Source organism: Rosa chinensis, chromosome 5 (assembly GCF_002994745.2).
Source record: "Rosa chinensis cultivar Old Blush chromosome 5, RchiOBHm-V2, whole genome shotgun sequence".
Taxonomy (NCBI): Eukaryota; Viridiplantae; Streptophyta; class Magnoliopsida; order Rosales; family Rosaceae; genus Rosa; species Rosa chinensis.
This window is the reverse complement of record NC_037092.1, coordinates 79393333-79464190: the sequence shown is the minus strand read 5'-3', so window position 1 is coordinate 79464190 and position 70858 is coordinate 79393333. Positions and strand designations below refer to the sequence as shown.

The 70858-nt window shown below is 38.0% G+C and overlaps 4 protein-coding genes, 2 long non-coding RNA genes, 1 other non-coding gene and 1 pseudogene across 21 annotated transcripts; 3 read left to right on the top strand and 5 right to left on the bottom strand.

Annotated features, from left to right (window-relative positions):
• Window positions 1–1721: 1721 nt before the first annotated feature.
• LOC112164177 (protein DOWN-REGULATED IN DIF1 11-like) lies at window positions 1722–2216 on the bottom strand. Its single transcript, XM_024300407.1, has one exon. The coding sequence runs from the start codon at window positions 2214–2216 to the stop codon at window positions 1722–1724; it is 495 nt and encodes a 164-aa protein (XP_024156175.1).
• Window positions 2217–6084: 3868 nt separating this feature from the next.
• On the top strand, window positions 6085–9026 carry LOC112167883 (annotated as a pseudogene).
• Window positions 9027–11811: 2785 nt separating this feature from the next.
• On the bottom strand, window positions 11812–15405 carry LOC112167884. Of its 3 annotated transcripts, none has more exons than XM_024304978.2 (9): window positions 15190–15405; window positions 14339–14690; window positions 14151–14184; window positions 13638–13859; window positions 13414–13503; window positions 13211–13276; window positions 13026–13117; window positions 12896–12943; window positions 11812–12614 (listed from the first exon to the last, which is right to left on the bottom strand). In XM_024304978.2, exons 2-9 carry the CDS (start codon window positions 14659–14661, stop codon window positions 12497–12499), a joined length of 993 nt encoding a protein of 330 aa, XP_024160746.1. In that variant the 5' UTR covers window positions 14662–14690; window positions 15190–15405; the 3' UTR covers window positions 11812–12496. The 3 variants fall into 3 exon arrangements, with proteins under 3 accessions (XP_024160746.1, XP_024160747.1, XP_040375646.1); XM_024304979.2 differs by having other exon boundaries at window positions 15195–15405; XM_040519712.1 differs by lacking the exon at window positions 14151–14184 and having other exon boundaries at window positions 14455–14690.
• A 320-nt stretch (window positions 15406–15725) lies between these two features.
• LOC112167882 (protein NETWORKED 4A) lies at window positions 15726–37888 on the top strand. 4 transcript variants are annotated; one of them, XM_024304976.2, is made up of 5 exons: window positions 15726–15744; window positions 33979–34038; window positions 34675–34740; window positions 34985–35096; window positions 35831–37888. In XM_024304976.2, exons 3-5 carry the CDS (start codon window positions 34726–34728, stop codon window positions 37618–37620), a joined length of 1917 nt encoding a protein of 638 aa, XP_024160744.1. In that variant the 5' UTR covers window positions 15726–15744; window positions 33979–34038; window positions 34675–34725; the 3' UTR covers window positions 37621–37888. The 4 variants fall into 4 exon arrangements, with proteins under 4 accessions (XP_024160744.1, XP_024160741.1, XP_024160742.1 ...); XM_024304973.2 differs by lacking the exon at window positions 15726–15744 and having other exon boundaries at window positions 33758–34039; window positions 34672–34740; XM_024304974.2 differs by lacking the exon at window positions 15726–15744 and having other exon boundaries at window positions 33758–34040; window positions 34676–34740.
• Window positions 37889–38185: 297 nt separating this feature from the next.
• TRNAR-CCU lies at window positions 38186–38258 on the bottom strand. The gene has a single exon. It is a non-coding gene; the product is annotated as a tRNA-Arg (tRNA).
• Window positions 38259–38598: 340 nt separating this feature from the next.
• Window positions 38599–41118, bottom strand: LOC112166181. Its single transcript, XR_002923149.2, has 5 exons — window positions 40959–41118; window positions 40672–40857; window positions 40461–40591; window positions 39055–40032; window positions 38599–38917 (listed from the first exon to the last, which is right to left on the bottom strand). It is a non-coding gene; the product is annotated as an uncharacterized LOC112166181 (long non-coding RNA).
• A 701-nt stretch (window positions 41119–41819) lies between these two features.
• Window positions 41820–48969, bottom strand: LOC112166821 (DEAD-box ATP-dependent RNA helicase 20). 10 transcript variants are annotated; one of them, XM_024303738.2, is made up of 16 exons: window positions 48493–48968; window positions 48112–48204; window positions 47847–48011; window positions 47666–47761; window positions 47479–47553; window positions 46968–47129; window positions 46202–46282; window positions 45128–45226; window positions 44332–44427; window positions 43631–43762; window positions 43449–43523; window positions 43088–43177; window positions 42894–42968; window positions 42502–42748; window positions 42051–42150; window positions 41820–41965 (listed from the first exon to the last, which is right to left on the bottom strand). In XM_024303738.2, the coding sequence occupies exons 1-14, from the start codon at window positions 48943–48945 to the stop codon at window positions 42572–42574; spliced, it is 1869 nt and encodes a 622-aa protein (XP_024159506.1). In that variant the 5' UTR covers window positions 48946–48968; the 3' UTR covers window positions 41820–41965; window positions 42051–42150; window positions 42502–42571. The 10 variants fall into 10 exon arrangements, with proteins under 10 accessions (XP_024159506.1, XP_024159507.1, XP_024159505.1 ...); XM_024303739.2 differs by having other exon boundaries at window positions 42506–42748; XM_024303737.2 differs by having other exon boundaries at window positions 42517–42748; window positions 48493–48967.
• A 12279-nt stretch (window positions 48970–61248) lies between these two features.
• LOC112167253 lies at window positions 61249–62024 on the top strand. Its single transcript, XR_002923667.2, has 2 exons — window positions 61249–61522; window positions 61715–62024. It is a non-coding gene; the product is annotated as an uncharacterized LOC112167253 (long non-coding RNA).
• Window positions 62025–70858: the final 8834 nt, after the last annotated feature.

Sequence of the window (70858 nt, the reverse complement as noted above, 5' to 3'; positions counted from 1 at the left end):
TATTTGGATTTAGGTTTCTTAGGCGTTCTTCAATTGCTTGCGGTTGCATCATCCAAGCTCTCTCACTTTGGTCGAATCGGCATCGTTCATGCTGGTTTGTTTTGGTTCATGGCGGTGCCATTACTTTGGCGACTCTTTCTCTCTAATTAAAGTTGTTGCTTGGGTATTTTGCTTTTGGTCCTGCCTAATTTGGACCTTGTTGTATTAAAAAAAGAAAAAGAAAAAGAAAACACAACACAATGGGCAATAAACAAGAAAAAGAAGGGAAATTATTTTATAGTTCCGGACTATTTTGCTTTTGGTCCTGCCTAATTTGGACCTTGTTGTATTAAAGAAAGAAAAAGAAAAAAAAAACACAACACAATGGGCAATAAACAAGAAAAACAAAGGAAATTATTTTATAGTTCCGGACTATCATGTAGCATTACCATGTGATGGTCCGAACATGTAGTAAAATAAACTATTAATTTCATATTCCATCTACTATTCACTGTCGAGCGAACCTAGGGTTTGAGCATAGAGATTGATGGCGACAGATCAGATTTAACAGAGGCGAGATCTCTCATTGTCCAGCAAGGTATTAGGGTGAGGCAGGGAAGCAGGTATGCAGCTTGGAGCAGGTATTCGAGTTTGTCGTTTTCAGCAGCAGAAGAGGAGTTGGCGCGACTTTGATTGGTTGAAGAGGAGGCTTCTACTGATTGCGGCGGCGGTTGGAGTCGAGATCGATAGGAATATGGGTTTCTGATTGGTCTCTCAGTTTGGCCGATTGTGGTCTTTTGATCACTCAATTCCGGCCTTGATCGAGTTGCTGATCTGTGCTTGGTCACCGAAGGAAGGTGGTACTGATGCTGCATTGGAGGGGTAGTCCGTCGGAAAGCATGGTGGCGGTGGTGACGACTCGCAGAGGTAGACTAGCTCCTGCTTTTACTTTCTTTGATTGCCCCAGGACTGGGCCTGGGAATGGGCTTATGGGCTTGGTCTCAGATTTGGGATGTGGGGCGTAGCAAGAGATTGTCAAGAGCTCTGACCCTTTTAAAGGGCAGGAGCCCATAGTTGTTTTTTTACAATAAATGTTTATGCTGATAAGGATATCTCCACGAGCTTTTTGAAAGTGCCCAGCTTTAGCGTACCACAATTGCGTGCTCGGCGTGTGAAGTTAGGTAGTTAGATTGCTTGCAAGGCGAGATATTTTTTGTTGGTACAGACTACTCTAAGCCATGATTGTTGAAACAGAGTAGTCGTTGTGTATTATTCTTATCTATGAATCAAGAGACATATAATTTGTATGGTCTCTTTTATAACAAAAAAAAAAATGATGGTCCGAGCTAATAATATTACTCGAATTTGATGGGAACCATACATATGGTGAAAAATTAAATTAAAAGAGCAATAAAAAATAAATACAAATCATATGGATCAATGACATCAATCCGGACCATCACGTGTACCATGCTCTGGGACCATGTTATAATTTCCCAAATAGTACAAGGTTCAAATCATGAGTTTGTTCACTCTGTTATATTCTATCTTTTTACTATAATATATTTAATTTTTTGTTTTTCAAAAAATAAAAATAAAACAAAGAGTTTCCAAAGGGCTTCAAAATTTTTAGACATCGTTAAATTTAACATGATGACAAAAAGAAGCTCCCAGTTATATATATATTGTAATTAACTAATTTGTATGGATGGATTACATGAGCTAGTGTGCAATAAGATCAATTAGAAAGGAGAAGGGGCAACAAAGGCACATGTTTCCCAAATCTGCACACTTTTAGGCAGTATCTCAGAAGCTTTTTCTTTTAGTTCCGGACGTGAGAGCAGAGCTTTCACTGACTGAATGTGACAATCATATCCCAAATGCAGAATGGCTTTGCAACTATCCGTAGTGAGAGGTTCGCTTTTAAAAATTCTGGGCAAGATCTCTTCAGCATAATATCCTGTAATCTTATTTACACATTCATCCAACTTCATATAAGATTCCGGTGATGCGTTAGGAGGGAACGCATATTGACCGTTTTCTGAAGAAATTGGAGGGAAGGCAACATCAATGACTAAATAGTCAACCTCGATGCTAGTAGGGCTCGCCGCAGCATCCTTAGAAACTTGATAAATTACCTCATATTCTTGAGCTGCTGCAAATGATGACATGAATAGTGCTACACTTACTAACACCAAACCAACCTTGACAAACACATTTTGATCAACTCTAGCCATTCTTAAAGCCAAATGTGCAATTTGTGCTTAATTAACTGTGCTAATGCAAGGTTGTTTTGTTTGATGTTGGACAAAAGGTTTTTAGTGGTTTATTTTATAGTGCTTTCATGGGTTCAGTTAATCTGATTCCTCTTTATTGTTCGGTTTTGCTTGAATTGAATTATCTACTTTATTGTTCGGTTTTGCTTAAATTGAATTATCTACGTTCCTTATTGATTTCTTAATTCTTGGGTTTAATTACCGGTCAAACTATAACTTAACCCATTAGATTTAAAATTTCTGCTATGTTGGTTTTCCTATATATTGTTCTTGTTTTAACTCAATCGTCTAGTAATCAAGTAATCATCTCAACAAATGCAATAGTCTTAGACGATCTTAGGAACTTCTTTGCAAAAGGAAAATGGTTTTTGCAATTGTTTCATTCAAGGCTCTTTTAGAAAAACAGAGAGTGACCCGTAAAAAATTGCAGGTTATTTAGCTCTAGAATATAAGTAGCTGATAGTCAAGTACTCCCGAGGATTCAAAGATGACGGGTTATGGATTCATCAACCTGATAATTCTTGTGCTCTTGCTAATTTCACAATGCTACACTAGGTAGGACCAAACGCTCCCTGGCAAACACATTGTTGTCAAACCGGGCCACGATTGAACCCAATTGCGTTGTTTTAGTAATGCGTAGCTTTGTCTGATGTTGGAAAAAGGTTTTCGATGTTTTTACTGCTTTCTTGGGTTGAATTCTAACCCTTCTTATTGTTTCTGTCCAAATAAAATGCCCAAGTCCTCAAAAGGTTAACCCAGATTTTCTTGAAATTCCCTGACCACACTTCAATTTAGGAATTGTCTTTTACTTGAAATGTCTTTTTCATGAACAGCTTCATCAATGACATCTTCGAGAAGCTTGCTCAGGAGTCGTCGAGGCTCGCTAGGTACAACAAGAAGCCGACGATTACTTCCCGGGAGATCCAGACGGCGTTGAGGCTTGTGCTTCCCGGTGAATTGGCTAAGCATGCTGTTTTTGAGGGGACTAAGGTGGTGACCAAGTTCACAAGCTCTTGAAGGATCCGGAGGGGGTTTGATTTGGCTGGCTGGCTGGCTCTGTGTGCTTTTTAGGGTTAGGGTTTCTGATTAGTAATTACGTATTTTCGTTTTATCTCTATGTAAATTTGTAGGAAATGAAATGAAGGAAATGTGGTGGTTCGTAAATTGACTCGTGTCCTATATCTATGGTTTCTGATTTGTGCTTATATGGTCTGAAATTAACATGGTTGTGATCTCATTATATTTGGGCCTTTCATTTCATTTCAGGATCTTTGTTCTCCAAAGAATATAACTTAAAAGTAAATGTAATTTACATTGGTGAGTCGGATTTTCACTCCATGACTACATTCTGTGCTTCATATTGTGAAATTAAGTAACAGTCTAGTCCTTATGTTGATGTGTTGTCATGCCAAATCCTGATCATTGGAACTCATTCTGTTAGAAAGAAATGACCTTGCTCATTACATTGGAACTGATCGAAAAGGGTACTGGTGAGTGAAATGTGGTGGTTCGTAAATTGACTTGTGTCCTATTTCTATGGTTTCCGATTTGTGCTTATATTTTGTTTAAAACAATGCCATAGTTTCTGAAATTAATATGGTTGATGATTCACATACGAATCCTTTATTTTTGGGCCTTTCATTTGATTTTGAATTTAATTGACCTTCGTGAGTTGGATTTTACTCTGGATAAATTCTGTTTTTTTTTTCTTCTTCAAATTATTAGAAATCTAAGTGATAGTGTAGTTCTTATGTGATGTTTTAGCTAGAAATGTGTTATGCTAAACATTTGAACTCATGTTCATGTGGGAAGAAATGACCATGCTCATTACATCTGATGAACAACACCTATTTTCAGTATTTTGTGCCAAATTCTGATGGTAGTATTGGGCTGATTTGTTTTACTTCTGGTATGATCGATTGAGTGTTCGGGTGCCAACCACACTAGCTTTTGTGATACAAGGTAGTGTGGCTTATCATCACTGGTCTCAGATACAAATTAATTCCATTTGTTAGGTTCTACTCTTTATTTGCTCTATGAGTCTGCAGTTCTTGGTTTTTGGACTGGTTTCTATGTTGGTGCGTATGATTGTTTGTTTGAAGATTTGAATTTTGATACATGTTTAGTAGATTATTGATCCCCCTTTTCTCTACGGAGATGCATATTTGGTAAAATGCGTTTGATTGCTTGCTTAAAGATTTGAATTTTGATACATGTTTAGTAGATTATTGATCCCCCTTTTCTCTACGGAGATGCATATTTGGTTAAATGCGTTTGATTGTTTGTTTGAAGATTTGAATTTTGATACACGTTTAGTAGATTACTGATCCCCCTTTTCTATACAGAGATGCATATTTGGTAAAACTTTGGTGTACGTGCTTAGTTAGAGGAGAATATTAAGATTGACTCTGTCAGATGGTTTGGTTGGAATTTGGGGTAACCTTTATTGGCTTTGTACGGTTTCATGAGTTTCAGCCATTGAATTGAGTTGTGTGTTTTGAGTTTTTCATACGGCTATTAGGGTTGGTGTTGATTCCTTTATGATATCTTGTCAATGCTTTGAGCTGCCTGTGCTGACTAGGCACCTAATAGTTACCACAACTAGATTTGATATATAGCATTATAATGTTATCTTCTGTCAATTTGGGTTCATACATCTTTTCTGGCGGTCGTTCTCTAGTTGGAGTACTAAAAAATATTTTCATTTTTTGTCCGTGGGAAGTTAGTCTTTGAGTTGGTATGGATTTGTAAGCTGTTATTGGGAGGATTATGTTTTCCTCCTGTGACAGAAATTTGGTGTTCGCAGTCTATACAAGTAAACTTGATGTCCATGGCAATTTTACTTGTTGCAGTTAGCAAGCGGGATTCAATCATGCATATTGGAAGTGGGTTCTATGCAATTTAAATCAGCGAAAATCTCGATGATTTCATTCCTTGCTCAAATATATTGTCTGTAATCTGTTTCTAACATTTTGGTTCGGACAACACAACTTTACATGAAGGGTTGTATTCTGGCTACACTATATGAATCTGCATATATGTCTCTTTCTCCAGTTAGAACTAAACTATTTGCAGTTCTGTCCTTCTGAATGCATCTCATGTATAAGTATGACCAATCAATTTCAGTGAATAATTTTTGGTGCATAAAGTATTAGACCCTAGAAAGTTTGGCTGTATGGTTTATGTGATCGACTATTGGTATGTTGTTGTGGTGATCCATGAGCCAACAGGGCCAACACCACAGTCGCTGTTTGAGCGTTCTTCTATTCCCACAACTGTAAAAGAACCTTCTCCATTTTCCATCAAACTTCCTGATAGAGAGATGCATGACCTGGTACTTCTGAGAATTGGTTTTAACTCGTCGCAATGACCGGCTACCCAATATATACACAATTAGGCCCACGAGATTGTGCTGATACACTAGCCATTAATAGTTGGTGTACATGTTAGTCTTGAAGAAATTTCTTATTGCAAATTGTGTTAAATGTGCTCGCCCACCTTCAATAATTTATTGTTGGCAGATGCAGCAGATCTCAGATGGGAAGAAACATTGTCAAAATGCCAGAGCACAAGGCTCCTGTAAACTGTTTTGACAATTTGATATTTCATTAGGCCCTACAATATATACAAATTACTAAGGCCATTAATCAAGCATAGTGGGAATGGCTGGGTTGGCAAGTCTATCCATGCATGAATGAAGCGACCTACCCATCAAACTCTAGAGCTCTCATTGACACACACAATATATTAGAGCTAGCTATATCGTCCTTGCCTCACACACCTCTCCACTTCACCACCACCTAGCTACCATCTGTTTCTAATTGGACTCATGGTGGCGACATGGAAAGAAAGCGTGACAAGCTCCATCAACACCATCTATCTCCTCTTCTCTGCCTATCTTGTCTTCCTCATGCAGCTCGGCTTTGCCAAGCTCCGTGCTGGCTCTGTTCTATCCAAGAATGCCACAAACATAATGCTCTCCAATGTAGTGGATGCCATTGTAGGTAGCCTCTCTTTCGGTATCTTTGGATTCGCTTTTGCATTTGGAGAAGGCTCCAATTCCAACGCTTTCATTGGTACCAATTTCTTTGCTCTCAATGACATTCCCAGTAGCTCATCTTATGACTACAACTTCTTCATTTTCCAATGGAATTTGCTATATCTGTTGCTGGCATAACAAGTGGTTCCATAGCTGAGAGAACCCAATTCAATGCATACCTCATTTTCTCTTGTTTTCTGTCTGGGTTTGTGTACCCTGTGGTGGCTCACTGGGTTTGGTCATCAAGTGGTTGGCTCAATCCTAGTTTTGTTAGTTTCTTGCTATTTGGTTCTGGTGCTATTGACTTTGCGGGAGTGGTGTGGTTCATTTGGTCGGTGGGATTGCCGGGCTTTGGGGCTCTTTCATTGAAGGCCCAAGAGTGGGCCGGTTTAATTCATTTGGGAAGCCCGCACCAATCCGAGGCCACAAAACTACCCTCGTGGTGCTCGGGATTTGTGGTTCGGATGGCTTGGGTTTAATCCGGGCTCATTCGATAAGATTCTCGTGGCCTATCCAGACACCATTGATGAAGGGAATTGGACTGCAGTGGGCCGATCGGTTGTTGTGACACCGTTAGCCGAGTCAACTTCTGGAATCGTAACCCTGTACGGTCGGCGGTTAATAGTGCCATTGGGATGCACAGGGGCGGAACCAGGATTTGATCTTTGAGGGGGTCCATACATAAAGTAGCGATCATATAACCGAATGGGAAAACATCACCAATGGTCACTGAGTTATGACTTATTCGACACTTAACTCACTGTATTTTCAACAATATCACTTAACTCACTCAGTTTTACATCCGTCTTTCACTTAACTCACTGTCGTTAATTCTGCTGTTAAAAGCTATTAAAATTGAGGGTATATTTGTCTAAACACTAAAAAAATGCATTTCTAACTTCTTCTTTTTTTTAAACAATTTTTTTTTCCAAATTATATATAAGTTAAAAAAATCATTTTTTATTAGAAATCTCAGAAATTTAAAAAATTGAAAAAAGTCTAATAAATGTAAATTGAGGGTATCTTTGTCTAAACACTACAAAATGCATTTCTAACTCTCTCTTTTTTTATAAAAAAAGACAATTTTTTTTCAAATTATATTTAAGTTCAAAAAATCCTTTTTATTAGAAATTTTAAAAAATTGAAAAAAAGTCTAATAAATGTAGTTTTTTTAAGTTTAAAATGATTTTTAAGTGTTTTGACAAATATACCCTCAATTTTAACGGTTTCTAACGGCAGTGAGTTAAGTGAAAGACGGATGTAAAACTGAGCGAGTTAAGTGATATTGTTGAAAATACAGTGAGTTAAGTGTCGAATAAGTCATAACTCAGTGACCATTGGTGATATTTCCCCTAATCGAATTATTAAGTTCATAGTAAAAAAATAAAATAAACAACGGTATGACAATAATTTAAAAATATTATTCAATAGAATTCGTAAGCAATAAGCCAACAATCAAGAAAAAATAAAACAATAATTCCATCGACTCAAAACATAACTCGACGTGGACATCTACAAATATAAAAAAATCGCATATAAACAATGAGTATTCAAAAAAATTCAATTGAAAAAAATAAGCTAAAAAACCAAAATCAGTAGAACAAAGCATAAAAAAGAATGGAAAAAAATAAGAATGGTACAAGAATCTAGTCGAGGGTTTGATCGATGAAATTTATATAAGAAAGTAACAAAAAAAAGTATCGCAAAATACCTTAATACCTTTCACTGGCTTGGTGCAGATTAAGAGAGTTAAAAAAAAAAAAAAACCAAGTTACCAGTATGGAATACAAAACACGGATTGCAAAATATATAGACAACTACCAAAATTCTTTGATCAAATTCAAATCCTAATGACCTAGGAAATAGGAATAGTTATTTATTATTACTTTGACTTCTATCACTTATCTTATTACTTCTTTAATCTTTATAAAATAAATATTATTATTTTGTTATTTTTTTTAAGTAGATACTGACAGTATGATTTGGGTAGTGGGAGGGGTCAGCATTATTATATATATAATTGATACATTTGATTTGGGGAGGATCCATTAGGTTGCATTGATTACATCATACCTGTTTAACTAATAATATATATATATATATATATATATATATATATAATTATATGTGTCAGCCGAAAAGCTAGGGGGGATCCGGACCCCTTTGGGCTGAACAGTAGTTCCGCCCCGTGCACTAGATGTTTGCAATGGAGTGCTTGGTGGGTTTGTTGCAATAACTTCCAGATGTGCGGTGGTTGAGCCATGTGCCGCAGTTGTTTGTGGATTTTTCGCCGCTTGGGTCTTAATTGGGATGAATATCTTGGCCTTCAAGCTTCAATTTGACGACCCTTTAGAGGTGGCCCAATTACACGGTTGGTGTGGTGCTTGGGGTTTGATAGTTACAGGCTTGTTTGCAAAGGAGGAGTTTGTGGTTCAAGCCTATGATTCGGGTGTGGTTGGTACACAGCTTGGCCTTATGGTCCATTAATGGGTGGGGTTGGGCTGCTCCGCGCCCAAGTGGTTGAGGCTTTGGTGATTTTATGCTGGGTTAGCTTGACAATGGGTCCTCTATTCTACACCCTTCACAAGCTTAACGTTCTGAGGATCTCAGTCGATGAAGAAATTACAGGTCTTGATGTCTGTAGCCATGGAGGCCATGTACATGTTAATACATACGAGATTCAGCCTCCCTTTTATGCAGAATATCTGCCTATGCGAGAAGATGGGTCATGATTCAGCACCATCGCTCATCACTCTGGTTCTTCTAACACAAAAGTCCCAAGATATGTCAATTTGATTCATATTAATATCCAATGCAAAAATTGCTTCCAAGTAATTTATACAGTAACATTCTTACATTGTCCTAGAAAAGAATAAAGATTCTTATGACTTGTGACATATTCAAGGTATAAGTTCAGCTCAAGCACCAAAGAAATTTAATTAGAAGCAGGAGCATACATAAGGAAGGACCATTCTCCAATACCTTGCTATCAGTTCCCCAACAAGTCTTAGCAAGAGCACAAATTTCACTCCTTCACTTTCACCACTTCTTCATACACATCTTATCACTGCTCGATCTCCTCCATTATGTCACATCTCATATTAGGACATAGATCCGATCTAATAGGTTCAACATGAACTGCATGAATGCACAGGACACATCACTTGCATGGATTAGGAAAATCCAGAAGAGTTTGAATGAGATAAGCCATGGAGATTGAGGCACCAAGGGTTTGTAAAACTGGGAAGAGAAAAAAGATTTTGTAGCAGCTTACCAAGATGGAGAGACAAGACAGAGATAGTAAGTGAGTAGGCTGTCTCCAACATAGCCTGCAAATTAAGTGGCCTTTTGGGATATCTGATGTCTTTGTGTTAGCAATTCAAGGCAATCAAAATCCCATGATCTATATACTGAAGTGATCAAAAGAAGATGAAAAGAATTCAAAGGACTTGGGAAAAATAGAAAGCTTAATCTGATGCTTGGAAGGAGAGGACTCGAGTTGCTCGTTATGTTGATCATGTCTTATATATAGATGAAAATAATGGTATGTGGAAAGTCATCTGCTTCTGAAATGATTGGTGAAGAAGAACTGAGAAGGGTCCCCGTTATGAACACTAGCTTGTGAGAAATCACATGGCTTTGTGAGAAACATGATACACCACCTCCTTTTACATTTCATCAGAAACAGGAATTGCTAATAATTTTGGAAGGGGTAGGACAAAAAGGGATGCAATAAAGCTTGAATGAAGTAGTGAAGTTTCGTATAATCTCACACTACTGTATGGTAAAATAACCGAATTGCTCCTTGACTTTTCACGAATGAAGCTTTTAAATTGCTGCCAACTTGCCCACCGTGCTAGCACGTAAGAGTACTTCCCAACACTAATATCGTTGAAATGACGCGCTAACCTAACTTGACCCGATCAAGTCCACTAAGGGGAGCCCCTAGGATGGGCTTGCATTTTGTGGTCCAAGCCCAGCCTAAACCGACCCATTTATTTATCTCCAAGTCAAATTATATGTTAACATGGAAGAACTGAAACAGAAGTTTAGTGGGAAAAAGAAAAAAAAGGTCCTCAGCAAATCAAAAAACCCTGCTCATACTACAACTCTTCTCTCTTCTGTTGTGTGTATCATATTATCTCAAGCTCTCTACAATGGCTGCAGTCAGATGCCAGGTGATGGCCAGGGTCAATATTAGAATTGACCTTAGAACCATGGCTGCAGAACAACGACGTCGCAATTGGAAATCCTCAGTGGCTTGCTTATGCATATAAGGTGTTCGATTTGTGAGCGAGCGGTGGTTGGTTTCTCCTGCGCTTAACAGACTTCTAACGATTTCCAAAACTTTCCAATTTATGAGTATACTTCTACATCATAGATTCTGAAGGCTTTCCCCATTCACTCTCTGATTCTCTCCCCCATTTGAATCTTGTGTCAGTTATGTGTCAACAACGGCGGAAGAGAAAGGAAGTGCGAATGAACAAGAGCTGAAGGTTGAGTGAAGAAGAGCAGGCTTCTCCTCCTGAGGTTACTTTCTTCACAAGTTTCTTCTAATTTCATGTGATAAAATTTCCCAAAACCGCCCATTCCAATAATTAAAAACAGCAACCCCTTTCATCCAGCTGCCATACTTTGAACGCAAATCCTAACTTAAGTGTTACTCGTCAGTCTAGGCTAGGAGAAAGCTGGGGATGGTGAGGTTTCCTAATAAATTTGTAGGCTGGGAGAGACTGAGATCGAAGTTCATGTGAGCGAAGAAGAAGAGGTATATAACTATATATTAAACAAGAAGAGAGGCACTTGGCACTGGTTTTGCATATCGAGCAGACATATGAAGCTCATGGGGTGTCACAACTTCTGTGAGACAGAGCCTAATTAAGGTCACACAAACAATTTTGAACCTGAGGTCACACAAGAAGTTTTCTCTCATTTTACCATGACGGCATGACTAAATGCAGATTTAATTTACAGTTGGGATCTCTTTGGGGAAGAGTTATTCTTTGGGTTCGGGGGTGAAATTGGCACCCATTTTTCTACAAACCACACCCCCTTTTCCATGCAGATATCTATTGAAAAGTTACTCATGGAGGGGATGTGAATCGTTAAAAAGAGCGTGCAAATTTCAATCCCCCTTGCATGCACATACATGCGTACATTCAAGTTCATTCTGTATAGTTTGTGGTGCCCATTTTTTAAGTTAAATAATTCCATTTGAAGGAATTATTTTTCAAGGATTAGTTAAGTTAGTGTCAACCTCCCAAGGACCATAAGAAGAAAAGAAAACAAGTCATCGAAAATGAAACTTCGAACCCAAATAGTCATCATTACAAAGAGAAGCGATAAAGGTTGGAGCTATATTCCAAAACATTACAAAGAGAAGCGATAAAGGTTGGAGCTATATTCCAAAACCAGTAGTCAACGTACCATAGTTGACCAATGCATCCATAACATGATTTCCTTACCGAAATATATGAGACACGAAATTACATTCGAGAAGTACCAAACAAGCAATTATTCCATCGAACCGAAGATGCCAGAAAGAAAGTCAATGATGAGAGAAGAGTAAACTTTTAGAAAAACATGTATGCAACCCCAAGGACTAATGTTGGATGAGTCTGCATTTCTAACCCCATAAACCTTTCATTTAACCACTGATGTATCAACTAAAGGTGCTAGAGAGAACAAACGAATGCTGTTGAGGTCATGCCGATTGAGCTTTTCCTCCAGCATCCGAAGTTCCGAACAGTCCAATTCACTGATTAGGAAGTAAAACTCCCTCAATAAATTACAAAAGGATCATATTTAACTAGCAAGTCGCGGAACAAAACTACTAATCAAGTTAGTCGGAGCTGTGTGAATGTTTACTACTGTGGAACCTTGTTTGGTCCCAAGTTATACTGCTTTCTTTCCCTCCCTTGTTTTAAGATTGCGCCTCAAGTTAGCTTCAGTACAAGGTCTAAGCAAACAAACACAGGGATGACCCTGTTTCGAAGAATACTGATCTTTAACTGGGGACGCTGTAGCCTCCTCCAAAGAATACTGATCATGTACAGTTAATAATGACAGGAATCCTGAACAAATAATCTTTCTCCTATGTCGAGGCCAAAAAAATGATATCACTAATGGTTCCTTTATATCTACTGGTTGTGCCGGGTTGGTGGCACAGTATAAAGTCTTGTGATTCAATGAACGCGGCGTGTCATCTCTCAACCTGAAAAGACCCCGGGAATGATCGCGAGAACCACAGCTGCTTCATCCTAATAATTAAAGCATAGGCGCCGTAGCATGGGATATGCGCGACTCCGACCCCAAGATACCTGCAAAGTTCATGATGTGTTATGGTGTGTGGTGACAGAGCTGAATAAGATCCTAACAAGTAGTTTCTGTCATGGGGTTACTTTCATGTCATCTGTAATTGCTAAAACTACCATCTATGAAAAAAATGCAGCAGAAAAACATGAACACATTAGAGTGCTAGTTCAAGTCCAGCAGTTCATTATAAGTCTAACTATTGAGGCAATAATTTTTTCAATTATCTGTTTGTCAAAGTGTTAGTTCAATTTGTAGAATTACCGACTGATTGAGGTAAACAACATACCATAAGGGTGCATATGAGGATGACAAGTCAAGAAATGGATAAGGCCACCTGATATGAAGTTATAATAATTGTGAGCAACAGTTGAATTTCAATCTCCAAAAGAAATGTAACAAATTAAAATAAATTTTACCACATGTTTTTACAAGCATGGATTATCCATTGGAAAATCACGAATATTCCCGTCCATAGCACAAAATATGAGATCCGAAACAATGGAAACCGCTGGAAGGAGGAGAAAATTAAACTTATGCAAGTCAAATAATCAGGACATTAGGAGAGAAAATGTCATTAAAATGAAGAAGGAACCAAACTTACCAAGCTATTCAATATTGTCTCACCAAGGAGGAAAACAACATTGAATGAGTGCATACTGACCATCATCTGCAGTTGAAAAGTGAGCAGACTCATCAAATACACTATTAGCTATCAGAACAACAACTCCACCCTAGGTAGTAGGTACAAGAACATGACATTTGACTATAGAATATTCAGGTCCATTGAAACGGCAGTATACTTACAAAGTTCAGTTTGTAATCTTTGCTTGTTAGAAATGGATACAAAATGAGCCAAAATATAACATCTGTGAGCACCACAGCACCCCCACACATCTATACACCAAAACAAAGGGGAGAAAATGAAGATTGAAATAACTGAACTGCAGTTACACATCACTACAGAAACTACCCAACTTATAAAGAATCAAAGTCCTAGTTTAATACCCAGAACTGCAGCAGAAACTTACCTGATAAATGACTTGAAAGATATAAACATATACACCAGCGCCTTTGCGAGAGGGACATTCTTCATCAGTAAAACTTTTATATGTGTTGGATGTATCTGCATTTTCCCCAAGTGTTGGAGCAACATAAGTACCTCGCTCTTCATCTCTCACATGATCAGCTGCATCCTCACCAACTCTACTGCGGTATTTGTAGCATCCATAAATGGAGAGTGAAGATCCAAGCTGCAAGATGAAGTTCAGAACATAAGCATGTTAGGATGATGATTGATGACTGTCATACTTCATCACTGAATCAACATATATATATGTGTGTGTGTGTGTGTGTGGCTTGTATGTGTGTTTCAACTGTTTAGCTGCCAACTAATCTTATAAAGCATCTTCTAATGTTAACATCTGCTTGAGTAGTCAAAAGCACAACAGAGAAAATCATTCCAGTTTCATTCTCTCACACATTACTACAGTAACAATTAGGCCAATGTCAACAGTTCAAGAGCCTCGAGTTGAAAAGCATACCCCAAAATAGATTGTAACCAAACAAAATGTCCACCTGTTGAGCGCAAAAGAGAAATAAAACTACAATCAGCATATAAAGATTTGTAAAAACACAATTAATGCAATGAGCTTCATATATCTGATAATCCACCTGTCAAAAAGGTTTTCAAGTTCAAGAAAATTTGAAGAGACACAGATAGATAGCTTACTGAGTGTAGAAGTAAAGTATGCCAACTCCATCAAGAACAATATTGGTAACTATCAAGGATAGAAGCACAACAAAAGCAATTAATCTGTAAGCAAGAAGCCAAGCGGGATGAATTACTTTGAGAGATGTCCTCCAGGCTTCATCCTCATATAGAGATCCTACTGTTTCGCGCTGATTTTCTCTTCTTTCCCTTCTGGATTTTTTGCAGCCTTCATATTTCCATATAAGAACTGCGGCTAGCACGATACTACTCAATATAAATATTGCACAGATCAAGAACCTCCAGTTATTCCAATAGCTTAGAACATTAGTATCCGTGGTCATGACTGGATGCCACGAATGGCTCGATGATCCTGTTAAGAAACTCATGTGTTACTTACAATTTCTCTACTAATTACATTCTAGTCGAGTCCCAGGGCTCTATGTACAGACGAACACGAACAGGTATATAAAAAGAAGAAATTGCAGAATTCCAAAATCAGAAGGCATGGAAAATCAAATAACTGTACAAAAACCAATATATCAAGAAGTTCAAATGGTGAAAAACTTAAACCCAGTATTAAAGTAAAGCATCAAAGCTAATTTATCGTAACAAAAACCATTCATTTGTAAAAGGTTTTAAGGTACAAATCGCAAATGGAATATTAAGAAGCATCACGGTAATCTTCAAGATAAAACCAACAAGCAAAGTGGTTCAAAGTAAGAGAATCAAGAACCCAAAACCTTTTCATGTTATTATTAACCCACTAAGAATCAATGGAGTATAATCTTCATCGAAGTAATAAATACAAGAATGCAAGTAAACCCAATATAGCTAAGGAATCGTATGAAGAAGAAGAAGAAGAGAGATACCTTACTTGAAACTGGGTTTTAACCCAGGATGGATGCTTTGCTTCTTGTTTATTCCTACTGTCTCAAAGGAATGGTGCCCCAGTACCCAGTTTTGGTTTATAAGAATCAGCCGGAAGATAAGTTTTTCTTTTGGTCAAAGAAGAAGACAGAACGAACTTTACCTCTACCAACGAGAGTACGAGTCGTATGTTAAGTCAGCCAAGGATTTCTACATGTGGGATTGGGTTACGCTACGTCCCTTTTACTCCCTTTTTATACAGAACTGAAAACCAGTTAAACCGTTCCACGTGGACTCGGGGAACCTAATTACAAAACAAACACTTGTTAGTTTGCCGGTTTTATTAGTTTATAGGTTGACCAAAGCACAAAATAAGAGAAAATCTCCGGCAACAGATTTTTATTTCCATCTACTCAAATTAATAGAAAATGACTATTTTACTCTCAACCCAATTAAAGAATTACAAAGCATGACAGTGTGTCCTCTATCTCTCTTCCCAGCGCGACCTCGTCGCATCTCTCTCTCTCTCTCTCTCTCTCTCTCTCTCTCTCTCTCTCATCTAGCCAGATCCTCGACTCTCTACTGCAGGTGAAGAACAACGTGTCACAGATGGAGATCAAGTTGGCGTATAGGAGCTTGGCGAAGCTGCACCACCCGGACGCCTCGTCGGAGGCCTCGTCGGAAGGCTGGGATTTCGTTGAGATTCTGGAGTTAATCTGAGTTCAAGGGAAGCTCCGATTTCAAGGCCGTTAACTTTGCCTACGTGGCTCATTCTTATAGGATGACATTCATCTCCCAAAAATAATAATAATAATAATAATAATAATAATAATAATAATAATAATAATAATAATAATAATAGGCAAAGTTAACGGCAGATTAGATGGAACTACCATATGGAGAAACGGAGCAATAGTTTAGGTACTACGAGGGTAGTTTTGAAAGTTTAGGTACTAAAATGTGCATTGGCCCATAATTTAGGAACTATTTGAGGATTTTCCCCTAAAAAATATATATATTAGTATAATTAAGAAAATTTAGGTGTAATATTTCTTGTATTAATGCTGAAATTGAAAGATCCTAAAATCATGTTGAATAAATTTTGGGATTTAAGATGAATGATAAATATAGAAAAATTTATGTGTTACTTCAATTTAGCATATTAATAAAAAATCGTAAATATGCGCATATGGGCATATATCGATCCATAGGGTAAGAAAACCTTGAAAAGATTTGTATTAATTAGATATATGTAGTGTATTAATATTTAATAGTGTAAAATATTATTTCATTCCATTAAAGTTCAAGGATAATTAAAACTAATTAAGATAAATTTGTATTGAATTTTAAAAATTGAGACTAATTAAGGATTTTTCAAAAATTGAGGAGGGTCAATTTTATTTCATTCCATTAAGATTCATTGATCATTAACACTAATTAAGGATTTTCTAAAAATTAAGAAGGGTCAATTGACCATTCTCGCCCTAGGCTAGCTACGTCCTTGGATTGTTCCTAATCCATATGAGGTATAAGACACGTTAATTCATGCTGATCATATTGCCACAATTTTATGTGGTGTATAGACATTGCACTTATACACTTGGAATGTAACATAAGACTTAAAAGTTGAAACCTTTATTTTCCAAATTGTATGCTTCTACTTCTGGATATAGCACATCGTGACCACTTCTAATTACGTGGGCAACACAAATTGAGTTTGCTTCAAGTTCTGGAAAATCCAAGGTGGATAATGACATTGATGCATATTCGAATGCACTCAAAACTGATGTAGGACGAGATTTTAGCCAATTTCAACAAAGAATCCGGAAAAGAAAGAAGCGTCTTCACATTAAGAAGAATAATTTGAATATTGGAAATTGGTATTCAAATAGGCTTCTTAATGATGGAATTAATCATAAATGACTATTTTGGATATATCGGGATTCTCAAACAAAATCTTGGTTGGGATTCCAATTATATATTTGCGTAATATTCTTTAGTATCTAGGATTCTATTTCTGATTTTTATTTAATGAGGTTTAATTAGGTTTTCTAGTTTTAGTCTATAATAAATTATTCTTTTTGTTTTCTAGTTGAATTAGATTTATGTTATGTGCCCTATGTATAAGGCACCTCTTAGATTGTAATTTTCATTCAAGCTATCAATAAAAAACCAAATCTTAGAGAAGTTTCTCTATTTTTCTTACGGCTGTGCCCGTAATTGCTAGTGGATTCTAGCTCATCTCATATGGCTTTCGACGCTTGACGGAGCCTCTTACTATCGTGTTCACGCTTCCCGCATCAAAAACCAAAGCCCGCTCTTGCAGACATTCCACATTTCCACCTTCAAACATCACACCTTGTTGGGGAGTGAAGTTTAACTTATGGATATCATAGTAGAATTGACTGGAAATTGGGTTCTTGAGTTTCTAAACAAACAAAAGCTCACCCTAGCGATTCCACCAAATAGTGCTTGTAACTCGTTTTTTTATTTTTTTATTTCTTAAGTTGTCTGGAGGTTTTGGACAGGTGAGGGTAGGGATCGTCATTGGGCCAGCAGCCCTACCCAAAAATGACAGGCTCGGGCTGGGCTTTAACGTAATTATCTGATTTTATGGGCTGGGTGGGGCTAGCTTTTTTCTGAAAAATCAAAGCCTAGGCCTAAGGCCTCGCTGGATTTTCCGGGTTGGGCTATTTAAATGGGCTCGGGCTTAGCCTAGGTTTTTAATTATGTTTTATGAAAATTTTTGCATTCTAATTTATAATGTTATTATATATATATAGAAAAGGGAGGAATTGCATTTATAAGCAATTTAGATAGGTACAATAGATATAAGTATATCGGATTCACCGTTGCGATTAATCCTCTACCCTAAAATTGGAAAGTATGAAACAAAAACGCGATCCTAACTAAATATGCGCTACTTGAATACATTTTCTAGGGGGTAATATGTACATATAACTGTAGAGAAGAAGCGAAAAAAAGGTCCTCGCTTCTTATCTCACTACACCTTCACCAACACTTTTGATACACATGACATAAGCAATAACCACCGTCTTAACAGCCAACATTGACATGTTGTTTGATGATGTAAAGACATTTCCAGTGCGTATTTTAACCGAGGCCAACAAAGATCTTAAAAAGGCACTACCATGTCGAAATACTATGGCGACAATAAGCTTGAGCACGTGTAGCTTGCTTAATATTTTTGTGTTCATGTCTGATAGCAGATAATGGTGGACTAAGAAGAATAGGCATGTCAAACAAATTTGCATATGAGAAATGAATGGGTACAATCAAAAGAGGTGGGCATGAACATGATAGAGGTGAAGTATTAGAAAGTACAAGTATGTTATTCAAAACTCAAAAGGGATATTTGTGAACATGCCTTAATAAGAGATGGAGGATAACTGAAAACCAGTTAAACTGCTCCATGTGGACTCGAGGAAATATTAACCTCCTAATTACAAAACAAACACTTGTTAGTTTGCCGGTTTTATTAGTTTATAGTTTGGGTCCTTGACCTAAAGCACCAAAATGAGGAAGAATTATCTCATTTACCCTAGCAAGAGATTTTTATTCTCACCTACCCAAATTAACAGAAAATGACCATTTTTCCCTCAACTCAATTAAAGAATTACAAAGAATGCCACTATGTCCTCTATCTCTCTTCCCAGTGCGACCCTGTCTCATTTCTCATGCCACTGAGTCTCTACGAGGTTCTGCAAGTAAAGAACAACGCGTCGCAGAGGGAGATCAAGTCGGCGTATAGGAGCTTGGTGAAGCTGCACCACCCGGACGCCTCGTTGGAGGCCAAATCAGAAGGTCGGGATTTCATGGAGATTCCGGAGTCAATCTGAGTTCAAGGGAAGCTCCGATTTCAAGGCCGGAGTCGATCTGGGTTCGAGATGCTTCTGCTCCACGCGCAACTTCGCCGAGCTTTGCCATCAGGGATTGGACAAAATATGAAAAAGTTAGAAATAGATATTAACAAAATATGAAACGAAAATAAAACAAAGTATAGGTACTTACGAAATTACAAGAGATAAGGCAGTTTTAAAAGAGCTTGTATTCTAATCTAACTAAACTAATGATCAAACAAATCTGAAAACGTTAGAAATAGATATTAACACAATATGAAACGAAAATAAAACAAAGTTTAGGTATTTACGAAATTCCAAGAGATAAGGGGGTTTTTAAAGAGTTTGTATTCTAATCTAACTAAACTAATGATCAAACAAATTTGAATTAAGGTACAAGTAGGTGAATGGAGAAGTAAAGATATAATTAACTATTATTAACACGTTAACAAGGTTTCAAACATCAATTTAAGAATCAAACATATCATAGAAAGATATCAATCAAGAAATGAGATGAACGCATACAAAGTTCTTATTACTTCCCTTAATTAATTAACTAGATGAACGCACTATAGTTAATCCTATTAAACATGCATTACTAGTGATAGCTACTCACTAACAAAAACATATATAATGCAAGAAGATCAATGAAAGTTTGATTGATATAAGCAAAGATAGCAAGTTGGAACGTCAATCCTATCATGCAAAGCTCATTGTTGATTTACTTAAGTTCATAAGTCTTCTACTGATTAATTAAGACCTAGAACACTAGCATCTTAATCTAGAAACAATCACATGCTCGTAATTCTAAGTTTGCAACCAAAAAAATAAACACATAAAAGATGGGATTGAAGCACAAAATCAACAAATTCATGACATATAGAAATCGCAATTAACAATATGAAAATCCTAAAATGTTAGACATGCTTCAAAGTATTCGAAAATTAATCATCAATATACAAACTTTAATCTAACAATGTTTTGAATAATCCAAATTAACAAAACAAGTAAACTGATTTGCGTTACAAGTAAAGAAAACTGAAAACAAAACAAAGTTGGACATGGTTACACTTTTGAAGTATTTCAAGAATGCAAGAGGAACTTCAAGGTAAAAAAGTTGAAAAGTGCTACGGTAATCGAAGAGGATGAGTTGCTTCACGGCTTCTTGATTTGGAACTTTGGAGACAGAAAATAGAGAGAGAAAAGGGGAGGTATGTGAATTTGATTCAGGGTTTTGAGAGATTATTAATTGACGTCTCAATGCTCCCTTATATAGTGCATGACATAGGCTTGATATCTTGGTCTTCCTCTACTTCTTCTACATCATCCAACCAATAAAAATTCACTAAAGGAAGTAGTAATTAACCTTGAATTTAGAAAGTAATTTAATTGCCGAAATACTATGTATATATCTCCTAATGGCAACGAATTCCTTCTTCTTCTCAAAATTCCTTCTTTATTCCAAATGGCAACGAAGGTCGCAACTTTTCATCATGCATCACAGTACTTCTTATGTCGATTCTGCTTGGACACCCATAAGCGAACCCATATTGTGCTACAACAAAGCCTCGTATCAAGAACGTGCACAGTAAGTTCTCTCTTTCTATGCATAGACGCGTTTCACGGTTCTGGATTCTTGGTAAGTCTTTAGGCCATCTTGGTTCATCCATTTATATTGGACCCTTTAATTTCCACAACACTATAATCTAGATTTTGAAAGTTAAAAGTTTAGTACGTATTGAATTCTGGAGGCCTGTATCATACTTTTTATTTGAGTTCCTGACACCTTTTGATGTCTTATTGGTTGAATTCTTGATTTCTGCATCTTATATTGTTCTGGCTTCTTGATGCCTTTGATATGATATACCATGCTTTGTAAGTTGGAGTCTTGATTGCCTTTCAATTGTTATACATTTTATCATATTGTTGTAACGGGTTTGTTCATACGTTTTGATATGCATCACACTGTAAGTAAAATTTTGAGAATTAACCCTGTTATTTGTGAAGAGTTGTATTTAGGTGTTAGTTAATTGCTGCAGTTGTCTTGTTCAAAACTACATTGCAGCACCTCACTACTCACTATGATTCAAATTGAATTACTGTGTATAAAAGCTGAGTTAGAAAGAAGACGAATTCTGTATCCCTAACTTGTTGTGTTTGTTTGCAGGATAATGGAAAGTACACTGGTGACTGCACCTTTAAAAATGTGTAAGAAACTATTTAGCATGAGGGTACTAGTTGATTGGATAATGTTGTATTGAGTATTTTAATCGCTTAGAACTACGGCAGAAAGCATGTACAAAAGGTCAAAAAAACAGCACAACTAAATTATGTAAGTACAAAAGTAGGATAATTTCTTAACGGAAATTTTTTTAGAACAGTACATGAACTTAAGGCCACTCCGAATTAAGGTGGCCAACGTTTCTAAAACCCAACATTAGTACTTGGATTTTTAAACCCGACCCACTTTTCATACATTCCGTCACTAACTCTGTTAACTCTATATTTTTGTTCATTTTTTAAAGGGTATTTTAGTATTTTTGCTCTCTCTCTCCCCCTCCCCCTCCCCCTCCCCCCCCAATCCTCCAAAGAACCCATTTCTTCTCTCTCAATCTTTGCTCTCTCAAGAAACCCAAAAAAACCCATTACTGGGTTTTGAGTTTACTCCAACCTCCAATGGCGGCCAAGAACGCATTGTTTTCCCAAATGTTTTGAAAATGGCATTGAAGCTAAGAGGACTCTCCTTTATTCTCCGATGAACCAGAATTTCCGAAGGCCGGTAAGCAAATTTCCCACCGAAACTGCCTCAATCCTCACTGCTCTGCTTCTTCTCCTCCCTGCCACCATGAACCGACTCCACAGAAACTTCATTCTTTTCTTAGCCTTATTATCATCCCCGGTGATCTTCCCCAACACCGAGTCCTCACTGGAGGTCTTCTTCGCGACCAAATTACCTTCCTTGGAATCCAAATCCACGTTGCCTCTCACGATCGGCCTTCGTTGGAGATCCGACTTGGCTCTCACACTCGCGACGGCGACGCCTCCAGCAAATTTGACATCACCATGGAAAAACCATAGCAATTGTTGATTTCGTGCTGGGATGTACTGAAGAAAGATGGTGAGGAGAGAGAGAACTGGGTGTAGAGAGAAATCTTGGGTGTCCATAGCAATTGCTGGTGTTACGTACATACCAATTTTTTTTCATTTTTTTTGTTTGTTTTTTTTTTTTCAATCAAACTTGAAGTGACCTAATTGCCCTTGTAAATATGACATGTGGCATCCTCCATAATGGATGAGGTAACGGCATGTATGGAAGGTGAGTTGGGTTTAAAAGTCCATGTATTGAAGTTGGGTTTTACAAACGTTAGCTATCTTAATTCGGAGTGGCCTTAAGTTCATATACCGTTCTTAAAAATTTCCCTTTCTGAACTGAAGACTTTTGCTTAAAAATGCAGTGTGAATGTGCTGACTAAAGAAAAGCAAGGTCCTAATACCCTGCAAGTCTGCAACAGATCCATTGTGTCCGCTGCAATGAGGGATTGGGGTCTAAATATGTAGATCTCTTGTACCTTTTTTCCTACCTCTAAGTGATTTAATTTTTAGCACGGGTATTATAGTATTTTACTGAAAAACTTTTCAGGTTCAAGTGCCTCCATGTTTATGTGCATCAGAAAGGATCTTTTACCTTATAACCATGCAAGTTGAAGTGCAAAATGTATATAATTAACTAAAGTGGATATGCATATTTTAGGATTGATTGGCATTGTTAACGTGCAGGACAAATGTTTGTTTTTGGGATGGAAACCAGATACCACATGCAGAAGCAGGATTACAAGCTGTGCTTGCTGATCGATCCAGGACAAGGGCCAGGTCATCCAGGACAAGGGATTGCTAGTCCAGGACATGGGCATGCTCATCCAGGGAATGAAGCTCAGGTGCAACCTGCTGATCCAAATAATCAAGGTGAGGATGATGTCGACGAACCTCCACTTGGTTTCTGGTACAAAGTCACCAGAAACGCTCTACCTGCCGGCGACCCGCGTTCCCGATCGCACGAACCCAATCGCGGGGCGTTCGCGATGCGGATCGGCAAACATAGCGATCCCATATATGCCGTCTGCGTTCAATCAACACCAAACATAGCCCAGTATCAATCAACGCCAAACATAGCGATCCCACTTGAAGAACGAAGAGATTCGGCGATCCGGCGACCACTTCTTCTTGGCGGTGGCGGCGGTTCCTTCTTGAAGGGTGAAGACTGAGTCGGCACCTCAGTCATGTTCTTAAATATGGGATTCTTGATTTTTCCTCCGTATTTGCGATCGAGATTCGAGAATTCTAGATTCTAGTATGTGAAACTCTGAAGAGATGAAGAGAATCAATAGATGATAACGTTTTCTTTTCGATTTGCTGGGAAGATTACAAAATCTCCAATGAATCTCTAGGATTTTGGCGATGGCTTTCTTAGCATCTTCTCTAATAAGCGTTGTGGACCTATGATTATCTACAAAAAAAATATTAAAAATTAAAGGCAGCTTTCTTTATTATTTATTTTTCTGTTATTTGTTAATTTACTTGTTTACCCTCCATAAGTAATGTGGTTGTCATAGTATGTTAACAAGGTATTTAGGTAGAATAAAAATCCTTTAGGATTAGGACTAGGAATCCTAATTATAATTTATTTTTATTTTATAATTTTTCTTGAGATTTTCATTTATGGTATGGTTATCTCTTTATTATTTTTTATAATTTTATTTATCATAAATAATTTATTTTAATTAAAATTAGCTAATATATCCTAGCGTACCGAGTACCGTAAAGACCAACGTACCGTGTACCCGTATCGAAACGTTCCGCGTTTCAGGTGACTTTGAATCTGGTATTATGGTTGAGCTTCGGATCAACCAATCCATGTCTTTAATGCTGGTGTCATGGTTGAGCTTCAGTTTTATGATGAACCACATCTACCTGGACCTCAATGCGTGGTTTGTAAGGTGCCCTGCCTCTGATAGTGCTTATAAGTATAACTGTAATTTTTGTTTGTACTAGCATATTTTTCCTAATGTTCTTAAACCAAATTGGAGCATAACAGTGAGAGGAACAATAGCTTTGGCGAGTGAATTGAAATGAGAAAATCCTGAATTCTTAGACTTGCATAACCTGTTTAAGTTAGAATGTCGAGGTCAGAAGCTGACCCGATATCTTTGTGCTATGAGCTTATTGCTTCTCATTATCAATTAACCGGCCACATCGAAGAGGCCGAATGCAATTTCAATTGGACCTTGTTATCTTTGAGGCTCTCTTAGTTTTTCCTTTATTTTCTTTGATTTTTTTCAACAAAGAAATGAGTTTATCCGGCTGATCTACTGGCTGCTATCCACTTCATAGGAGAATTGGGTTACGCCTCCACAAGCCAATAGCGTGCCATTCGGACTGAATCCTGTCAAGTGCAGTACATCTATAGAGGTAGTAGTGATTTTGCGGCACCAGGCCGGTGATGTCAAATACACATGACTAATACTTGGACATTTCGACAATTTAAGCATCTGCAGAATATATAGCACACTAAAACGAAATATTTGATATGAAGATGGTGAACTAAGGTTTCTGAAGTGTTGAGTAATTAGTGTAGAGATGAATTTGACGATGGCTCTACCACCAGGTCTGAGAAAAGTAGAGCATGTTTTGTCAAATAATCATCATCCATTGTGAACAGAAATTGTCCTAAACCTATGCATTATATCAGTAAGCTAATTAAATGTTCCTCGTTTGTCCCAAAAAAAAAAAAAAATACCTGGAGTGACTTGCAACCATGCATATATTTTTTTTTTATCAAAGGGAAAATCCATTAAAAACGGACAACTAGTCCAAAGAGATACAAACAGTCCCACGAGGGGATACATACAACAGAAACAAAGGGTCCAAACATGGCCCAATAAACAATCTAGTGAAACAAAGACCCAGCCCAGGTCGGTGGTTACCGAAAGCCACACAGAACACGCCTTCGCCATTAGGGAATCCGCCGCCGTCGGAGAGCTTGACATGGATCCTCCACCGTCTTCCTTCCCCTGCTCGGTCGTATGAAGCTTGCAACTATGCATGTTAAGCCTTGAGGAAAACCAGGGATCATAATCAATTCCAATTCCAAGGCATCCTTCAAAAACCAAATTATGAAGATGTTGCGGTTGTAGCTTTACAAGACAGGTAAAAGACAATTTTTTGTTTTTATGTTTTTTTTTTTGTAATAAGCATTACAAAGGCTGGCTTTGTTCACTACTAGCTAGGTTAACCTTAGGTTAACAACACTTTCTCTATCACAAGAATTTAAACCGTTGATCTTTTAGATTTCTATATGAACTTGATAAATAATTTCAAATTTCAGCCATATGGGTAACCATTTGGTCATCCAAAATAGTGAAACATTACAACATATCCCGAGAGTAGAATAAATCTAAAATCATTGAGGCATTCATAAACATGATTTGTTTTTATTCAAAAAAAAAAAAGACGGGTGTTATTGATACACTCATTTTTTCTATTCACACACCCCCTCTACTTTTCTTTTACTTTAATTCAATTTTTTTTTTTTTTACAAATCACCCTAAATACCCTCCCTTGCAATTATTTTTTTTCTTTTTGTGGTTAATTTTTTTATATTTTGCTTTTTGCTCTCTCTAGCATCAATGGCTGTCTGGAATGGTTTTGTAGTATGTGTGAAATTTCCAGTAATTTCGACGAGAAGCTATGATTTAAATAAGTCAGAACAAGTATTTTACACAAGACGAACCTGAACAATTTGAAATTATTCGAAATCGAATTCGCTAATCATTTCATAATTTGGTTGAAGTTAGAGTGTGAGTTTCTACATTGACGTTAGAGGAGAGGATGGTCCTAAATTTAAGGCTGGGCAATCTAATTCGTCTTTCCTTAAAATATTGTTAAATGGAGTATCCTACTAGTCTTTTACTTCTCTACGCCATAACTGATCTGGTCTATTATCCTACTAGTATTGAGTTTTCTTTCCGTTATCTTACCGCTTTGTCAAAGTAAATAGAGTAGCTAGTAATGTACTATTTGCTAGTTGGTGCTTGTTAGAATACATGAATTTTGTACAAATTTCTGATGTCATTTCGGGATATACTCTATATGCTTATTGTAATAAGAGGTTTATGCTCAATATCCTCCCCCTTGTATTCTATAGTTTCATTAATCAAGACTTGAGAGCAGCTACGCACCAGCCCTTTATTCAAACAAAATAATAATTTACAAATGGTACCCAACATAAAGTCCATTCATCATTTTGGTGCATTACATTTATAAATTATCACATTGGTACCCCAACATTTAAACCTGACATAATTTTCATCCATCCGTCTATAACGGCGTCAATTCCATTGCTCCGTAAACTATGTCATAGGCAATTTCGTGTTTTCATTTTCTTAGTTTTTTTTTTCCTTCTTCCCTTTCTAATCAGAATCTCTCTCTCTCTCTCTCTCTCTCTCTCTCCATCTGTGCCAAAAACCGAAAAAGCATCTCTCACCTCCATATATTTGATTATTTGAATATCTATATGTTTTCTTCAACTGAAAAGAGGTGGTTTTGAATCAGATTGGATTGGCTAAAGCAAATTCTACAAAAGGTCAAGGAGATGCAATCCAATCCCTCCAGGTCTCCAACGATTTTAGAAGCCTCCCTCCGAAATATATTTGATTGGCGATTCGCAATTCCAGGCCTTGGGATACCGAATTCGAGGGTGGCATTTATCATGAAATGTTGAAACACAAGATCACAAGCAACAACCAAAAGCTTGCTGAGAACTTCCATTATACAAAATAGATACCCAAAAAAAAAAAATTGGAGCAAGGTAGACCAGGTCACCAGGAAGGTCCATGCTTTGCATATCCTAATTTCTTCTTTACACACATATGGTGATTGACTGATTAAATACAAGAAAGAGTTATATCTCCTCCCTTACCCAATTCTACAGACGCCCTTCAAAAATTGATCATCTTCACCCTTTCGATTGCTTCAACAAGCACTTGGGCTGGTTCGACTTGCTGGGCAATAATTAACTTGACAATTGATTAATAATCTAATTATCTAAATGGTGCATTGGGTTCACTGGAATAGAGAGTGATTGCCTCAAGATTTGGAACTTCTGAACGTCAGAAGAGAGTGGGGAGCAAAATGGCCTCCACCGTAGAAGATAATAGTTGTTGGGTGAAACTGTGAAAGAAAAAAAAATGATTTAAAACGAGAGAGATGAAAATATTCCTTAAATAGTAGAGGTTTGACGCCGTTATAGACGGCAATTACCAAAAGTGGTTAGAATTTTAATGTTAGGGTACCAATGTGATCATTTTTAAATGTGATGTACTAAAATGATGAATGGACTTTATTTCAGGTACCGTTTGTAAAATTTTCTCAAAAAAAAAAAGAAAAGAAAAACTGATCTGGTCTTAAGGGAATAGGAAAATAAATAATCAAAGAAACTACTCGTATGCATTTGACCAATTGGCTTATATAGGAGCTTTGGAATGGAAAATAATCATGAATTGGAGACAACTAGAATGTGAGAAGAAAGGAATCGGTATTGATTCCAGAGGAGTTGATTCTTAAACTCATCTCCCCCCTCCGTAATCAAATTCCTGAGTATTCAGGAATCGATTCCTTGTAAGGAGGTGGGACCTACACTCATTTCGATTCCTTCATGTGTTAGTAAATGTTTACTTACTTTTACCCGGAATCATTCTGATTTCTTTATGTGTTAGTAAACGTATGAATAGTTTTATCCTGTAATTATTCCCTCACATTCCAAGTAAGTAAACGTACCCTTAGTGTTTCAGTTGATATTTATTGAAAAGTCTAAATGAATAATGTTGTGCTTCATGAAATTTCCCTCCATCTATCTTAGGTCAATTGTGTGACGTTGCAGAGGAAAAAGGTGTATATAGGATTGATGCCATAGGGTACTATACTACTATTGGAACTATATAGACTGAAACTTTGTTATTGAGTCGAGATTTTAGCTTAGATCAACAGAGCCTTTTATCCAGTCATTTCGTCTAATTTTCCAATTGTTGTTTGTGTTTTTTTTAAACTTTCTCACCATTTGATACAGGAAAGGTTCTGCATCCTGAAATTCATTTCTAGTGTGTGCTTTCGCTCATTGAACAACATCAACTGAGGCTTTTGATCTCATGATCTACACCTAGATATATAAAGCATTTTGTTTATAATTTTCTATACAAATTCATAAAACATCTTGTAGCTTGATTGATTTGGTTTGAGTTTTAGCTTGGTAGTCTCTTCTCCAATACTTCAAGAATAACCATTTTGGTTTGTTCATTGGATTCAAGTTCCTCAGAGAATTTGTCTGGTTGCGTATGAATTGGCAAATCACAGTTATTGGTTGCAATGGAGTAGCAGACTAGAAGCGAAGAGCCCAATTATTTGAGAGAAAATAAAAATTTTCGGATTATTGATTCTTAGCTATCTATACTTTGTGGATTCGTTCTGACATTGGCCTTGTGCATTTCTTGCATTGATTACAATTGATTTATTATTTAATGATGTTTGATACTTGCCAAATAGAAAAATAGAAAAAAAGAAAAAAGAACTATAGAATTGCAAGATAGGGTAATTAAGGTAATTTGTCTAAAAAAAATTGAATTAAAGTAATAAAAAAATAGAGGGGTGTGTGAATAGAGAAAATGGGTGTGTCAATAACACCACTCAAAAAAAATAAAACATGATATGTTCAATTTGAATTGTCATATTTATAATTCGATTGAATGTCTTAATGATTTTTAATTTAGCTAAAAAAAATTATTAGTGTTTTACCACAAGCAATCCCTTACCAAAAGAAAATATCTCTTATTAGAGTTAGTACACAAAGGAGTTAGTACCTCTGCCGGCTGGGAAGAAGACTGTAGGATGTCGTTGGATGTTTACTGTGAAGCTTAATGCCGATGGAACTATTGATAGATACAAGGTGAGGTTGTTTGCCAAGGGATATACACAATGCTATGGGATTGATTATGAGGAGACTTTTGCATCTATAGCAAAGATCAATACTGTCCGGATTCTAGTCTCACTTGCAACAAACAAAGATTGGCCCTTGCACCAGTTTTATGTGAAGAATGCGTTTCTTAATGAAAATTTAGAGGAAGAAGTATACATGGATGTGCCTCCAGGTGTTAAGAATCACCCAAGTGACGTTAGCAAGGTGTGTAAATTGAAGAAATCTTTGTATGCCCTAAAGCAATCTCCAAGAGCTTGGTTTGGAAGATTTTCAAAGTCCATGAAAGCCTTTGGGTACAGACAGAGCAATTTTGACCATAAGAATGGTAAGATTACAGCTCTTCATGTGTATGTTGATGACATGATTGTTATAGGGGATGATCCAAAAGAGATGAATGAATTGCAAAGTATCTGTCAAAGGAGTTTGAAATGAAGGATCTGGGACAACTGAAGTATTTTCTGGGTATTGAAGTTGCAAGGTCTAAGAAGGGGATTTTGCTTTCACAAAGGAAGTATGTCCTTGATTTACTTGCTGAAACGGGGATGCTGGACTGCAGATCAATGGAGACACCCATTGAGGAGAATCACAGACTTGCTATTTATCCTGATCAAGTTCCAACTGATAAAGGGAGGTATCAACATCTTGTAGGAAGGTTGATTTATCTTTCACATACTAGACTAGATATTGCTTATGCTGTTAGTGTTATTAGCCAGTTTATGCATTGTTCTAGTGAATATGGATGCAGTCTTTTGTATTTTGAAGTACTTGAAGATGGCGCTAGGTAAAGGGTTATTGTTTCAGAAAAAAGATGAATTGGAAGTTGTTGGGTACACAGATGTAGATTGTGCTGGTGATAAAACTGACAGGCGTTCTACATCTGGGTATTTCACTTTTGTTGGAGGGAACCTTGTCACTTGGCGTAGCAAAAACCAGAAAGTCGTTGCCAGATCAAGTGCAGAAGTTGAGTTTAGAGGTATGACACATGGAATCTGTGAAATGTTGTGGATTCGTAATGTCTTAAAAGACCTGGGTTACAAGCTTAAAAAGCCTATGGATTTGCATTGTGATAATACAGCTGTCATTGAGATTGCACATAATCCAGTTCAGCATGATAGAACAAAGCATGTGGAGGTTGACCGTCATTTTATTAAAGAAAATCTTGACAGAAAGGTTATTCGCTTTCCATTTGTAAACTCAGAGGAGCAATTAGCTGATGTTCTCACTAAAGGAGTATCCAGGAAGATATTTGACAGCTCGATTGACAAGTTGGGCATGATAGACATCTATGCACCAACTTGAGGGGTAGTGTAGAATTGCTGTAAATATGTATGTAATTAGGATTCTTATTTAATTAGGATATCTTGTGATTATAGAAAATCATGTAATTATGGAAAGATTGTTTCCTATTAGAGTTAGACTACTCATTTGTACTTATATATATACCCCAATTGTGGGATGAATATTAATCATCGAATTAACTTTGAATTGAAATATTCTTTTCTATTGTCACAACCGACGATTTTGTCTTCCTCAGCCATAGCTATTCGATCGGAGCACGCATGCACAAAATTGCTTATATATTGTATGCTTTTCTCGTGTATCTTCATAGGTTTAGGCTAGGGTTTGCGGGAAGATTGGCCTGACAGTTTTCCTAGATAGAGCTTATATGATCGATATTATTCACCAAATATGTAACGTCCCGAACCTGAATTTACCGATTTACTAGTCATTTGGACTGTAAATGAGTTTTACTTTCACTTTTATTGTCGTTTCGGTACTTTTGGGGGGCTCTAAAATATGACTTTTTGTTCGGGTCAAAATTTGAGAAAATTTCCTTCATGAAAGTTGTAGAGGACGTTAAACCGAGCGTGTGCATATGCGGTACGTAAAAAATGAAGTTCGTATGTGGAAGTTAGGGCCAAAAATGTGAAAGTTACTGTTCATGGTAACTTTCTATATATAGGAAGTTATTGCGGTAGATTTCTATTCTACCTTCTCTCTCATCTCCCCCGAGTTTTCTCCTCCTCCGGTTTTGTTCCTCTTCTTCCATCCATTTCTTCGCCGTCCGGCGACCAAACGGCAAGCCACAAGTTGTCACCGGCACACCTACTCCCCCCTCTTCACGCTAGTACCCGTGGATCACGGCGATTTGGCCGGAGAAGTGAGAATCGACGGCAAGAAGCAAACTATAGCAGATTGGGGTTTTCCGGCAATTCTTCCGATTCCGGCCATCTCCGGCTACCAAACCGGCGTCGAAGGTTCGGTTTTTGCCAAAGATCATTTTGCCCCTAGCCTTGAGCCACGATTTGCAGTGTAGAGGGAGAATCGATCAAAACCCGATCCTAGGGTTCTTGGATTTTCTGGGTTTTCTTCACCAGCCAATTTCTATCACTTACAGGGCGTCATACCGAGTTATTGCTCGACGAAGGAACTCATAAGCGTGATTGCCTAAATAGTACAGTGAGTGGACTTTTGGTTTTAAATAATGATGCATGCATTTATTTTGAAATTATTGATTAATTTATTTATCATTTTATTTATCGAGCATAATATTTTGCCTTGGATTATAATTTTGACATTATTTTTCCATATGAATTTCGGTTACGAATCTATTATGCTTGGATTTGGATTTATGATTTATTTTCGGCAATATGATTCAATTTTCGGAGATTAATTATGAATTATTTTCAATTATGATTCGGAAATGGATTTTGAGCCTTCAATAAGTATCTCCGATATATGGCTTTGATTTGAAATCATGATTTTCGACGAATTATTTTCCGAGGTGATTTCCGGAAATTTATAATACATTTCTATTCGTCGATATTGAGATTTCTAGAATATTTTTCGAACATGGGATTTTCGATGGAATTATATTTATCGATTATTTCTCTCCTAATGGTTTATGAATTCGAGATTATTTTGGCGTGTGGGGCCACGTCGTTGGAATATGCATTTTCTAGTGAGTAATTGGGAAGCCTTACTGATTTTTAAGTTTTCGTATAGTTTTAAACCACCAAACCTGGATCGTCATATTTATTGCTAGCTAGCCTATTAGTACTCCTCCCTGCTTACTATGTGTTCGTGGGTGAGTAGAGCAGAGCATGGGATGCTCCAGAGTGTGGGACACTCTGACCCAAGCCTGGGAGGCTCCCTTATTTGTATGGTGAGAACTTCTTCCCCATATTTGATTGATACCTTCAGCTAGCGGGGCTAGCGTTTTCACGAATTTTCGTGTTGCGAGAAATATGTTTTATCCACGTTGCATGCATCGAGTTTTTAAAGGAATAAATGTGGGAAAGTATTAAAGCTTTACTTTCATTTGAATTTCTTACTTATTTATTTTTGTCCACTCACTCTAACGTGTTTTAAATTACTTTCCTCTAGGCCATTCGGTTTCAAATGCCCAGTTTGCAGGCGAATTAGTGGAGGTCGGGCGTACATGGTATGTGAGGCGTAATTGTTACTACTTCCGCATTGTAGGATTCCTTGATCCTTTACTCTTCTTTATATCTTTGTGTATTAGTATTGCTCTGATAACCTTTGGGATTAGTATTGTTGAGTTTTGTGTTTTGTGAAAGTGGAGTTGATGATAATTGGGAGCAGGGTGGCTCCAGGAGTATAAGGTTGGTTTGCTTGAAGTGTTTGTGTGTTTTACAGGTTTTTGGGTAGTCCATTTTAGGGGTGACTCTGCCGAATTTTTGGTAGAGCTATTCCTAAGGTGGGCCCCACAGGGCCACCTCGGATTTCAGGGTGAAATTCAGGGCGGGTCCTGTCAAAATATGTGTTTATATAAATAAATTGTTCTGAATATTTTTTTATTTTTTATATATAACCACCACACCCACCGCCCCCAAAAAAAAAAAAAAAAGCACGCCATCCCTTCGTGAACAACTCGATTTCACACCGTAAACATTCTCACTCTCAAGACCATCAGCATATATATAAGATTCAGCTTATTTGATGCACCTGTATGGCTGTATGTGTCAATTAACCACCATCTTGTGAGCTATTGTGTACGATGGAAGATGTTAAGATGTAGAAACTCGGTTAAACCCCAGTTCTTCTTTCAAGTATGGACGTATGGGTACTTAACGTATACTCGCGTATTCCGCATGTATTTTCTAATTATGTCTGCAGCTCCTATTTCCTCAGTTGACTATGTTTGTTTCTTGATAGAACAAAACCAAAGTGCACACTCATACGCAACACTTGGTAGACACCATGTAGCGTAACTAGTAAAGAATCAACATTTATCTTTACTAGTCTAAATCTCTTGAATTGTACATTATATTTCACTCAAATCTTAAAGCTTTTTAAAATGCCAAATAAAATTAGAGTCAAAAATAAGAGATAGGTACACATCACCATGGACCAACAAATTTAATTTTGTGATAGTGATCCACATACCATACATTTGCTTCATTTTCATTGCAATTCTTTGGCCGGTGACGTCATATTGAAGAAATATCGGTGAGGATAGGGATATGAACCATATGATATGTCTATGTCAACTAGAAAACAATATTTGATTGAACAATCTCCTCAAAAAAAAAAAAATATGAATAAAGAAAATGAATATTGGTCGGCAGATATTATGTCTAGCAAAGCAATAGTATTGCACAAGCGTGACAAACCTTCCTCACATCACATGGTCTGTGAAGCTTGGTCAATTAATAGTGCTTAGGAAGATGACATCCACATCCCACTATCCAATAGCTTTTTCTTGTCAAATAAAAAACAAATAAGAAAGAGCCTTCCTGACGTGGTTCAATTCTCTATATCATTTCCACACTATTCCAGATCGAGGCAAAAGGCTCTGTCTTTTTTTGAATTCTCTCCCCCATCTTGAATAGAAACCCAATTCCTCTGTTTCTCTCTGACTTCTTCACCAACTGGGATCCCACTCTCTCTCTCTCTCTCTATGTTTCTCTGAAGTCTTCAGGAGCAAAACTCAAAGGCCCTTCTGTAAGTTTTGGTCTTTCGTTCTGGGTTTTCGATTTTGCTGATAAAGATTACTCCTTTATGTGATTATAGAGATTCTTATGCATCAACCCAACTCGTTAGAATTGCAAAAATTCTAGTTTTTCTGAAACAGGAATTTTCTGCTGAAGCATCAAGATTTTAAATTTTCTTCTTTTTTTTGGGTAAATTGATGAACTTTTCATATATTATTATTGAGTAATTATTATTTTTAATATTGAATTGGATGTAATAGTGAGCCGCTCTCCATCTACCACGTTTGTTACTTCATTGGAATGGAGGGTGGAGCTGTCCTTCAGACAGTTGTACACTCAATTCCCGCTCTGCTTTGCGCGTGCACTCACGCTCTTTCTAGAATGTGGGCTTGTTTCTGTTCTTGGATAGTTTGGGCCCAAAACACATTTTGGCAAAGTGTGGAAACATTATACAATTCAATTGCATTGATGGTGATATATGTTTTTACTCTTTAGAGCATGAACGTTAGAAATGAATGTGTGTACTGATGATGCAATACCTAGGCAGTGAAATAATTGAGTTGTTAGTTCATATTTTGTAGGGAAGGTGAAACCAAATGAATGTGTTAGAAAAACTAATTTGTTTGTGGTATTTGGATACAGGGGTGGTTTGATTGAATCAAAAGTATCAAGTCGCAGATTTGACCACATTCGCAAATGGCTTCTCCCTCGGTAAGATATGAACTGGTGAAATTGAGTACAATGTCTTCTTTTTGTTTGTCTTATTTTTATGCAAAAGATGAGTTTAGTCATGTTGAAGGGTACCACCTGTCATTTTTGTGGTTTTGATCAAATTTGGACCTGATATATCTAGTATAACAAAAGATCGGGTGGAATGATGGATTCACTCATTAGGGTCTTTCTTCTTCCTGCATTATCTGCAAACATCAAAGTAACATGTCTTGCTAATATCCAGGTTCAGTCGAATAAGAGTATGAAAGGGTTGGAATCAAAAAAGTCTCATTCCTGGTGGTGGGACAGTCACATCAGTCCCAAAAACTCTAAGTGGCTTGCAGAGAATCTCGAGGGTGAGCAATGAACACCTCTTTCGGTCTTTCTTTTGTAAGTGTATATAGGAAAAATTATTAAATGTGAAGGCAGTAGAAAAGAGATAATCAACATAACTATTATGTGTTTATATATCTAAATAGCGTTTCTCATATAAAAGGAACAATGTTATCCATCTATTAGTTAGAAACTGTCTGCAAAATTTTATCCAACTTTACCTAACGAAATGCCTATTTACTGGGAGTTATATTTGGTTTTGAGTCTTTTGATGGATTAACAGAAAAGTCTGGGACAAGTTAGATTTATGTTACTATATTTACGTAAAGCTATCTCTTTTCCATTTTTCCTCTTCTTGTCCAGTATACCCAATTCTGTTTTGTTGTTGAGAAGAGACTCTGTTATCGTGTTTTAATGACAATTGTTGCCTCTAACCTGAGATGTGGGATATTGTGTTTGTTGCAGATAAGATTTCTTTTTTCACATTCTAAATGGGGGCAAGTTTAAAATGGTTAAAAGTGAGATATTGTTGTATAATTTTAGATTCTGCTCCTAATCTAAAAGGTGGTAGGCATTATTCGCCCCAACTGCTCAAACTGGTGGAGGAAGTTAATTTTCCAAAATTTGCATGTTTAAATTTCTCTAGATTTCAGATTGTTTTTGGTCAAAGTTGTAAAAATTTGATTGTTGCAGTCATTTTCATTTTTCTCACCAAAAATGCCTTTCAAGAAAATGACAAAACGGTCCTTGACTTCAGAGATGGACAGGTGCATCAAGCGGATGCTGAAGCTGGTTGAAGAAGATGGGGATTCATTTGCAAAAAAGGCTGAAATGTATTATCAAAAGAGGCCTGAATTGATTTCTCATGTTGAAGATTTTTATCGCTTGTACCGGTCTCTAGCCGAACGTTATGATCATGTGACAGGAGAGCTAAGGAAGAATGTGACCTCAGATCTCCAATCCATGAGCTCATGCATTTCTGACGGTGGTTCAGAACTGCCATCTGCATGGTCCTCTCCTGATCTCCAATCTCAGAGGCTGAGTCGTCGTAAATCTGGCCCTCGTGCTGCTGGCTTTGATTTCTTCCTTGGCCCCAGTGGAAACAGCTCGGATAATTACCAGAAAGAAGGGGAAGAATCATCTTCGTTAACCGATTCTGAGCCAGAATCAGATGACGATGATTCTTCAGTCAACAATTACTCAGGGGTGTTGTCAAATGGAGGTGATCAAGGGCAGCAGAAGAAGATAATTCAATTGGAAATCGAGCTTCGTGAAGCGAGGGAGAAGCTTCGGCTGCAGGAAGAGAATGCAGATAGTCCATTGAGGGGGTCAAAAAATGAGAAGTCCGAGGAATTTTCTACAAAAATTGCAGAATATGCGCAAGAGCTGACGATTGCAAATGAAAAATTACAGGCCTCAGAGGAACAGATTTCCAGGTTGAACATTGAGCTCAAACGGTATAAATCATCAGAAAATGGCAATGCCTTTGAGGCCGGTCTTGAATCATCGGAACATAAAGAGGTCAAGAGGCATGAGAGTAAGCCAGACATGGAGGTAAATGAAGTGTTTGAGACACCTAGGTCGGGAGAAGTTCAAGATCCTGATAACAAGATAGAGGCATTGGTGGAAGAGCTGAGAATCACAAAAGATAGGCTTCAGCATTCACAGAAAGAGATTGCAAGTTTGAGACAAGAAGTTGAGAGTAATAAAGCCTCAAGATTGAATCATGAACAGGAGAGTAATAAAGCCTCTGAGAAAATTCATCTGTTGCAGGGTCAGCTTGAATCTGCTAAGAAGGACATTGCTACATGGAAAACAAAGCTTAACTCAGAGAAAAGAGAGGTTTCGAAGCTGCAGGAACGAATCGCAAGGTTAAAAACTAGTTTATCAGACAGGGATCATGAGGTCATGGATTTGAAAATAGCGGTATCTGATGCTGAGGAGAAGATATTCCCAGAGAAGGCACAGGTAAAGGCGGAAATATCTAGACTGTATTCGGAACGGACGCAACTGGAGGAGCAGATTAGAGACTGGGAGTCTCGAGGACGCTCTTTGGAGGATGAAATCAGAATGATTAAGGCTGGGAAAGCAGAAATGGAGGAGAGACTTACTAGCGAAATTGAGCAGTTAAAGGCGGAAATCCTTGAGATAGGCAATCACATCGGCAACTTACATAAGGCCCTTGATGCTATGAAAGCAGAAGGAGATGAGCTTAGCACAAAAGTTGTAACACTTAAAGCAGAAGTTAGTTATAGAGATGATAAGATAAATGAGATGGACATTCAGCTGCAGCAGTTGCACAAGGAGCAAGTGGAACTGGTTTCCAGGGCCGAAGGGGCATGGAAATTGGTGGAGGAGCTAACAGCAAGAACAAAAGAACTCGAAGAGGAGATTCAGAGGCAAAGAGTCATGATTTTAGAAGGAGCAGAAGAAAAGAGAGAAGCTATAAGGCAGTTGTGCTTCTCACTCGAACATTATAGGAACGGTTATCACAGGCTTCGGCAGGCTTGCATGGGGCACAAGAGAGTTCCGGTTTTGGCGTCTTGAGTGAAGCATATGTGATCTTGATTTGGATTGTATGTAATTTTTTGGGTGGTTTTTTCTTTTTCTTTTGTGTACTACTGGCCATGCACTCATGATCGTATTGATGCGAGGTTTGTGTAGTAGATGTATAGATGCATGAGGGTCTATCTAGGGGCCATTTGGGTCACCAGGTCACCCTTAAGAGTGGTTGACAGGGCGAAAGTTTGTGTACTAATTTTGTTGAGTTATTTGCTTTTGGCTTTAGAGTGACAATTGGATCTGTTTTTGCAAACCGTCTTGTGGCTCGCATTGTAAATCTGTGTTTTACAGAGTGCTATAGAAATACAGGCCCAGGAGCGACACACAACGCGATAGAAAATCTGGGTAAAAATTAGACCCAAAAGAAATAACATGAAAAGTAAAAATCAGGCCGAAGAGTAAAAATAACCAAAATTAACATAGAAAACCAGGCCGAAGAGTAAAAATTAGACCCAAAAGAAATAGCATGAAAAGTAAAAATCACCGCGCCAGGTAGGGGTCGAACCTACGAATTAGACCCAAAAGAAATAGCATGAAAAGTAAAAATCACCGCGCCAGGTAGGGGTCGAACCTACGACTTTCTGCTTAGGAAACAGACGCTCTATCCACTGAGCTACAGGCGCTTGTTGATTAATTTATAACATACATAAATTATAGTCGCATGTAATAATGTCCACAATAACTAAAACTGTTTGAGTTATTTCTGAAACCATATATTTACCCTTTCTCTCCTCCATTTCATTTGATATCCAAATGTGGAAAATAAAATTAATTTATGTAATTTTCATGTAGATGTCTGTTTCCAGTAGTAGAAGTATCCATTCAAAGGTTCCCAATTTGAGAGGAAATACTAAAAAGATGATCAAGCATTTTTAGGTCCCTATACATCAATGCATGAAAGAAAACCTTGAAAAGGATCCACATTAGCAGCTGAAATCTCATCATCTAAGATCAAGATGATGCTCATCAAAAGAGAGAAGAAAAATATCAAATAACTAATTAGTACTGTTCCATTGATAACTATATAGCAAGTGAAAGAAAATATGGGAAATTGAAAGAAAAACCCAATAGCAAACAGATTAAAGTCCTTGCAACATTTCTAAGCCTCAACAAGGAGAGCTACAAACTAGAAACAATTTTTATTGGAGACAAATGGAATCTCCTCGACTCCTCCTCTGATTGGTTTGGTAAAACTTGAAAAAATTGCTCCGTGTGAAAGCATAAATTACTGCCCTTGGGTCTCTGGCTTCTCCAGAAATGTCTTCTTCAACCAATCAAAGGGCTGTTACAAAAATCCAAGCATCAGAATCATATAGCAAAGCAATTTCAACTCTAACCCAGAAGAACCCAATTCTGGATTTCCACATAATTACGTTGAATGTTCTTATTTGAAGTGAAATTGAGGGAGAAAGTTGAGACCTGGACGAACCAAAGAGCCCCGGTGCCGGCGGCGACGCCCCACATGGCGGCGGCCTTGAGGTCGGTGGATGGAGGCCTGAGAAGCTTCGAGAGACGGCTCGATCCAGATGCAATTACACCTGCCATTTTCGGATCCCAAATGACAGAAAAGCAAAGAGAGGTAAGGTGCGCGGTAAAGACTTTTATTGGTACGAGTTTGAAAACGACTGGTCGTGTTTGGCCAACGGAATAGTATTATACTACAAGACTTCTAGCTCCTATGAATTATTTACTCGTATTATGGGGGCTACGAAAACACCAGTATCAACATAACGTTACGAGCTTCTATGAATTATTTACTCGACATAAAAAAGTGTTTATCATTCCAACATATTAGTTAAGTATGCGAATATAGATATTTTAGTTTAAATTAGGGGTGAGTTTGCGAAACCAAAAACCAAAAAAAATCAAGCCGAAAGTCTAACAAAAGCCAAAAAAACCCGAACTGAACTGAACCGGTTCAATTTTAGTTTTGAATTTTTAAAAATAAAAATCCAAACCGAACTGAAGTTCAAGTTCGGTTTGTGCACGAAACCAAACCGAACCCACCCCTAATTTTAAACATAAGTTTGGGGCTTGTAACCAAACACAAGATTGGAAACTCGGTCAATTTTGAAGTGGTCCCTGTGAAAGCATGAACTTAACATAAACCCAAGTTAGACAAGGCAAAAACAAAAAACAAAGACTTTCTCCTGCAATGCGTGGTATCAAACTGTGAATTCATAAGCCTTTAACAAACCCATTATCCGGCCAAATACTGCACTACAGTCATCCGAAGTAAACTTCCATTAAAGTATCATCAACTAAGTTAGAACTTAGTACAAGCAGTAGGTACATGATCAACCACGACGTTAAATAACAGTTCTGGGAAGTCAACAATGTACAAGGAACTAATCGTCTTCAACTTGCAGTCAAAGCCCCAATTCAGAAGCACCATGCCTACAGATGAATGTAACTCATAAATTAGAAATATATTGACAGAACATATCATCACAACACTAATCATGACTTTCCCAAAAGAAAAAAAAAATAAAGAGTAAAACTTCATAGTTCACATAGCTAGGAAAAGTTTAGAATAAAATATAGTTAGACCCAAAGTATAGACAACAGTTGCTAGATGTATGTGTTGAATAACAACAGACACTGCAGGACCTCAGGACCGGTACAGACCTAAATATGAACTTTATTTCAACCCAACTAAAAAAATTTTGCTTTTGTATTCATGGTACATTTGGTATGATGAGACAATCAGCACCAGAGCCCCCCAAAAAAAAAAACAAATGATGAACAGAACATCGTGCAGATATCATAACAAAGCGAAGTTCTATTTCTACATCTTGTTACTATTTACTGTTTACAAGCTTTACCTAATGAGCAGGATAGTTGCCAAGAACCGCAATCTCAGCAATCGCGTTCTCTCTCTGCACAACTTCCATCGGATGGCAGTATAAAAAGATAAGTCCAACGGCAACACCAGCTATAACAGCCACATGAACACCTGTGTTTAAAGTAAACTTCCAATATCACCATAATCTAATTATACAGTGAAATGGACTCACACTAACAGGGCAAACTTACCAACATACACCAGGATAGGCATGTCAATAAATTGATTATGATACACCAAGATTTTGTAGGCACAGAAGCAGCGGCGGCCCTCGCTCGCTTTGAAACGACGGCGTTTGGCACCGGAATGTCCGCAGGTCCTCGACGACAATGAGGATTTTTCTGCTCTTCATTTTTTGAGCTCTCAGCTCGGAGAACCTAACCACACAGCCCCCAAATCGAATCCAGATTACGAAGGGTTCATACTGATTTAATTTGAAACTTTGGAAACGGAAATTAGAAAACGATTAGTGGTTTACCTTCGGTACGGTGTTCGAACGAACCCTAATGAAGCTTTGGAGTGAGTCGAGAAGAGAGAGAAAGAGGCGGATCGAAGATTGAAGAAATGAAGGAAAGTGAAATTTGTGAGCTCTGGATACTAGTAGTAGGTGTAGGATCATCAGCTCTGCATATTGAGCGTGACCCGGCCCATATTGAGCTTGCTTTTAGCTTAGTTTTTTTTTTTCGACAAGATTGCTTTTAGTTTTGTTTGGACAAAGGAGATGATTTTGAGGGGTACGTTTAAGACGAAGATTATTCCTTTTCAAATCTACTTTTCTAGTTTTCTCTTAATATTATGATTAATCATTTCATGATGTTTTTTTAATCATTTCTTAATTTTTTAACACAGGTGGGTCTCAACACACTCATTTTTCATTAAGCATATCTATATCATTTAATTTATAATTTACGCACGATTCTCTAAATTATAAATGGAGGAAAAGTATTTTTTACATTTCAAGAAGATTGCTTGGAAAAAAAAATTTTAATTTTAGGCATCAAAAGCTGTTACGTGAAAATACCACTTGTGCCTCTTTTCCAATATTAATACATCCTTGATTAGCATACTAGTATATGCATAAACAAGGTCAGCACTCAAAACAGAGTCGATACTAAAGAAATAAATGCCACTTCTATGCCCATGCACAACGTTTGATGGGCAATGTCGAAACCGATATGCCAAAAACAATTACAGATAACGATACATCATAGTTAATGAAATAGTAATTTCATGAGTTGATATGGTGTAAACTATCTCGCAATTACAGATTACGGATCACCTCAGATTTGACTCATGTTAGGCGCATAGCCAAAAACAATTCAAGCGAGGCACAGGATAGTGATGAGAAACTGTGAAATCACATGCCTTTAGCAAACCCATTATTGGGCCAAATATTTCATTGCACTACAGAGTACAAACATCCCAAGTGAACTTCCATTTTTAAGATATACAATGCCAGACTCCTACAAGCCAACCCTACAATCTCTAAAAGTATCGACCACGTTAGTCCTTGGCACAGGTACTAGGTACATCGATGATGTAAAGCAACAGCTCCAAAAAGCTAACTTACAAGGTACATCGATGATGTAAAGCAACAGCTCCTAGAAGCCAACTTACAAGGAACTAATCGTCTTCAAATTGCAGTCCGAGCACCAATTAGAAGCAAATGGCTACAGATGAATGTTCCTTGGATCAGTAAACTGTAGCATACTTGCAGGATAAGCATGCATAAATAGAATAGGCACATATATACAAATTAATGTTGGATCTGTAAATTGTAGCAAAGTTGAAAAATGAGCATCCATAAACAGCACAAGTAATTATATAACTGGAGAAAGGTACATGACCTATTTTACAATCCAGACTCACTCTTTCCTTTTTCAAGTACTTGATACTTTTTTAGTAAATTTAACACAAAAGACGAAAAAAGGGAGTGTAGATTTCAATTGATGCAATAATTGTAGCAAAGTTGCAAGAATGCATGCACAACGTGAGATAGAGGGAGAGAGAGCAGATCTAACCTACATCTTACTAACCTCAAAACCTAGGGGCCCCATGCATCAATCTTGATTGCACCAAAGGTGGACTTCATTAGTCGTCCCAAGCACTATCTGCTGCACCCTCTGTTTGATTGTCCGGTTCAGAAACCATGAACTTATACTTGTCCTCAATGTTTATTGATGTGGGCCCCATACTTGAAGACTTGGATAGAGAAACCCTAGCTTGCTTGTGAGCAGCAGCTGCTTCTCTTTCTTTCCTTCTTGCAGTCTAATAGTCAATAGCAAAAATCATTACGATTTACAAATGTAATATAAGAAGGTTTTCTTTTTCCTAAACAAATTATCCAGAAATGAGAAAAAAAGCGAGCATTACGTCAAGAATTGACTGTTCATAAATAGCAAAAAAGCTGTACCTTCCCCGTAGCAAAAGCTAGAGCATTCCCAGATCCCACATCAGCTATTGCTTTCTTTATATTCGCCACAAGGAACTACAGAGGGTCACCAACAATAATCGAATCAAAAGTCATATTTTGACATTTCCGAGTGAGCAGGCTTCAAAACGAAGGAAGAAAAGATATGTGTACAGAGAAGGCAGAAAAGAAAGTACCATATCACGATCAGTGTAGAAGGAAGTAGCTTGTCCCATTGATCCCGCTCTTCCAGTCCTTCCAATCCGGTGTACATAATCTTCCATGCTCTATATTGAGGTAGCCATAACTGAAGCTTCAGGTTTGCTATTTCACAACAAAATTAATAGCGACTGAAAAGACCAGGCTAACGAAAAGACCAGGCTAGGTTTATGATCGAAAGTTGAAGATTTGATTGTACCAGCTATTTAAATACCAAAGATAACCACCTATCGAATTCAGAATAGGTGGAAATGAAACCCAATTTCAAATGGCCTTCTATGTTGGGCTAGTAGATTTCAGATATAACTCAACCAAGATTTCATTTACAACCAGATATACCTTCGGAAGATCCAAATTGATAACGTGAGCAACTCCTGAGACGTCCAAACCACGAGATGCAACATCGGTGGCAACCTGCATGCAGGGTGTCAATTTGATAAAGACATATGGATATTCTAAAAGCTCCCCTGCATTCAAGCAGGATTAAAAGAAAAATTGGAAAATCAATGCACAAGACGAACCAAGATGTTGGTAGTGCCTTTTCTAAATTCACGCAGAGCAGCCTCTCTTTCAGTTTGAGTACGTCCACCATGAAGAGCAACTGCATGCAAACCTTGTGCTACCAAAGCTTCAGCTACATCATCACAGCGTGTCTACATGCAGCCCAAATTCAATGTTAAAAAAATTATGAGTACAGAAGGAAAATGAAGTCGCCCCAGAATTAGATGTATTGATGCCAATTGCGCCTCACGAGCATATAAAATCATAAATAATCCTATAGAATCTGACACTAGAAACAGGAAAATGTCCATGTTACAATTTGAGAACTCAGTTTGAAAAGAGCATACTATTAACTGAAAGATTATTTCTCCATTAAGTCCTAATTGAACTTCTTTCTATTATTCACCACATTAAAATTCAAAATAGACATTGATTGCAAGATCTGGACCAGTTCATAAATTGAAAATGTAAAGTCAAAAATGGACTTGCCACTGCCTTGTTAGGCAGGACCCTCACGTTTTAAAGCAATCCATAAATGAGTTAGCCGACTTATACAGATTAAGATGTGATCATGTGAGGCAAGATAAACAGAATAATTTTGTTCCTCAATTATTCAAAGCCATTTCAGACAAAACAAAACATTTATAGCCATGACATCATTAATAATAACTTGAAAAGGTGTGGTAACAATTAAGTGATTAGGGCATGGAGCAATATATACCTTCCTTTCAACAAATACAATAGTTAAGGGAAATGGATGTCCAGCTCTTTCAGCTCGAGATGACTCCTCTACGAGCAAACCCAGAAGCCGATCAGTCTACACAGACAAAAGACCATCATAGAGTTACTTTGAGAAAAAAAACAAAAAAAACAAAAAAACTCAGAATAAAACCGCAGACAAGACTGATACTAAATGGATTAAAAAAAAACTTAGTTACATTATATTTGTCCAAGATATGAGTACCAAGCACACGAATACCCAAAGGAAAAATATATATATATATATATATATATATATATATATATCTTTCCAACTAAATAATACATAATATAACTAACCACATTCAAGTCTTTAACCACCACCTTCAATATACACTATATTTGTCCAAGATATGAGTACCAAACACACGAATACCCAAAGAAAAAAAAAATCTTTCCTACTAAATAATGCATAATATAACTACACATTCAACTCTTTAACCACCACCTTCAATTTACACAAAATTGCAAAAAATTGAGCTTGTCTAGGAGAAGAATCCAACCTAGAAGAGTGATTAATACCATGGCGGCATCCAATCAATCGTTGTAAAACACTGATAATGTTTTAAATTATACTGTATAAATGCAAATCGGAACAAAAGTGACTGAATACTGAGTGAGTAGACTTAAAGCCAAGAAAAACCATAGACCCCGCCCCCACCCCCATCTCACACCCAGAAGATTAAAAAATAAAACATGTCAGACACTCAGAAAGAAAGTTATAGACACAAATGATTCTTGTGCAGGTGCAAACCAACCTTCTCACTGTCAGGAACCTTCTCCAAACTCTGAGTTACATTTGCTGTAGGGCTACTCACTTTTCCCACCTTCACTTGCACTGGATTAGTCAAATATTCCTGCAGTTGGAGGAAAGAAGGCAGGAGAAGTCTTTGTCAAAATTGTCCATGACAGAATTAACTAAATCGAGCGAAGATGGCACAGTATCCTTGTCAGAAAATGGAAAACTACAAATTCATTTTGGAATTAGGAATAATATTACTTTGCACTAATAAGGAAGAAAGCAGTAATGGTTTTTGATACGTTCAAGACTGTCTGCATGTTCCAGATCAAAAACGTTATGATATTTCTTTATCTTTATGTTTATTCTTTTGAAAAGAAACAAAATAGATTGGAAAAGTGGTCACTAGAAACACTATTATTTCACATGGATATATAAAACAGAACCAAGTGCAGACAGGTTGTGCATCTCAAGAAAAGATAAGGTAAAACAAAAAGGTAGAAATTGCGGTAATTTTCAAGATCTCATATAGTTCAAAGTGCAAAATACATGAAAATTACCTGTACAAATATATAATATGGTAAAACAAAAAGGTAGAAATTTCAATGAACCACTATGACAGCTTCCCTTAATCAGAAATTATGCTTTGGAATTTTTCAGTAGTAAAATCAGATTTATGGATCACGGTATAATAATGAAGAAATTGCAAATAATATACAGCTTGATTAAAAGGGTTGATCTCCCATATGGTTAAAAGTAAAGACTCCAGTGAAGTGCTTATGGTGTTAATAACTTTTAAGGTAATAAATAAGGAGGCAAAAGCAAATTTTGAGGGAGTAAAAGTTGTACGACGCAATACTTCCCAAATTGAATACACATGGTGAAACTCTGCTCATATGGGAGCAGTAGTATAGAAATTTATACATACATATATTGGCACAAATTTTGTAATACTTATGTAGCACTTAGATTCCAGAGCCAGCTATAGCAATGACATGACTATTAATTGATTAAAAAATGTACCAATGATTACCTTTCTAATTGTACAATTCACAAAAACTCGTAAAAGAAGGAAACTAGAGGAAAATCTTACCTGGGCTAACCCTTCAATCTCTTCAGGCATAGTTGCACTAAACAGCAAAGTTTGATGCTTTTCAGAAAGGTTCCGCATCACCTGAAAAAGCATGAAAATATGTGAAAACAGGGACTCAGATGATTGTGGTCTAGACTCAAGAAGATTCACTCTCCCTCATACATTTTAATACATATATAGGGAGGGGGAGTGCAACCCTTAGATGCATGATGTCACACAGCAGAGTATCAACTCATATATATGTATCAGATAACTCATTTCAGTGTTGCAGAAATGCTCAGTCAATATATAATATGTTTCTTAGATAACAACGAACATGTTTTGTAAAGTACAGATATATAAAGGACACATATCGTTGTACAGACCCCAACTTCACTCAAAATAAAACCCAATTTGCAAAAATTGAGACAAAGGTCATGTAAGTTTATATACCACCAAGGTCACAGCTTTTCCGGATAAACAATTTCTGTCTTCCTACTACCCATTTTTTCCTAATTAAAGGTAACTTCTCACAAGACAGAAGATACAAGTCACAAGTAGACATCCATATTGAGTACCGTACCTCTTTCAGTTTGGCAATCATTAAAGGAGAGAAATACTCATAAAAACAAAATGATGAAAAAGTTAAACACGAACACTATGAGCTCAAGAACTTAAAAACCTAGGCGAAAATCAAGCCACTGTGACAGTATGGCATAAATTTGGAAAAAATAATTTTAAATTATAAGAAACATATTAGGGTAAAAAAAGTTGAGAGAAATTATACCTCTCTTATCTGTGGTTCAAAACCCATGTCAAGCATTCTATCAGCTTCATCTAGAACAACAAACGAAATTCTAGACACAGAAGTGTTCCCTTGCTGTAAATGATCTATGAATCTTCCAGGAGTAGCAACCACAATATTAACTCCTGCTCGAAGCTCAGATCTCTGTCATTTCATCCAAATGAGGTGACATAAGTGAAAATTAAGAGGACATAATGTGTTCCGTAAAACATAAATCAACAAAAGAAAATATGAGAGAGAGAGAGAGAGAAGCGCTATCAGTATTAGTATAGGAGAAAGAAAGGGAGGCACCAGGGAGCAGTAAAAAGAAATAAATATTTGAAAGCTTAATACAAGAGAAGCACTGAATCAGAGTCCTAGCACACACCTAGCTGGCAATATAAAATAAAAAAGACAGGATAATCGCGGATGAATTTTCCTTTTCATACAGCACCTAGATTAGTCAAACAATTTATAAAAATAGACTTTGAAGTTATTATGCCAAACCAGTCACCTGCTCAGCTATGTTGGTCCCACCCACAACTATTGCAGTTTTGAAGGACTCGAGAGATTTACTAAAAGCCTTGACCTGCAAAATACAAATGATAACTTAGCACCTGATGACAAGTATAAAGAAATAAATTTCAAACCAACTCCTAAAAACTCATAATAACACCAGTAAGCTTAAGCAGATATACTACCTCTTCCTCTATTTGTTGTGCAAGCTCTCTAGTTGGGGCCAGTACCAATGCTAGTGGTCCATCACCACGCTGAACGGGAGGTTGAGCCAAACAATGCTGCGCATTAAAGGAAATTAAAACATAATATAAAACAAATCCACTTAGTAGGCCACACAAGAATATCAAATATGATGACTCAAACCTGTATCATAGGAATGGCAAATGCAGCTGTTTTACCACTACCAGTTTCAGCGCAACCTAATAAATCCCTTCCACTGAGGGCAACTGGCATGGCTTGAGCTTGAATTGGTGTTGGCATAGTGTATCCATGAAATGCTATATCCTTCATAATGCTAGGGTGCAAACACTGAAATAGCAGAACAATAAGTCCATTTATAAAAAAATCACTAACTAGGCCAAACAAAACCAGAAAAACAAATCTCGTTTAAGGAAACACGAAGATTCACCATATCTGTAAAAGACTCAATTGGTGCCGGGGGAGGAGCAGAGTCTGGACTAACAGAAACATCCAAATTAAGCCGCAAACACACCTCCTCAATCTGCACATATAGGAGACAATCTAATTCATAAATTCCAGCTATCAAACTTGACCTAGGAGCGAATAGGCACAACTATCAGCACCTTGCTTATAATCACTAGCATAAATTGGAAAAATCCTATCACAATTTACACAAAGGTGATATAGATACACTGAAAATGAGAATAAATGCCAATGGCAATTTGAAAACCTAAGCTAATCAATTCAGTAATTCAAATAAGAGCGAACGCGGAAATTGCAACAAGAACTGAAACCGAAACGCATAGGAAGTCCGATAAGGGATTCGAACCAGTTCCGGCTTCATTCGGAGGACCCGTTCCGACGGCTTCCACTGAGGGACGACGGCGTCGGGCGGGGAGATAGCTCGGTTGGCCGGCGAGTGAGCGGCGGAACTCCACCGGGAGCCATTGGAGTGCGAGAACGAGGAGAATGAAGCAGCGGACGACTTGTCGTTGTTGTTGGAGTGAAAGTTGGAGGAGGAGTAAGAGAGCTTGCTCCGATCAGCGTCGGTTCCGGAGGAGGTTCTGGTGGTGGCGGTGGTAGTGGTGGTGGTGGTGGTTGAGGTTGAGTTTCTCAGGTGAGGAGGCACATACGACATCGTTTTGCTTTGACGGGGAAGTTTCTCCGGAGTCGGATTTATGCGGCGACTGTGAGTGAGAGTGAGTGAATGAGTTGAAGTGTGAAATACAGGAAAAAAACGAGAGGTTCGTGCTCGGCCAATCTCAAAAGCTGAAGGGATCATAAATGTTCAGACTGTTGCTACCTTGAGCGTTGGTGGGCTATATACGGGCCCGTTTTGGGTCTCTGCGGGCTTTTAAGTTATCCAGTGACATGTATGCCTATGGCACTGGAAGGAGAGAGAATCGAGGTTGTGCTATGGTTTTTTGATCTCATCAATGTCGCTTCCATTTGAGTAACGGTTTCTTTTTATTAAATGGAGAATGATAGTCGATTTTTTTATTCGAGAAGGGGTCAAATACGGTTGTCCTTAAGCCTTTATTATAAGGGGCCGTGACCACTTACTTAATTTCAGCTTAGAAATTGCCTACTTCCACTAAGAGTTTTTTAACCCCTTTTACTCAATCTAACAGTATTGGACAGTAATACCCTTATTTTAATTAAAAAATTACTCTCCTATCATATTCTCTCTCTCTCTCTCTCTCTCTCTCTCTCTGGCATGGCGTAATATTTCCAGAAGCAGCGGCAAATGGAGGAGGCGCCGATCGAGTGGTTCTGCGTCGCCGAAGAAGGCGCCGATGAAGACCGAAACAGAGGAGGTGTTTTCCGGGTCGGCAATGAGGCCTCGACGGTGATTGCGTGACTCATCGTTTGCGGCGGCGAGGGGCGAGATGGCGGAGGTGGCGTTTGACTGGTGGAGCACGTCGAGGTCGCAGAGCTGGTTGGTGACGAACGCGGCGGACATGTCGAGGTCATTCTGCATGTAGAGCTTCCCGCCGGTGAACGACCGGGGCTGAAGCACGAATTGACCTTGATTTGGCTTAGGCGGAGGTCACCTGTTCGTTGGGCCGAACCCGGGCCAGGAAGGCTCAGAATGAGCTTCCGGTGAGCGATGTGGTGGATCTAATGAGCGACGACGAGCCTAGAAACGATGTGGCGGAGTCGAAGGTCACTGAAGACGAATTGAAGAACGGTGTTGTGGAGATGGTTATGGATAATGAGCAAAACGTTGGGTCTGTTGGTAACGAAGATGAGGCAGTAGACACATTATTGACCCCCAGTAGACTTTGAAATGAGGGACAGGGATCACTATAGTGTTGTGTATTGATAAGTTACCTGTTGTTTTCTGTGTATTAAAGTCAAATTATCTGTGAATCCTACAAAATGGTGCATTTTTGGTGGTCTATTGGGGGCAGTAGAGACATTGGACTTTGTATTGGGGGGCAATAATATGATTATTGGGAGCCAATAATATGATTATAAATTGATCAATTGTGCATGTAGTGTATTCATTTTGGTTTTGGGAGTTCATACAATTCACTCGACAGCAATAATATGATTTTTGGGAGGCAATAATATGATTTTTGGGGGGCAATAATATAGTTACTGGATATTATTAGGGACCGGTCGCCGGATTCCGGTCACTGTTCGCCGGATTCCGGTCACGGTCACCGAATTCCGGTCACCGTTCGCCTGATTCCGGTCACCGGTCGCCGGCGCCCTGCCACTGGTCACCGGAGGCCGGCAAGGTGGAGGATGACTTCTCCCTCTAAGTGAAGAGAAAATATTTCAAACAGTACCCGAACTAAGGCCGACTCCTAACTTCAGTACCCGACTATGCAAAACTATCACTTTGGTATCCCAAGTTTGAAGTCCGACCTAAGAATGGTATACGCCGTCCATCACAGAGTTAAGTCTTTGCCACGTGGCAAACCATGAGGGCCCTCAAAATATGCCACGTGGTTAGTTAGTTAACGCCGTGATGGACGGCGTGTACCATTCTTGGGTCGGACTTCAAACTTGGGGTACCAAAGTGATAGTTTTGCATAGTTGGGTACTGAAGTTAAGAATGAGCCTTAGTTCAGGTACTATTTGTAATATTTTCTCCTAAGTGAAAAAGAAGGAGAGGGCAAAAAAGTCTCAAAAAAAAATAAAAAAGAATTAATTGGGTAAAGGGGAAATAATCCCTTAGAGTGTTTTGGATTTAACAGTTGGTGGAGCAAGTGGGCAATTTTTAGCCTAAAATCGGGTAAATGATCATTTCCCCTTATTATAAATGAAGCTGCAAAATATAAGGAAATACATTGAGCCTAAACCCTAAATTACGATAACCATCAAGAGAAGATGTTGAGTTAATAACAGGAATCCTAACTAAAAACATGCATTCTAACAAGCACTAACTAGTGAAAAGTGTTCTACAAGCTACTTCATTCACTTTATAATTGTGGTGCCATTACCGGAAAGAAATTGTTTACGTGAAACCATAAGTTACTACTATTATCAACCTTCCTAATTTGTTGTCACCGGAAAAACACTCTGATAGCACTGAGCCTCATCCTGTTAATGGAAGGTTGCGACTATCTGACAAAGTAAGGAATCCGCCGCCTAACCAGAGCAGACAAGGCACCCAAGGTGTACAACCTAAGACAAAGCCCGCATCTCCCTACCATTAAGCGATAGGTACTTATTATTGGCACAAAGTCACAACCTAGTAAAAGTAAAAAACAAAACAAATAACAACAAAGTACTACCTAGACCCAGAGTCAAAGCTTGGGCCTAAGCACCCTAATGTAAAGCCTAGGCCCAAGCCCGAAACAAAGGTGCAAGGATAGATCTTGAGCCCACTAGGCTAGCCCAGCCCACCTTCTACATAGCCACCACCTCCAACCTCCCCCTACCGCCTCTGCCGCCCTACTATCCCCATCGATCAGTCACCGTCACACCGCTGTCCCCTTCGCACTAGCCAGAAGCTTCCCTCATGCATCACCACCAATAACCTGCCTAGAATCGAATACATGTGATAACCACATTCACTTCCAAACAGGGCAGCCATAGACCTAGGATCACTTAATCCCAACCATGCTGTACTTGTATAAGCATTTGCCTAAGCATAATTAGCTACAATGAGCCACTCTCATACTGCCACCTGCGATACCGACAACTATCGAGGGTATAACCTACGGAAACATACCCAAACAGGCTATCACCTGAGCCCCGGCTCATCCCGAGATCACAGCTGACGCGCCGCGCCAAGATCACCTCGCTGAAGCATCAGAAGCTCTGAACTGAAGCATATCAGTCCCACATTGAAAACAAGGAAGAGATCAGTCTCTTTCAAACCCATAAAAGGTCCACTCTTCTCTCCTCATTAATTACACATTTACTACTTACCTAATGTTATTCTGTCAACACAAATACATTGACTGACTTAGGCATCGGAGAAGAGAAGACCGCCAACCGCAGTCTCCCTCTGACGCCTTTTGTATTTCATTTAACAGATAGCGGAAGCAACAAGGATATCGCAAGTAGTGGTTCGCCCCTCGAACTAGCGTTGACCAAGGTTTGGCTACCGTTGAATCTTAGACATCAACACATGCCTCTACCAACCCACTGCGAAGAACCAACCAAAAGACAACCCCGTGTAGCACTCAATCTCCCACCAGAAATTCGTCCATCCGCGAGCCCACTACCACCAAGCCTACCGCCACCTTGATCAAAGCCTGTGTCGCTCACCCAATCCACAACCCTAGCTTGCAAGAGTCGAATACCAACTCCCCAACAATCCCAATCTCTCCTGCCACCTCTTGCATCCCATGTTCGCCTGCCATAAAAGCTAGTCCGACTACAGCGTCGCTGCATCCATGGACACGCCATCAGACAGAGGAAAATTTATCGAGAAAAAAACTCTAGCTCTGTTTTCTTTGGTTACTATATTTTCTTTCCTAGTTTTTGGATTGTCAAATTTAGAAATGCCTAATTTTTTTTGTTGGGAGAGAAATGTTTTCAAAGAAATTTTATATGCACATCCCTACCTACTTAATACACATCCCTAATTTTTTGTTCAATTTTTCTCTTAAAGTTTCTCTTATGCCCCTCTTTACTAATTAAAAATAAAAATCTGAGCATTAGTCTTCTCTCAAGCTATGTCCAAACTCTTCTTCTTGCTGCCCATATTGACATTTCTAACAAATTTTAGTAGTTCATAAATATTGGGATTTCTGGCTCTAATGTTCAAGGTCCTTCACATCAAAATTCTTGGTAAAGGGAGAGTTTCAAGGTTTATTAATTAGGACTAAATACTGTTTAGTCCTTGAGCTTTTGACTATAAAACACTTCAATCTCTGACCTTCTAATTTCACACGTTTAGTCCTTGTACTTCAAAATTTCTAACCACTAGGTCCTCTCCTTCTAAAACCTCCGTTAAGTAGCTGACGTGGTAATTTTTTGACACCAAAATATCTATTATGCCCTTAGTTCTTTTTTTTTTTAATAATTTTTTTTTTCTGTTTTTTTTCCTTCCTTTTTTTCTCTTTCTTCTTCCTTCATCCGGCTCCACGAAACCCACCTCTGTTCTTCATGTGAGAAGAAGCTCGAGCTCACCCACTCCGAAACCCACCTCTATTCTTCAGTTTTCCTTTCTTTCTTTCTGATTTTTCTTCATCTATTCGATTCCTCCTTCCTCAGATCCCTCTCTCTCTCTCTCTCTCTCTCTCTCTCTCTCTCTCTCTCTCTCTCTCTCTCTCTCTCTCTCTCTCTCTCTCTCTCTCTCTCTTCTTGGTTCTCAGAAAAGGGAAAAGCAGTTTCCCTTCTCCATCTTCCAACCCAACACGGCTAAGAAATCTCAATCCCCAATCTCCAAATTTTCCTCAAAATTAAGCCAAAGCGGCGAAAGCCCAATTCGTTTTAGGGGTGAGGCTGAATAGGGGTGAGTCGATTTGGTGGAGTTGGGTGACTCAAAGCCTCAAACAATCAAACTCATCTCTCGATTCAAAACCCAGAAACTCACCTCAAATTCCCAAAGGTGGGTCGGTTAATGGAGGGTGGTTCGGTGACAATTGCGGCGACGGAGGGACAGGATTTGATCTTGCTTTTGGGGAGCTGGGTTTTGTGCGGACTGGTCAGTGCCTACGTAGGAGCACTTTTTGACTCCCACAGCATTGAGAATGTTCAGCAAGTCGTCGACGAAGGTGTCCAGGTTGGTATTGCGGTTGAAATCGAAGTAATCGGGGTTGACGCTTTCGGCTCAAACGAGGTCGTATAGAACAATGCGATAGTAAGGTTTGAAGAAAGGAAGAATGCGACCCCAAGCGGATTGGTCAGTGCCGAAGCCATGGGCCAGGACCAGATACTGCTTGCCCGACCCGGTTACCCGGACATTCAGAGCTTCCAAGATTCTGGTGTTGCTGGGCATGTTTGTAGAGGGAGGTGAGGCTAATAGACTTAGTCTTTTGTGTATGTGGGAAATGGGAATTATGGATCCGTTAATGGCTACTGTATGTGGTTGTGAGTTGTGAGAAAATTAATGGGGAATAGGTTATAGGTAGGCGAGTGATGAGTAGGTGTGTGCGTTTGGTTTGGTTTCTGGTGCTTGGAGAGTTTGGTATTTATAATTTTGTATTGTCGAGGAAGTATATGGGCAGGACGAGATTTGATCTTGTTTTTGGGTGTGGTGGTGTTGTCGCCGCCGCCGTTGGAGGAGCAGGAGAGAGCGGATGCTGAAGTGGGTGAGCTCGGGCTTCTTCTCACATGAAGAACAGAAGTGGGTTTCGTGGAGCCGGAAGAAGGAAGAAGAAAGAGATTAAAAAGGAAGGAAAAAAAAACAAAAAAAAAATTTATTTTAAAAAAAAAACTGAGGGCATAATAGACATTTTGGTGTCAAAAAATTGCCACGTCAACTATTTAACGGAGGTTTTAGACAAAGAGGACCTATTGGTCTGAAATTTTGAAGTACAAGGACTAAACGTGTGAAATTAGAAGGTCAGAGACTGAAGTGTTTTATAGTCAAAAGCTCAAGGACTAAATAGTATTTAATCCTATTAATTATTATGGTTCTCTTCTTTGTGATTTATATGGCTTCTTGGAAGAATGAGACTGTTGCAATAATTCAAGTACTAAGAAAAGTTTTTGTCATGTAAAAGAAATTAACAAGGATAGTGGTGGAGAATAAGAATGTGATTCCTATTGGATTACTTATGAGATTTAGCCTCCCTCCCCCACTTCAACCTCATCGTCTCGTACTCCCTATGCATCAATGTTCATCAAATTCATAGCAAGGCTGCTTACCTAAGGGACTGTGAAGGACAAGTGCATCTGACGGCTAAGGATAAATGCATAGTTTAAGTTATTGTAATTTCAGCATTTAAATATAAGTATCATTTGGTCTAGTGACATTAGTCTTCCATTTGTAAGTGGGAGGCTGTGAGTTTGACTCATAAAAGACTAGTTGTTATAATTTGTGTTTGTTGATTTAATACAAAAAATTCAGCGTTTAAATTTAATACATATGGCTGAGATCCACTTGTGTCTCACAGTCTCTTAAAAATGTCTGTTAGGTGAGGAACCTAATATTCATAGAAAGGAAAGAAAAAAAAATTTGATGTGAAGATATACTTTCATGAGAATTGTTCCCTCAATTTAATTGTTTTAGTGTGTTTTTTTATATATATTTTATTTATAAGATAGAAAGGCAGTTTGGGAATATGAAAAGTTCAAAAATCTGACAGAGAAGTGAGATGTGTATTAAGAAGGGTGCTCTTGTCATGAGGACCACTAAAATGAGAACTAGTTGATGACTTTTTTGTGAGACTCATTTTTCGATTAGAAAATTACACACAAGTGTCATTTTAAAACTTTAATTAGTTATGAGGCCACACAACTCTTTTTGTCTTCATAAGGCCACTTTCACTTTCACCTTCAAATTATTTTGTCTCTTACAATTTCACCCTTCCACTTAACAAAACGTCAAAACCAACTGAATAGGATATCATATCCATTTTCTTCAAAAAAAAAAAAAATATCCATCGTTCTCTCTTTTCTCTCTCTTGTCGGCGATTCAACGTTCTCTCTCTCTCTCTCTCTCTCTCTCTCTCTCTCTCTCTCTCTCTCTCTCTCTCTCTCTCTCTCTCTCTCTCTCTCTCTCTCTCAATCTCTCCGATGAGCTCGTTCGCCTCTTGCCATGGTTGTCATCCATGGCGTCGCCGACGAAGAACATCTCCAACGTCAGAAGCTCTCCCTGGGCGGCAACCAACGATTGCGCAGCGAAGCTCAGCGCTTGCCGGACGATCTGGACGGAGAGAAGCCTTGTTGCGGATGGGAGCGAAACGAGACGACATCATTTCACCACCTCCTCCTCTTTCTCCCGCTTTTTCTCTGATCTCGACGCTGATCCAAAGCAGATTTGATGGGACCTCGTCATTCGATCAATATATGTCGCCGGCCAAAATTCACCACTGCCGGTCAGAATTCTAAATTATCTATCTATTATGCCTCCGGCGAGGAGACCACCTTAACAATCGCTCACCTTCGCCGACACTCTCAGTCTTAGAGAATAAAATGAGGTTCGTCTTCTTGGCTTCTTGCCTAGGCTAGGGTTTTAACTGAATTTGGAGATTCTAATTTGGATCTGGATATGATGGAATTGGAATTGACTAGGTGCATTTGATTCTGCTCTCTTCAAATGGAATTGAACTGGTATACGATTATATGATGAGAAAATCGAAGCATGGAGCTGGAGCTAGAGCCGGAGCCGGAGCTTTTCTTCTTTAACTGCTTCGTAGATCCAGCTAAAATCTGGAATCCTCCAGTGGCGGCGACGACAGCACGAACAGTTTCTTGAGGTTATGGCGGACCCGAGCCTCCTTGCTCTTCTCCGGTTTGGCTGAATTTGTGCCTAATTGCAATTGTATTTGGTTGAAATCAGAATGTTTTGATTCAAACATTTGACATTGTAAAAGTATACTTGTTTTGATGTTTTAGAGTGGCTTTTGTATCAGTTAATAATAGCTATCTCAGATGTTGGGAGTAACTTTGATAGCTATGTTTATGTTAGTATCTTTTCGACATGATGTCAATAGCTTATATTTTCATTTTCATTATTTTAAGTTAGCAGCTCCGTGTAATTGTTCTAGTGGCATTTCAATATAGTGATAGTAGCTTTCCTATTTATGTGTCTATATTAGTATATTTTCAAGCTAATGTCAATATATATATATATATATATATTTTTTTTTTTTCAAATCAGTAGCTCTCTGTAACTATTATAGTGATTTTCTATCATAGTGATCATAACTTTCTGTACCTATGTTAGTAGCTCTCTAATGTTAGTGAAAGTAGCTTTTGGTGTTGGTGAAAGTAGCTTTTGGTGTTGGTGAAAGTACCTTTTGCTGTTAGTGAGAGTTGTTTTCTGTTGCTGACGAAAATAGCATTTGTTGCTGATGAGAGTAGCTTTTGGTATTGGTGACAGTATCTTTTGTTGTTGGGGATAGTAGTTTTTCGTTTTGGGGAGCATAGGTTTTTTGGTAAGGCGTAGCTTTTGTTGTTGGTGATAGTAGCTTTTGTTATCTCGCCGGAGGTTGCCGGAAATCGCACCAGAGTAGCTTTTGTTGCTAGTGACAGTAGCTTTTGTTGCTAGTGATAGTAGCTTTTGTGACCTCGCCGGAGATTGCCAGGAATCTCATCAGAGTAGTTTTTGTTGCTAGCCACAGTACCTTTTGGTGTTAGTGACAGTAGCTTTTGTGGTCTTTGGAGGTCTGTTGAAGTTGGCCGGAGGTTGGCCGGAGACCCGCCGGAGTTGACCGGAGACCTTGCCGGAGAGGAGAGAGAATGATTGTTGACTTTGTACTCCAGTGGCATTTATGTAAATATGTTGGTTTTCAATATCCAAAATATAACACTTTTTTAATCTAATGGCCTTATGAAGGGAAAAAACTAATTGGTGGCCTTATGGCTAAAAAAATATTCAAAGATGCACTTATATGTAATTAACCCTTTTTCGATCACATTTTTGCAAATTAACAGTTAGTTATTTAGATATTTATGTGTAGATCATTTATGCAATTTTTCAATCAAATTAAAAATCGTTAAGGCGTTCATAATCATAATTTATCAGTTATGAACATGAACGGTTCATGTTTGATAGATTTAGTTTATCTATTGATCTTATATAATTCGGTACCTTAACAATTAGCAATTTGGAAGAAAATTTCTAGAAATGATCCACTTATACATACATAAACATGTAACAGTTGATTTATATATATGTGAATGTGTATATAATTTCTCATGTTTTAAAACTTGATCAAATTCTAGTAGAAAGTAAAAAGTCAAGCTATTGTCAATATGGCAAAGGTGTGATCCTTATTTTAAAAATGGCAAAGGTGTGACATTGTCATAAATGGGTCACACATCATTCTCGCCTTTAAGCTAGTTTTATGATCCCAATGTGGGGTATAATTGTATTCATTTGTGCATTACTAGACAAAAGGCTTCACACGAAACCTCTCAGACGACGTAACACTGTTTTCCGTGGTGTGAATAATTTCTCATTATTGAGACGACGGTTGTAAAATTTCCGTCTTCTAATATGAATTCAACCAACGGGTGTTTTTCATGCTGGAATTATGTATTGCTTCAGAAGACGTTTATAAATGGAAGCGTGGTGTGAGGTTGAATTATTATAGAGGCGGCAAGTTTCTCACAATTTGGTATTCCTCAGCATGTAGTGGTGATACAATGGTTTGTTTAAAACCGTGGTATGAATTCATAGATTTGCAAGTGCAAAACATGTCCACCAACATTCCTTCTAACATTTCCCTCCATTCACCCCTCCAAATCCATTTCCCTCTTACCGGACAACAAGAGGCGGCAAAACTGAAAATTTTAAAGTGGCATTCAGACAACATATATGTGGAAAAACATGGTCTGATGCCTTGTACATATATGTGAATCAACATTAATGGCCGTGTCCTAGCTAGCTAGACAACTGCACTAGCATATATCCATTCAGACCAAATTATTAGAACACTACAGAAAAAGTCTTTCCAAAACTAATGCCTTAGCTTAGACCAGCCCACGCCTATACCCCAACACGGCATTCACTCCACAAAACCCCACAAATCGACTCACCCCGACTCTCTCTCCAACTCACTCCGACTCTCTCGCTGTCTGACTCACTCCACAGCCACCCCGACTCTCTAGTACCCAACTTTCGTGGTAGCATTCACTCTCTTTCCAAAACTCCACTGCTACTCTGACAATCTCTTTCCCAATCCCCGACTCTGAAGCCCTTGACCACGAATCCACCGCCTCCGAGATCTCTCTGGTACCCCTCCGATTCTCCCCTAGTCGAGCGAGCTGGGCGCTGGGAATAAAGTCGGCGGCCTAGGCGGGGCTGGACGGCTCTGGACGGTCGGAGCCTAGGCGCTTTCTCCCTTTCTGGGTTCGAAATCAAGAAGGAACGCCGCTCCTCGATCAGTCAATTCTCAGTCTCTCACCGAGTCTCCGGTCAGCTCTCTAGCTCTCTAGCTCGCCGGTAAATCGAATTTCTCTGGGTTTTTGTCTTTTAATAGAATTTCTGGGTTTCAATCTCACAATTTTTGATTTTCTGGGTTCGATTTTCAGGGCTTTCTGGGTTCGATTTCTGGGTTCAAGGCTTAAAGGTCGGTGATTCTTCAACCACGAAGCTTGGTGATTCACTGATTCTTCAAGCTCAATTTCTGGGAATTCTGGGTTCGATTTCTGGGTTTAAGGCTTGAAGCTCGGTTCAACCTCGAAACTTGGTGATTCTTCATGCTTGATTTCTGGGTTCAAAATTCAAACTCGGTGATTGACTGATAGTTGAAGCTCGATTTCTGAGTTTTGGATTCTGCAAGCTCGGTGATTTCTGGGTTTTGTGGTGAGTCATTGTCTCAACTCTCAAAGTATCAAACTGTGATTCTGTGAATGTTATAAACTGTGAATGTTATCAAACTGTGAGTCTGTGAATGTTTAGTTGTTGGGTATTGTATTGAACTATGATGAACTGATGACCGTGTTGTTGATGAGTAGTCAGAGCAGATGACTCATGGTTTCCGTTGTCTTGTAACTCTTGTTGTCTTGTTGAGTTGTTGATGAGAATCATGAGATTAAGTTTGATTGTTTGGACTGCTCTGTTTTGGTCCTTTTGGACAGTTTCTGTGAGTGTTTTGGTCCTTTTTATTCTGATGGTAATTGAATTTGTTGGGTTGCAGTGAGGCAGATGTGTATCTATTCGGTGGTTGCATTAAGTCGTGGAAAAACCTCTTTTTTGTGAGACCTGATGCTGTGTTTAATGGGAAGAAACCTTCAGTTTCTCATATCTTCTCTCAGTCTCTCTTTTCTTTCGTTTTGTCATGGAACCTGATGGTAAGTCCTCGATCTTCCTCTTCCTTTCTCTTTTTTCTTGTTCGCTCTATGTTATGGTGATTGGGATTTAGGTTTTTGAATTCTCGATCTCATTGAAAGTTAGGATATTAATTTGGGATTAATTTGTCAGGGTATGAGAATGTGAAATTGGGGGTTAGGGTTTCTGTTTCTCAATTTGAATTTATGTTACTAATGATTGTTGACAGATTTCTTCTATGTTTAATATGAGATTGGAGATATAGTTAAAGGGAGGACGGTGAGCATTGTGGAGGCACAGTTCGCGACAGCAAAAATGTCACGGTACCCGGTCTCGATTGTGGATAGCCAAGCCATTGCCCAGAACATAAGGTCAGCCCTCGTCAATTAAAGACTGCATTTGTTACATTCAAGGACGCCGAAGCTCTTGAAATCGCCCTCTTGTTATCGGTATATATGTACTCAAATTGCTTTCCTCTCTCTTGTAATTGAAGTCAGTGTGCTTAGTAATTCTATTCTCTTCATAAGAAATATTTATGTCTTTACTCTTTTTTTTTAATAGATTTTTTCTCTTAATTAAACTTGGGAACACTCGAGGTTTTATCTCATGTGCCTTATCAGATTATAGCCATCAGAGCAGGCATCTTCTTCAATGTATACTTTTAACGGATTTTGATTTTTGTTTGGGAGTAATTTTCAATGAGCATGCATCTTCTTCTGTTTGGCTATAGATATTCAAAAAAAGAACTTGCGTTTTGGATTGCAGGGAGCAACATTGGTTGATCAGATTGTGACTATCTGTTGAATGACCAAATAATGAGATGCCAGTAAGTTTACTTGAAAGTTGTCTGCAATTTGTTGTTTCCTTTGGCCAAAACTTGCAGTTTATTATTGCAATTTATGCAGGAAGTAAAAATGATGAAAAGTGCTGTTTGTGCTGCATTTGCTGAAAGAGTTTCATCAAATGCTGAGGTAGCTAATAACACCACCACACATCTAACACTTTTAAGAATTGTAACATGTTGAAAACAAATTCTATACAGGGAAGTAAGTACCTTTTTGCTGTATGTGAGATTTTGCCTGGAAATGGAAACAAGTGTAGAGAACTTATGACAATATTTTAGGGTCTTTATGTAGGTGAATGTCTAATTCTTTGGGCTTTTCAGTGACAGAAGGATGATTGAAATTGATTATGTTTTCCTGTTATTTTCGTGTTAACAGTAGAATCAATCATACTAAACTGTGAGTGAGAACTGTTGATTAGGTAGAATTATGTTTGATTGCGTGATCTTGATTTAAAGTCTAGCAAGAGAGCTTTACCCCTTTTGTATACTTGCACATTTTACCTTAGTATACATCCCTCTCTCACTTTGTCTAATTCCTAAGGTCACTTTGTTTATATATGAACATTTTGGTACTAGGTGTTGCGGATCCTGATGGAACTTGGCGAAACTGCAAGCTCAATATAAAGAACTGCTCATCCGCTCAGCTCAAAACCATTCAAAGTCAGTCTCACAAAAGACATTAATTTCTAATCTATAGTAGACCAATATTAGATCGTTGTTTACATGGCATTTAAATTCTGTTAGTATTTTACAGACTTCGGGTTGCTATCAATGGAATTTTATGGTGTAGTGGTTGTTTCAAATTTGTGTGTGCATTTTTGGCTTTGATATTGAATTTTTTGAAAGTTTCAGAGTTGGATTTGAATCTTGAGTACAAGCCAGATGTCAGGGAAGACTTAGAGGCTGTGGGGAAGAAACTTGAAGAATGCACCGGACAATCATGTGGAAGATGGAGCAGTGACGAAAGCTTTTGAAGTGATAGAGAGAAATTTGTTTAGGTAGAAGTTGTACTGAGGCTAGAAGTTGGTCTTTTTTGGGTTGGCCTTAATTGCAGTTCGCCTTATTTTGTGATCCCTTATTTTGTGGATACATCGGATCCATTTAGAATGCTATGGGATTATAACAGCTTTCTATTATGATTAAATTACCATTCTTTTGGTCATTTTTGCTTCCAGAATCTGAATTTTGCCATTACAACAATAGTAGGAAAATATGTCATTTGATGAGGTTTTTAGGGTACAATCAAACAAAATTTCTACAATTCAGACGACGGTTTGTATTGATATCATGGTCTCATATGTCATGGTACAACAGTTTGAGTTATATGTGTCGTGTGAAAGCACACATGCACTGAATTTTTAAGTCATCACACCACATTTTCCTAAAAAGTGTGGTCTGAGTAGAAGTCACACCACGCTAGAATCCTAAAACCGTGGTATGAGTGGAAGTCACACCACGCTGGAATCCTAAAACAGTGGTATGAGTAGAAGTCACACCACGACATATTTCTGTCGACAGCATGTCGGCAGATCTGCCGGTCCATCAGACGACGAAGTCAGCTGCAAACTGTCGACCCAATGATCGGTATACGACGGTTGAAAACCGTCGTCTGACAGCGTTTCATCAGACGACGCCTCGATAGACCACGGAAATGCAAAACGTGAGACGACAGTTTTAAACCGTTGTGTGAAGCCTTTTGTGTAGTAGTGGTGCTACATTATTTCTGAGCCATGCGTAAGAGATTAGGAATTAATAATGCACTTTTTATTTTTTTACTTCATATTAGTATTGGTGGTCTATAGATGAATTATGACAATTGTTATGTCAAATAGTCACCGTCAAGTATAAGGGGTACAAGTAATAGTATAGGGATTTAAGAAAGATTGTCGAACCCACGAGGATTGAATTCCTTTCATTATCTAGGATGTTAACCTAAGGAGAGCTAGAATATGCAGATGTACAATCACAAACCTAAATTCACAAGGAAATCTAGGGTCATGGTGAGTATGTGCATTGTGGTGCTAGTGAAATTGTTTGTTGGATAGAGTGGTGAATCAAATTAAAATAAATGCTCGAATGTAAACAAAACTTCTATAAATTAAACTAGTATTATAATTGATGAAGTTAGGAGTTGGATTGTCTACCACTAACCTCCCTTGCAAGTATTGAAGTTCAAATACAAGTGATGCTATTCTAATTTCCCAATTACCCTATTTGCATCCGGATAAGACTATAAAGGCTTAAACTCCTTTAATGTTATCAATTCCAACCGAATAAGTCTAGAATTAACTACCTAAGAACAAATCATATTGCTGGTTATTAAGTCTCAATTCATTGTTCTTATATGCATAAAGCTTTGAATTTAGATAATCGTCCAAGCAAACCAATCCTAAATCTAGGTGATTTTAACTCACAACTTTCACATGCACGGTGTTTATATCAGTTATATCCATAAAAATCCTAGACTTAGATCATCCATCCAATAATTCTTATTGCCATTTCTATTTGAATGTCCATGATCACGTATTGATATATCAAGAAACAACTAGCACTGATGTTGTTAATATCCACTAATGTTGTTAATTCAAGGCAGATCTTTTTGAAAAAGCGAACGAGAGATGGGTGTGAGGAAAGTTATTTGAGAGGAAAATGTCTTCACATCTTAAATAAAGTTTAGAGATCGTTAAAAATAGAAATATTTGCTACCATATTTGTTAAAATTCAGTCAAAATGAAACGGTTATAGGTATAGTAAAAAACTGAATAACTAGACTGACAATGAACATGTAGTTGCAACAAATGTGTAAACATCATTTCATCAACTAACAAATACTAAATAATACGATCATCTTTTAGATTAATGTTAAAATAGTTCTTCTTCAAAATGATCAAATCTTTTGAGTACTAGTAGACAAGTTGCTAGAACTTGCTTTCTTGTTAGTTTGTTCTTTAGTTGCATTGATGATGTTACATTATCATAGGACAAACTATGCACTAATATTATGCTCCCAGAATACCGTAAAATTGTAACTAATTACATGATGTTTCCTCTTCATCGAATTAGGGTTTTACGGAGCGAAACATCATTCTAGCCTTTAAGCTAGTTTTATGATCAATATGTGAGGTATTTGTATTCATTTGCTCTACATTATTTTTTGAGCCACACATAAGATATTAGAAATTAATAATGTACTTTTATTTTTTGACTTCATATTAGTAGTGGTGGTCTGTAGATGAATTACGACAATTCTATGCGGTGCTTATATCAGTTATATCCGTAAAAACCCTAGACCTAGATCATCCATCCAACAATTCTTAATGCTATTTCTATTTGAATGTCCATAATCACATATTGATATATCAATAAACAACTAGCACTGATGTTGTTAATATCCACTAAATTAAGCTGAAAACTCTTCAATAAAACACAATACTATCAGTAGTAGAGAAACATCATCTTTTATAAGCCCCGTCTCTTCAGTACGGTCTTGAACTTCCAATTGATGCAAAACCTCATACAATGGAGCAAACAAAAAATGTCCACAACCTTTTGAACTTTCTTTCATTGTTTCAACGAGTGACTCAATATTCATGGATGGTCGAAGTTTTATCAATCAATGAGAAATGTTTCAATAGATCTTGAGTACAACTAACCAAATCCGTCTATAAAGAACCATATATGTAGTAACTTTGAAATTTCATGCTTACTTTTTCTGTATTTTTGTGTGGTTCCTACGACGAGAGACCCTTCTTTTATAATAGAAAAGGTCAAGGATCCTTTATATAGCAACGAGCTTATTTCACCTCAGTCTCAATTGTGAATTTTAGTTGTGAATGCAAGTAAATTAAACAAGGCCAAATAGGCAAATCCACAGTAAAAGATTTGTTTGAGTTCATTATTCACAACAATCTTATATATTTACTATTCTACACTTGATCATCTTGTAATCTCAAACTAAAATGCTAGCTTGCTCCTACTTGAGATTGAAAAGAACAAATGAAATCTTGTTTAGTTAGGTTGTAATATAAGAAGTGAGCATTTCATTGGCCCTCCATTTACCCAACTTCCAAACTCAGCTTTAGGAAAGAAGACAATCCTCAAATCCAAACACTGAGGGTTCAATACAACCTTTTCGATTCCCCACGAGCCGGTTGTATATGTAGCTGAAACAAACATTGTCAGGCCAAAACTCACAGCTCCATTCTCATCTCGTTGCCTATTGATCTTGTCCAAAGCTCATCCATTCTTTGTCATGGTCTGGTATTTTGATATCTTCATATGCTTCGGTCTACGCTCCCTGTATCCTAACTCAAATGACTCTATTGAGTACATTGCAAGAGAGTTTTCTTTGTATGAAATCAAGCCAATTATGATGTTGAAGTGAACGGTCGAGACCAAGTTAGGGTTCTCCATTTTAAGGTTCATATCCCAATTAGCCTCGAATGTTGTGTTTGAGATGTTAAAGTCAGAAAGGAAAAGAGAGTCAAGTTTGGACTTTGGGGAACCAAAGACATGGAAGTGAAAAGCGAAGTCAAGGACAAGACTGTCCCAAATGTGACCATTAGGTAGCTTTGGAAATGTAACGTGATTTCATAGACTATTGAACATTAGGTTTTTGAATCTGGGTTATTTGAAATTGGAAGTAGGGGCACGTGAGTTGTCCGGGCCTTCAGGAGCTTTGTAATTAATTTCCATTAGAATGAAAAAGCTTAGTGGCATTTAAGGCAGGTCTTTGTGGAAAAAGCAAAAGAGAGATGCATGGGTGTGAGCAAAGTTATTTGAAAGGAGAGTGTCTTCACAACTTAAATAACTTCTAGAGATCGTTAAACACAAAAATATTTACTATCGTATTTGTTAAAATTCAGTCAAAATGAAAAGGTTGTAGTTATAGTCAAAAACTGAATAACTAGACTAAAAATGAACATGCAGTTGTGACAAATTGTGTAAACATCATTTTATCAATTAACAAATAAGGCAAAAAATGTTAATCGTTAGAGTTCGAAAGTCAAAATTCGTTAATTTTACCAAAAGATCTATGCAACATTGTAAGCGATCCATACTTAAAAAATATAACTAGGTTAGCATTAACCGATAATATGTGATGTCGGCATCTACAATTGTAGACAATGCCGCCCGATCATCACCTGGTGCCCTTTCTTGTAGGCTCTGTATTGAGTTCTAGCGCTCAGATCGTAATCAATCAAGGTTGCATAATAAAAATAAGCAAATAAAGAAAAGAAGAGGATGTGATTGCATGAGGTAAGCGTGACGTGGACGGTTTGGTGACTGGAAAGTAAGATTGGTGGTGAGAATGGGGGATCAAGGCGTGGTGGTGGTCGTGGATATTAGTTTGCAATTCGCTTCAGGTCGCTTTCGGATGGTGGTAGGTGAGACAGCTTAGTTTGCCCTGAATTTGGAAAAGGTCCACTTAAAGTAGGGAAATATGTGAGTTCATTTCTACCATCCAATCCATCTAGCTGATCTTCTTCTATCTTCTTATTTTCGTGTGTTTGAATATATTAATTGTTTCTCATCAATATTCTCTTTGTTTCTAGTGAAGAAACAAAAAAAAAAAAACCTATTTTAAAGAATGATGGACAAGCTTAAAATAATTTCTACCAAAAACAAAAATAAGCTAGAAATAATCAATTATTAAAGGGTAACCTAGATATACCGCCATTTCCAACTAATCCTTTCCTTCCACATACTTGACTCACTGTGCACTTAAAATATATCTTATTGTCTCACTAATCATGCACGCCTGTTGGTCATTAGATGTATATTTTGGTTGAAGGTTAGGCCAATTTGGGTAATATCTAGACTCGTATTCAAGTTAGGGTGGAGAACAATTGTAGCTCTAGTTGTTTAGAGTATTTGTGTATATATAGATTCAAATTGAGTATGATGAATTTTAAATTAATGACGGGATATCACTTGTTATCTAACTACATACTTTGTTACATATGATGTGCTTCTAGTTGACTATAAATGAATCAAATAATCAAAGAAGAGTATGCCAATATTTGGAACAAGTACAGGGCTGTATATTATCTCTCTTCTCCTTTTTCTCCATCACAAATTGACGCGCGTATTGCTTACGAAATAAGATAATTATAACTGTACAGAGGAATGTATATGCATGTGGCCTGTTCTACGTATATAAGACTTTTTTCTTACTAAGTCTCACATGTGTGATAGTCAACTTTATCTTAGCTCTAACTTAATCACTCATATAATCTTGATAATGTAGTTAATGTAACAATTTGTCATTCATTAATTATTAGGTCGTTTGATGGTGCGTGCATTCATGTAGCTAGGTAGACATATAATATAGCTAGCCAGACAGATGGTAATTACATTGTTGAAGAGTCTCAAGTTGTAAGGTGAGATATCAACATGGGAAAAAAAAAAGGAGAAGTTGGGTGGTGATATATATATGGGACTTTTCTGGTAGATATAGAGCATGTGTTTTCAAATATGGAAGGTAAATTAGCATGACTTCGAACTTGTAAGGTAAGACTACCCCAAGGAAACGATCACATTCATCTGCTTCAAAGTTCAAACGTAGACACCGTCAACTTTAACGGCGACGGCAGCTGAAGATGCCAATGATAAATACTAGAAGCTAGATGAATTTGACTTTTGTGAATTCAGTAATTTAGGTTGTCCTTTCGCTGCCAGTGGGGGTATTATGCACTTTCGATCTGCTACGTAGAAATAGTCATGCAGTACGATTTTCAACTTTCAGGCTTTCCTCGCATTGTTTTTCCACATCGATCAGGTCATCACCATACGTACGTAGAACTAGTCATGCAGACCGATTTGGTCAACACGTCGTTCTTTAATTTTCTCTAGCCCAGGTGAGATTCGAGAGGGATTCGAACTTGGAATAAAATGACATTTTTGTTCGGAATTATTCGACCTAAAAATTCCTCTTGCGAAAGCAGACAAGTGCAAAACGATATAGATAAACGATCAAGAAAACAAACACGAACTTGTTAACGACGTTCAGCAAAGAACTTTGCCTACGTCCTCGGGCTGCTTGGGTTTCACTATAGAGGAAGAAGAATACACTAACAAGAATACAAGAATCTCTCACAAGAAGTTCTCACCAACTCTCAAGACCTCACTTGCTCTCTCTATTTAATGCTTCAAAGACTTGATCTACTACTACAACATATGCCTCTATTTACAGATATCTAACTAGACCCTATAAGACATTGGAAACTTATTCCCAATAGACATAGAAACCATTACCAAGTAGGATTATGTAACTAGGTAGGAAACAATCAAAACTCCTCTTTGATCAAGGATTAACAAATCCTTATCCTATGAGGAATCGGATCCAAACACCCAACAATCTTCCACTTGGAGCCGATTACGCAGTAGCTAACATTCTTCAATACTCTTCAATCATAGCCAACACAAAACCCATTAGCCAACATCTCCTTCTTCAAACTTGGAGACCAACTGAGGCCAAGCACAGCTTCAGTTTACTTATTGACACGGACTTAGTCAACATATCAGCAGGATTCTCACTTCCTTGAATCTTCAACAATTGCAGCACTTCATTCTCCACGAGTTCTCGTATGTAGTGATACTTCATAGGAATGTGTTTAGTCCTTGAATGAAAAGCAGGGTTCTTTGCAATGCACAATTCTCTTGCTTTTTACCCAATTCCTCCAACAGACCCTTCAGCCACACCATCTCCTTACCAGCCTCTGAGATTGCTACATACTCAGACTCCATTGTAGGCAAGGCCACTTGCCCTTGCAAATTTGAGACCAAGATACGGCTGGACCACCCACAGTATACACATAGCCAGTAGTACTCCGACAAGTATCATGATCTCCTACCAAGTCTGCATCAACATATCCTTATAGTTCAGCACTACCTCTCTTGAAACAAAGAGACATAACAGTAGTACCCCGAAGATACCTCATGATCCACTTCACAGCCTCCCAATGTGGCTTTCCTGGATTACTCATGTACCTACTCATAACTCCAACTGCATGAGCAATATCGGGTCTACTACACACCATAGCATACATTAAGCATCCAACTGCCGATGCATAAGGTACATTCTTCATATATTCTTTCTCTTTTTAGCTCTTGGCTGATTGTTCCTTGGACAATTTAAAGTGAGCCTCCAACGGTGTTCCTACAGCCTTCCATTCATCCATATTGAATCGCTTAAGCACATTCTCAACATACTCCACTTGTGAAAGCTTCAGAGTATCAGCCACTTTATCACGGATAATCTTAACACCTAAGATTTTCTTCGCCTCACCCAAATCCTTCATCGCTAACTGATTTGATATCTCTCTCTTCAACTTCTCAATCTCATTGAAGTCTTCCCCAGCTATCAACATATCATCCACATACAGTAAAAAAATGATATAAGATTTGTCAAACCTCTTGAAGTAACAACAATGATTGGATTGACATCTTGTGTAGCCACTCCAACACATGAAAGCATCAAACTTCTTATACCACTGTCTTGGGACTTGTTTCAAGCCATAAAGGCTCTTTTGCAGTTTGCATACCAAGTCCTCCTTACCAGGTGCTATAAAACATTGTGGTTGCTTCATGTATATGACCTCATTCAAATCACCATGAAGAAAAGCAGTCTTGACATCTAGCTGCTCCAAATACAGACCTTCAGCTTCCACTAAACCAAGCACCACCCGGATTGTGGTATGTTTCGCAACCAGCAAAAAGATCTCATCAAAATCAATTCCCTCCCTTTGCTGAAAACATTTCACAACCAACCTTGCCTTATAACGTTTGCTCCCATCAACTTCTTGCTTAATCTTGTAAATCCACTTGTTATGTAATACTTTCTTACCTGTTGGTAACTTAGCTAACTCCCAAGTATTGTTGGACATGAGGGAGTCCATCTCATCTTGCATGGCACCCTCCCACTTAGCAGAATCTTTATGTTGCATTGCCTCATCATAACTCATGGGTTCACCACAGTCAGTTAACAGCAAATAGTTAGCACAAGGCGAGTATTTATTAGCTGGTATTCCTTCAGTACTTCTTGATGATACTCTTGGCACAAAAGGTGGTGTCACTGGCTCATCAATAGGAACTTCTCCTTCAGGTTGTGCAACCTCAGGAGTTTCTTGTTGTTGTCGTTCCTCCCCATGATTTCCCTTAGACACATCTTCATTGGACAATTCTTCCAACCTTGCAAACTATCAATCTTTTCTTACAGGACTTTTAGGCTCTGCTGCTTGCCTATTCTTGTACATCACCTCTTCATTAAAGATGACATTCCCGCTCCTTACAACTTTCTTATTATGCATATCCCAAAACCTATAGCCAAGCTCGTCACCGCCATAGCCTATGAATATGCACTTTTGAGACTTGGGATCCAACTTGCTTCTCGCACCGGACTCAATGTGAACATGTGCCACGCAACCAAACACTCTTAAATGTAATAGGCCTATCTCTTTTCCACTCCATTTTTCCTCAGGTATGAGATGATTCAATGGTACTGATGGTCCACGGTTAATTAAATAAGCAGCAGTATTAACCGCATCAGCCCAAAACATCTCTGGCAATCCAGCATGTATCCTCATACTCCTTGCGCGCTCATTCAGAGTCCTATTCATGCGTTCAGCTACTCCAATCTGCTGTGGAGTTCTGGGAATTGTCTTCTCCATCCTAATCCCATTCTCTGCACAATATTCTTTGAAATCATTACCACAATATTCACCTCCATTATCCGACCTCAGACATTTGATCTTTGACCCGGTCTCATTCTCTACGATCGCCTTTCACTTCTTGAAAGTATCAAATACTTCCCATTTATTTTTCAAGAAATAAACCCATACTTTCCTTGCAGAGTCATCAATATAAGTCACATAGTACTGTGAGCCACCTAACGAAAGCTCCGATGCAGGTCCCTACACATCAGTATGAACCAACTCCAGTTTTGTATCTTTTAGTGCCTTGCCACCCTTTGAGAAACTAACAACCTTTTGCTTC

What these genes read in the sequence shown, in the direction of transcription:
- LOC112164177 (XM_024300407.1), bottom strand. Translation starts at nt 2,216, where the DNA reads ATGGCTAGAGTTGATCAAAATGTGTTTGTCAAGGTTGGTTTGGTGTTA.
- LOC112167884 (XM_024304978.2), bottom strand. Translation starts at nt 14,661, where the DNA reads ATGACCACGGATACTAATGTTCTAAGCTATTGGAATAACTGGAGGTTC. An exon ending in TGGTTACAATCTATTTTGGG is followed by an intron (nt 13,860 to 14,150) that starts GTATGCTTTTCA and finishes TTCATCTTGCAG; the next exon opens with CTTGGATCTTCACTCTCCAT. An exon ending in AGACAATATTGAATAGCTTG is followed by an intron (nt 13,118 to 13,210) that starts GTAAGTTTGGTT and finishes TCCTCCTTCCAG; the next exon opens with CGGTTTCCATTGTTTCGGAT.
- LOC112167882 (XM_024304976.2), top strand. An exon ending in GCTTGCAGAGAATCTCGAGG is followed by an intron (nt 35,097 to 35,830) that starts GTGAGCAATGAA and finishes CCTTGACTTCAG; the next exon opens with AGATGGACAGGTGCATCAAG.
- LOC112166821 (XM_024303729.2), bottom strand. Translation starts at nt 48,945, where the DNA reads ATGATCCCTTCAGCTTTTGAGATTGGCCGAGCACGAACCTCTCGTTTT. An exon ending in TCCGAATGAAGCCGGAACTG is followed by an intron (nt 48,205 to 48,492) that starts GTTCGAATCCCT and finishes CTATATGTGCAG; the next exon opens with ATTGAGGAGGTGTGTTTGCG. An exon ending in TAGCTTTTGCTACGGGGAAG is followed by an intron (nt 42,749 to 42,893) that starts GTACAGCTTTTT and finishes ATTGACTATTAG; the next exon opens with ACTGCAAGAAGGAAAGAAAG.